Here is a 57,949-nt window from a genome sequence, read left to right on the forward strand (position 1 = left end):
CAGGGGAATAGGCTGGAGGGAGTGATTCTGACCCCCCCCATGGGAATAGGCTGGAGGGGGTGATTCTGACCCCCCCATGGGAATAGGCTGGAGTGGGTGATTCTGTTCTCCCAAGGGAATAGGCTGGAGGGGGTGATCCTGCCCCCCAGGGGAATAGGCTGGAGGAGGTGATCCTGCCCCCACCCCAGTGGAATAGGCTGGAGGGGGCTGTTCCCCCTGCTGGCATGGATGGCAGAGGACCGGGCTGTCCTCTGCAAGCAGAAATTCTCATGCCGCCGTTTGGTAGCTTGGGGCGTACAGGTGGGCTCATTGGGGGTGTGATCCCAGCTTTCAGATGCCAGACCCAGCAGCATGGGTCAGTGTTCGGATAGGAAACCACAGAGAGAGATGCTGGTGATGCCATGGGGAGGGGCGTTCCTGGCCGCTCTGAATTGACACCTGGGATGGTGCCATGTTGCAGAGATTAGTCCCGAAGGGGCCAACCTCAGATCTGGCATTAGAGCGCCGTGATTCTCCCTCTCTGGAGAACTCCTCCCCGCCCACTGAAACAGCATGCTCTTTGGCATCTGTGGAGCCCAGCAGAGCACGATGCAGCGGTGCTGTTTTATCGCAAGCCTCCTGTATCCAGTGCATTTCTTAAAATCCCAGCTTCTGGAAGCCTGGGATCAGGGCCGGCGCTACAATTTAGGCAGCCTAGGCAATCGCCTAGGGCACCAGGATTATTGAGGGGGTGGCATTTTGCCGGGGGGGCAGCAGGCAGCTACGGTGGAGCTGCCGCAGTCGTGCCTGAGGATGGTCGGCTGCTCCCGCGGCTCCGGTGGACCTCCCGCAGGCAGCACTGTGGCAGCTCCACCGGAACTGCGGGATCAGCGCGGGGGACGGCGAATGGCCGTGTGCTTAGGGCGCGAGAAAACCCTGGCGCCGGTCCTGCCTGGGATTATGGTAGAATCTCAGCTTTCATTTTAAAGCAAATTCCTAACCCTCCTGGTTGCATAGGGAAAACCTAGAAAAACACACACACACACACACACCCAAAGGCAGAAACAGAAACCAAAGAAATAGAACCGATGGTTATATTTTAAAAAAAACTCATGATTTTTAAGCCAATCTCACAATATTTTGGCAGAGGCAGGGAGAGGGGATGGGTTGATTTGTGGTTTGTGAATGCGATACTCATTACTCCTTTTCCTGGCAGCCCAGATCCTGAGCAGCCAGCTCTACAAAGCAAAAGGGGGGTTGCTGCTGTCTGCTCTCCAGCCACCAAGCAAAGAAATAATGATTTCACAGCAGCAGGAGAAAGAGATCAGCTCTGGACCGCAGGGCCGGCTGCTCCCAAAGCCGCTGCAGCAGTGCCATCTGCTGGGGTAGAGAACCCCAGAGTGCAGAGAGCACAGGGGTGGAGGAGAAGCCAGCCAGAGCCTTAAAAACCTCCATGGATGGAGATTCGACTACCTCTCTAGGTAACCCATTCCAGAGCTTCACCACCCTGCTAGTGAAATAGTGTTTCCTAATATTCAGCCTAGACCTCCCCCACTGCAACTTGAGACCATTGCTCCTTGTTCTGTCATCTGCTACCACTGAGAACAGCCGAGCTCCATCCTCTTTGGAACCCCCTTCAGGAAGTTGAAGGCTGCTATCAAATCCCCCCTCATTCTTCTCTTCTGCAGACTAAACAAGCCTGGTTCCCTCAGCCTCTCCTCGTAAGTCATGTGCTCCAGCTCCCCGATCATTTTTGTTGCCCTCCACTGGACTCTCTCCAGTTTGTCCACATCCCTTCTGTAGTGGGGGGCCCAAAACTGGACTCAGTACTCCAGATGTGGCCTCACCAGTGCCAATAGAGGAGGAATAATCACTTCCTTCAATCTGCTGGCAACGCTCCTGCTAATGCAGCCCAATGTGCTGTTCGCCTTCTTGGAAACAAGGGCACTCTCCATCCAGATGCCCCTGCATTAAGCCAAAAGGGAGGCTCAGGCCAAGCTGTGTGTCACAGGCAGATGAGGGAGGTGACCAAGCGGGTACCAACCCCCCGGTCCCCTGCAAGGGCAGGTGAGACATGCTGGGATCAGGCGATCCATGCTCCGTGTTGTAGAGGAAGATGAACCCCCTCCAGCACCCCTGCCAATCTGGCCTGAAGAAAATTTCCTTCCTAGCTGCATGTGTGTTTTTAGCCCTGGAGCAGGTGAGCGAGATCCACCAGCCAGGCATTGAGAACTAGTGCCCAGCACACGGCACAGAACAAGCCCGCTGACCAGGAGGGCAAACTGAGGATGAGATAACTGGCTCTGTGGATATGGGGAAAGCGGTGGATGTGATATATCCTGACTTTAGCAAAGCTTTTGATCTGGTCTGCCACAGTATTCTTGCCAGCAAGTTAAAAAAGTATGGGCTGGATGAATGGACTATAACAAGTGTCGGCAACCTTTCAGAAGTGCTGTGCTGAGTCTTCATTCATTCACTCTAATTTAAGGTTTCGCGTGCCAGTAATACATTTTAACATTTTTCGAAGGTCTCTTTCTCTAAGTTGATAATATAGAACTAAACTATTGTTGTATGTAAAGTAAATAAGGGTTTTTAAATGTTTAAAAAGCTTCATTTAAAATTAAATTAAAATGCAGAGACTCCAGACCGGTGGCCAGGACCTGGGCAATGTGAGTTCCACTGAAAACCAGCTCGCATGCTGCCTTTGGCACACGTGCCAGGGGTTGCCTACCCCTAGACTATAAGGTGGATAGAAATCTGGCTAGATCGTCAGGCTCAGCGGGTAGTGATCAATAGCTCCATGTCTAGTTGGCAGCCGGTATCAAGCGGAGTGTCCCAAGGGTCGGTCCTGGGGCCGGTTTTGTTCACTATCTTCATTAGTGATCTGGAGGATGGGATGGATTATGCCCTCAGCAAGCTCACGGGTGACACTAAGCTGGGGAGAGAGGTAGAAGCTGCACAGCGTGGTTAGCAGGGGATTGAGATCTGGGGCTGTGTCCTGGAGTTGGTTCCCAAGAACTTCCTTTTGGAGCCAGTTCATACAGTGAAACTTGAGTCCTGCTTAGCTTTACCTTAACCCATCTTTTTGCTAAAATATTACCCAACAATTTTTTAACCAGTCCTAACATATTATAAAGCAATTCTTTAACCAATCCGACCCCATCACCTTAATTAATTTACACCTAACAAAACTAAACTAATTATGTAACAGACAGAAACAATCGAAGAACCAGACAGAGACCAAACAGATAAACAATAGAGAAGTGGGGACCATACAGACAAAGCAAGAAAGAAATGAGGATGTCACAACCATTGAGAAGTGATTCCTTGCCAGACTGGATGCCATCAAACTAAGTTTTCTTTAACCATCATAAGATCAGTTTCTTTATCTGGTGAGGGTGGGGTGACAAGGCACCTTCTCGGTCTCACCAGCCTACACAGCATTTAGCCCTGGTGAGACAGGCTTGGGTAAAACAGTCCCTCCTGGTTGCACAGGTGAAGTCCATTCCTTCTCTCCACCAGTCTTGTGGACTTGTTTTTCTCCCTTATGGGAAGGAATGTGGCCTCCCCTCCTGGTGAGGCTCACTGCTCCTAGCCTACTGGCAGCATGACTCCTTCTCTGCTCTCCCCCTCTTCACCTAGCAGGGGAGGGTTTAAATAGTCTCAGGCAGCCCTTAGTTGGAATCAACTGATCCTAAGTGACCTCAGGTAACTACCTCTCAGCTGATCCTAATTGATTCTCTGGTAACCCCTTCTCAGCTGAACCTGATTGACCTGCAGTTACCCTCCTCAGGTTTGTTTTGTTTTCACAAGTTCATGTATTTAAATATACCAAAGCTCTATACTGAGGGTGTAACATAAAAACTAGCTGAGGGTGAAGGACACAGAAGTGGGGCTAGGGAGTAATCAGTCAGTCTGTTTTCAAGTAACAAGGATTTGAGGCAAGACTGTGGAGGGTGTAGTCCTTGAGGAGCAGTCAGGGGAGATGGGGGTGGCTTCAGAAATCCACACGGGGGCAGAGAGATGACCCAGCTCCCCGGCTGTGTTCTGGGTCTAAAGGCAAAGGAGGCACATGGATTTTTGGCACTTGAGGTCTTTCGGCTTCGTGGTACTTAGACAGAAGGGGAAGTTCTCACCACATCGCACCTCTGCCTTCGATAAGGCTGGGATGTTTAGAAAAGGTTACCAAGACAGTAACTAAGGGCGCCTCTGGGCTGATGTGTATGTTCCATTCAGAGGTGGATCATTTGATCCAAGACACAGATCTCTGGAGAGCTGACGGCTCACAGAAGTGCTCGGCTTGGCTGCCCCTCTTTGGTTGATCGGGAGAACGCCCATTGACCTCTGGGACTGTTTCCTACCCCCTCCCTCCCACCCTTGCAAGCTATCTGTTCTGAGTTCATCACAGTGGGTCCAGCAGGACAGAGAGTCTCCATCATGGGCCCCAACATTACAATTGTTTGAATGCAATTTTAGATGGAATCTGAGGATGTAACTTCTGCTTCTTGCCTGATAGCTGCTGCTCTCTAATGGCTGCAGACAAAGGCCTTACCTTCCAGCACCCCATTGTGCTAGGCACTGTACAAGCACAGGACAAAAGGACGTCCCTGGCCCCAAGAGCTGGCAGTGACAGTATAAGATGAGGCATCAGGTGGAGACAGACAGATGGAGGAGTACAAGGAAGCAATGAGACACTATCGATCCCACGACAGGCCGTGGATCTGGGCCCAGCAGCGGCCTGTCAAGACGGTTTTCTGCGAGGTATTGCAGCCCAGGAGAGTTCTGCGGTGGAGGAGTAGAGTGAGGCATTTTGTGGGTGTTGTGGGGAGCTTGTCCCAAAGGCGAGGGAGCGGCAGGGGAGAGCACATCAAAAGTGCTCGTATGAAAACTGAACAGTGGGCAGTGGACCCTGGCATCATGGGCTAATTGGAGGTAAGAACATAAGAACGGCCACACCAATGTCCACCCAGCCAATGCCACGCCAAAGATCCAGCCAGCCCAGTAGCCTGTCTTCCAACAGCAGCCAATGCACTGTGCTTCAGAGGGATGAAAAGAACAGACAATCATCAAGTGATCCATCCCCTGTCGTTCAGTCCAGATTCTGCTGAACCAGAGGCTCGGGACACAGAGCATGGGCTGCATCTCTGCCCATCCTGTCTAATAGCCATTGATGTATATCCTCGTGAATGATCTAGTTCTTTTTTAATCCTGTTATAGTCTTGGCCTTTACAAAATCTCTGGCAAGAGTTCCAGGGGCGTGTTGAATGTGCGTTGTGTAAGAAATACTTCCTTTTGTGTTTTTAAACTTGCCCCTTATTCATTTCATTGGGTGACCCCTAGTTCTTGTGTTATGAGAAGGAGTAAATAACACTTCCTCATTCACTTTCTCCACCCCAGTCACGATTTGTATAGAACTCTGGCATATCCTCCCTTAGTTGTCTTTTTCCAAGCTGAAAAGTGTCCAGTTCTTATGACCTCCTCAGATGGAAAACTGTTACATACCCTAATCGTTTTTGTGGCCCTTTTCTGAACTAGTGGGAGTCAATATCTCAGCAGTGAGAGAAAAGAGGTAGGTGAGGATGACTGTGAAGATGCTAGAGAAAGGGGAGCCAATGGGAGGTGAAGGGCGATGGTGGGGGAAAATGATTGGTATTGCAGCAGTATTCGGAAGGACCTCAGTAGGGCAAGCTCTTGCCTGTCAAGGACCGAGAGGAGGATGTTGCAGCAATTAGGTGCAATGAGGATGATCTGGGATGAGAGCAGTAGCTGTGGGCTATGGATAGGAAAGGCCAAACCGAGATGTAATGCACAAAAAAACCCAGCAAGATTTAGAGATATCTGGCTGAGGCCTACAGAAAGATCGGAGCCAAAGATGGCAGCCAGGTGACAGGACCATGATGGGTCATTGGAACAAACAAGGAAGTTTGATGTCTTCATATCAGACTGAAATGCCTTTCTGGAAGTTATTTAGGGATAAATTGCTTCAAGAGTTTTCAGAGAGCTGGCTGAGGAGCTCACTAAAGGCCATGAATATGATTCCAGTAAGTCCTGGAACACTGGGAAAGTTCCAGAAGACTGCGAGGAAGCCTAATGTTGTGCCAAATATTTATAAGGTAAATAGGATGACTCAGGTGTTACAGGTTTGGGTGTGTCAGCCTGACACTGATCCTAGACAAGACAATGGCCAGCTGATTAGGAACTCAGTGCTAAATTATTAAGGCGGGTGATGTAATTAACGACAATCATATGGGTTTAATGGAAAATAGATTCTGTTAAAGTAATGGGAGATCTTTCTGATGAGATTACGAGTTGATAAGGCTGATGTAATATACTTGGAACTTCTGTAAGGCATTGGACTTGGTACCACATAACATTTTGATTAAAAAACTAAGAATGATACCAAATTCACATGGCGCACATTACATGGATTAGAACTGGCCAAGCGATAGGGTCAAAATTAATTGTAAATAGGTAATCATCCCTGAGCTGGTGTGTTTCTAGAGGGATCCTGCAGGGATCAGTTCTTGACCCTGTAACATTTAGCATTTTTATCAATGAATGGGAAGAAAGCGTGAAATCATCCCTAGTAAAGTCTACAGATGACACAAAGATTGGGAAAGAGGTAAATAATGAAGAGAAGAGGTCGCTGATACAGCGAGATCTGGATCACTTGGTAAGCTGCTAATGTAAACATGTACATCTGGGAACAAAGACTGCAGGCCGCACTTACAGGATGGGGGACTCGATCCTGGAAGCAGGGACTGAAAAGATTGGGGGGGGGCATGGTGGATATCAGCTAAACCTGAGTTTCCACTGGGACGCTGTGACCAAAGAGCTAATGAGATCCCGGGAAGCATTAACCAGTGGGATCTTGAACATAGAGGTTATTCGGTCTCTGTGTTTGGCACTGGTGCGACTGCTGCAGGAATCCTTGTCCAGTGCCGGTATCCACAGTTCAAGAAGGTGGTTTATTAATTGGAGACAGTTCAGAGAACGCCCGGGGAATGATTAAAGGACTGGAAAACCTGCCTTGTAATGACAGCACAAGGAGCTTAGCAAAGAGGTTAAGTGACTCGCTCACTTCGTATTTACCTACATGGGAACAAGTATTGTTGCTAAGAAAGCTCTTCAGTCTAGCAGAGAAATGGCTACCAGGAGCCATGCTGCAGCTGGCCAAAATTACAGAGGCAAATCCTGCAAGGTGTAAGTTTGTCAGAGGGAGTATTTACCCACTGGAACAATTTAGAGTCTCCACCCACGGGCAAGTTTTAGAATCAAGACTGGCTGTTTTCCTAAAAGATCAGCTGCTGTAGGGATTATTGGGGGGGCAAGTTTCTGGCCTGCGCTGGCCCCCAGTGGGGCCCTCCAGGCTCTGCCTGCTGTCCTGCCCCCCAGAGAGCAGCCAGGAGGCTAGCCTGCCCCGGCGCAGCCCAGGGCCCAGTGCTGGGTACCCCGGCCCCGGCCCCAGCCCCGCTTGCTCGGGGGGCCGGGCGCGGCAGCCGGATCGGGGCCCTGGGGGCGGGGAGCGGGAGCTGGGCGGGGTCTCTCAGCTGACTACGGTCATGTGACCTCCCTTCCTCCTCCTCCTCCTTCTCCTGCAGCCCGGGGCTCGCTCCTCCCTCCCTCCCTCCCGAGCGCTGCGGCGGGGCCCGGTGGGTGCAGAGCGAGCCCGGCCCCGAGCATGGCCTGGACCAAGTACCACTCTTCCTGCCGGCCTGATGCTGCTCACCGGCTCCATCAACACCCGCTCGGCCAAGTCAGTCGGCTGGGGGGGCTCCTGGGGGGCTGCACCCGGGGAGGCAACGCGGGGGGCGCTGTTGGGGGGGGCTGCACCCGGGTCCCGGGGAGCAACGCGGGGGGCGCTGCTGGGGGGCGGGGCTGCACCCGGGGAGCAACGCGGGGGGCGCTGTTGAGGGGTGCTGCACCCGGTCCCCGGGGGAGCACGCGGGGGCCTGCTGGGGGGGGGGCTGCACCAGGGTCCCGGGGAGCAACGCGGGGGCGCTGCTGGAGGGGGGGCTGCACCCTGAAGCAACGCGGGGGGCGCTGTTGGGGGGGGGCTGCACCCGATCCCGGGGAGCAACGCGGGGGGGGCGCGTGCTGGAGGGGGGGCTGCATCCTGGCGGCAATGTGGGGCGCTGCTAGGGGGGGGCTGCACCCGGGTCCCGGGAACAACGTGGTGGCGCTGCTGGAGGCGGGGCGGGGGGCTGCACCCAGATTCTGGGGAACAACGCCGGGTTGACAAGGCGCTGGGGGGTGCTTCCTGTGGGCTGCCTCCCCCTGGATCTGGTGACTGAGGGGGGGGGGGTTAGGAGATGGGCTCTGATCTGGGCCCTCTGTCTCCTTCCAGCCCTCAGTGAATGGCGGGGGAGGCTGGATGTCCGAAGGGACCGTATTTCTCCTGGAACAGAGTTGGGGGAGCTGGAGGAATGGCCTCCCTTCCCTTAGGGGGAGCTGCGGTGGATGGGCCCTTTTCTCCTGTTGAGGGGGGATTGTGCCCCTGGAATACCCTGGCTGCCATGCGTGTGGACACAGCCCTTCCGTGCCTCAGTCTCCACCTGCCTGCACCGTGTCTGGCCGGTGCTTAGCCCGCTGGCATGTGTGTGGTGTGTTCAGCTCCACAGCCAGAAGGCTTGGGAGGCGGGCGGGAGGGCATGGCTCTGGCCCTGGAGAAACCTGCCTGAGCTTAGCAATGCCTTTGATGTGGAGATAAGCTCCAAGGTTGGCCCAGAACAGCCCCTGCCAGGCACAGCAAATGAGTTAACCGGTTGCTGAGTTCGAATCCTGGCTGGGTTGGGGTTCTCCTTGCGTAAGAAGCTCGACGTGAGGAGTGGCACCCGCCAAACAGAACAGTCCTCCTCTGAGGGTGGCTGATGCCCTGGTCTGCAAGGGAAGCGGTGCTATCCCCACTGGGCACGGTGCACCATTTGAGGAGGGGGGAGTTTCTTCTAGCCATTTCTCTGCCTGCCCCCAAAATGCAGCCACTGTTACAGGTATGCGCTGAGATCTCCCAGCCCGGGCTGCACACCTCCTCCTGTTCGACTCTACAGCTACGACTTACGCAGAAAAGCAGGAGACTGAAAGAGCCTCGTCTGTCCGTGGGCTGGTCCCAGCTCTGGGGTTGACTCTTCACCAAGCCGGAGTTTCATTCCCGCCGTGGGGCCTGTGTGTAAACTCGCTTAGTTAATCGATTCTGGTCCCTTGGCCTTGCAAAGGGTGCAGTGCTCTAAAGCCAAGGATATGCAGTAGGTAGAAATGGGGCGTCCTTTTCCTCTGCGCTAGTGACAGAGCGGAGAGTGGGGATTCGACCACTTCCCTTCCTGCAAAGCCTGCATGCGAGGGAGATAGGAAGCCAGCTCTGATCTCCCGGCTTCTTTTGCCCTCGTGCGAGCAGGGGGGCAGAGCGCTAGCTCTGAGCGTCCGTCTAGCTGCTCATCTGTGCCCCGTCTTGTTGTATCCGAGCTCTTTGCCACAATTAATTAAAATATCAGATGGGGAAACTGAGTCACAGAGAAATTAAAGCAACTTGCCCAAGGGGGCCCAGGAAGCGACCTGAGTCCCTGCCTTGGCAAAGGTCTCAACAGAAAACCCTGATTAGCCCCTTTTTTTTTAAATGCCTCTTGCAAATGCAGAGCTGAGTCAGTGTGGTGGTCAGCTGGGCTGGGTTTGTTGGTGGTGTCTAGTCACGGTGGCAGGTGAGGTCAGGGCTCTGCCCTGACTTATTCAAAATTCGCTGACTTAGCGTGAAAGACACGAGCAAAGGTCAAGAAAGCAGCTTCTGCTCGGTGACGTTCGGGGCGCCTTCGGTCACATGCCCCCTGCCCTACATCAGGACTGTCTGGGGCTGTGACCTCCGCTCCCTCTAAGTTTTCTTGCTGAGCTTTGAGGCTGAATTTTACATGTTCCCAACACCTCCTGCCTGGTGCCCAAAGCACGAAGCATATCCTACCTACTTTCATGGTGCAAGATGCACCGCTGCTCTCTGCTTCTCCCACAAAACATCTTGCTCCTGATTTCCCTACCCTGGTTAGAAGTGACCTCAAATCCAGAACAATTTAATTTGCATGGGAAATTTTAAATTCAGGGTTGGGGCACACATATCCGCACAATGGAATTCCAAAATATTTCCACTTGGAAGCATGAAACCCGCTTGGATCACTTTCATATAAAACTGTAAGAAAAAGCCTCAAATATCGAGACTGTCCCTATAAAATCAGACATCGGTCACCCTAAACAGGTTTGACTTTTCCTGTTTGGGAAACTTAGTTGAAATCCCCTGTTTCTGCTGTCTGTACAGCGGATGCTGTTAGGTTTGCCACAGCTCCGTTCCCAGCAAAGCGTTGTTAGCTGGAGGGTTGCCAAGGCGTGAAAGGCCCCTACCTGGGACAGCAGATTGGGGGTGACGGGGGGCCTGCCACCTGCCCAAGAGGTAACGCAGGAGTCCTATCACTACGGAGTGGGAGGGTGAGGCCAGGGGCGTGCGGGACTGCAGCCTTGATACTGGGGGCTTTCCACTGGGGACAGGGGTGCTGGGGAACGTGGGACTGCATGGTACATCTCCTTGTTATCTCTGGGCTGGTGCCTTGCCCTGGCACCTGGCTGCCTGGGCTTGCCTGTTCCAGAGCTTCCTTCCCTGACTGCAGCCCTACAAACCTGCCTGCAGCTCGGGCTTTCAGTGGGGAATGGGGGCCCGTGGCCCTGCACAGCACCTCTCCCTGCTCAAAAACAGTGCTAATATCTGACTCCTGTTAAAGTCCGTGGGACGGGATCAGTTGCTACTAGCAGAAAGCTGTCTTCCTCAGCATTGCCAGTGTGAGGCTGGCACATCAGGTGCCCACTCGTGGCAAAGCCCCAGGCCTCACTGACCGCTGACAAATGCAGAGCTGGAGGCCAGGTTGATTTACTTGTCTGTTACCCAAAGTGACTGTGTTTGGTTTATAACGTTTCTGAAAACTAGCGGGATGTTAGCTGTGTTCATAGGCGCCAACTTCCTCTCTACCCAGGGAGTGCTCCCCCTCTTCCTGCCACCTCCCCACACACCACAGAACAGCTGATTGCAGCAGGTGTTGTAGGGGAGGTGAGGAGCTTGGCTGCTGGTGAGCGTTAAGCCCCTGCTTATTTTTGTGTGTGTGTGTAACACTGACAGAACCTGGTCGTTGGCAGGTGGGATCGAACCTGGGATCTTTGGAGCTAAATGCGTGAACCTCTACTGCGTGAGCTAAAAGCCCCCTGGCTCTTAGCTGAGGCTGTAGCAGACTCATTAACCTCTCTCTAAGTGGCCTCGGTGCCACTGGATGGGACAGGACACCACACCCAGCAGGCGTATGGGTTGCTGGTGCTCAGAGTCGGTGCCTGTGCCGGTGTTGTTTTCACGTCTCTGTCTCCCATTATAATGGCGCAGCAAACATTTCCACGGCAGGTACCCCTGTCACTAAGGCTGTGTCTACACTGGCAATTGAACAACCAAACTTTTGTCTTTCAGAGGTGTTAAACCTCCTCCCCCCCAAAAGACAAAAGTTTTGCCAAGACAAATGCCAATGTGAACAGCGTGTGGTCGGCAGGAGAGCCGACAAACACCGGCTCCGCTGCGTGAGTGGCTCGGCCACAGCCACGTCCGTGTCGCTAAAAGCTGTATAGTGTGGACATCCCCTTAACCTCTCAAAGGAGAGAGAAACCTTGAGATGCAAATGAAGAACTTTAATGGAAATGTCACTTTCAAAGCACGTGGCCATTGTGTGTGATGATTGGAGATAAGACGCTAGATGCATTTCTCACTCTCCTTCCTCAGAGCCCACCTGTGGGTAGCGACCCTGGCGGCTTGTTTTCTGGGAGAAGTGCGGATCAGGGAAAGATCCTTGTCTCTGGGCTGTTTGGATTCTAAGGGACGGCTGGAGAAGTGGGAAATTCCCAGAGTTATTCTGGGTAGCTCTGAGAGGCTTTTGGGGAACGGGCAGATTGCTACAGGTCCACTACCATTTGGAATGATAGACTCTGACTAACCTGTGCATGTATTGTACCTGCTTTAAACCCCTCAGTAACTCCCTTTTCTTTGCTAATAAGCCTTAGTTAGTTAACACTGGGGAGCCAGTTCTCGGGTAGTCTTTGGTGTAAGATCTGTGGGTACCAAATGATGGGGGTAAGTGCCTGGTCTCTTCGGACTGGGAGCAACCTGCTGGAGTGTGGTTTTGGTGGAGTGACCATTGATCACGAAGGCCAGTTTGTCCGGGTGGCGAGATGGACTGGAGAGCCGAGGGGCGTGTCTTGACTCTGTACTGAGACCGGTCTAGTGACCCAGGAGTCAGATTTCCCCATGCCAGTATCTAATGTGATTACAGACTACTCCACCCGTTTGGGGTGTCTGCCCTGTTTTCCGACAGTCTGCCCAGAGGTGGGGCACTCAGGCCGCTCCAGATAGCACGTAACCCGCATCCACTGCATGAGACAGCACGTGTTTTCCACAGAAACGTTCAAGCGGCTCGCCCCTAAAAGGGTGAAGATGTGTGTGGCGAACCTTGGGGAAGATGGGGAGGCTGGAAGCAAGGTACGGAGTGTTTGCCCTGCCACTAGCTACTACCCTTGTTTTGTGGATAAAAGGGCCTTGGTGTCTCAGGCAGGTAACTTAGCTCTTCTCAGCAGCTCAGTGATCTAAGAACAAAGCGCTGGAAACATCTCCTTTCCCCACATATCAAACCTCCCTTCCCCAGTTCGGCACTCCAGCAGGCAATGGAGCCCTGAACCTCCCTGCCTCTGTAATGACCTGGGTGTTGACCTTGTGAAATCCTCAGCTAAGCTAGCCGGGTTTATGTGCAGATGTTTTAGGGGTGGAGGGGGACTGTTAGGCGCATGTGAGAACTAATTAAACTGCTGGCAAGACAGATCCATCCCTAGACCCTTCACCCACCTCTCCTGGTCTCCATAGTCTAGGAACAGACTGGGAGTCTCGCAGAGGCAGGCCCTAAAGCACGTCATATCACAAGATAGAAAGTTAGTTGCTGAGACCTTGGGTCTGAATTGCAGCCACCTCTGGGGTGGAGGTGGTTGTGCCAGTGTTGGAGGGGCAAGGGAGACCATCGGCTTGAAGCAACCTCCTCCACGGAGCAGGTAGAGCCTCAAACATAAGACCGACTCGGCCCTGCATCTTTCCAAGGCAGAGACATCGCAGCAGCCAGGATTCTGATCTGTCGCATGGGGCATGGCTGAAATCCAGAGCTGGTGCCTAGATCCCCCCGCTGAGCAGCGCCTGCTGGCAAGGGAGGCTGCAGCTGAGCGTGGACGTGGCATAGAACGAATGTGCTCGGGGAAGGAAGCTAATCACAGGCCCTTGTCTCTCCCTGCTCGGCATCTGTGTAACATGGGTGTGACGCGCGGGGCAGGGGGAATCAGGCCCAGGATCAGCCTCTGCCCATCTCGGATCCCGGGGCAAAGGCAGTGCCATTTCATAAGGGAAAGAATGCTCTCCCCTTCCTGGCCCCTGCCCGCAGCTGATGCAAAACCTCCCGGTAGCTGATGGTGTGGTTTTGAAAGCTGCCCTTGGGCAAACAGTGCTGGGCTGGGGCTGGCCACCCCGGGGCAGAGGAGTGGCCCCTCAAGCTCGCTAGCTTGTCTCTGCTGGGTGCAGAAACCTGCCTCCAGATGGGTTAATGTTTGGAGGGAAGGGGTGGGGAGGTGGTGGCACCCCCTTCACCTCCCAAAGGGCAACCCTGCCATTCCTGCTCCTCCATCTCCGTGTGCACAGGATTGCCTGTCTGCAAAGGGGGTGCTGCTCCCTGATTCGCGGGATCCCCCGGCTCTCACTAGACATCTCTCTTTCCCGCAACCATGACTGATCTAGTGAAGATTAATGCCGGGCTGACATCTGAGTCCCAGGAGTCGAGGCTCCCTAACTCTGTCTGTTACATGGAGGTGTCAGGTTTGCCTCACTGTCACTCCCGGCCAGGGAGGGGCTGGAATAGGTGCCAAGAAATCGAAAGTTTTGTGCTCACCACTGGGCTTGCAGGCAAGTCTGTGCAGCGACTGGCCAAGTGACAGCACTTGTGTCTGCAGGCCCCTTTGAAAGCAGCCTTTTCCTTCCTGGGAAGTATCTGCTGCTGGGGTGGTCTCCAAAGAGCACTTTATCTTGGCTGCATGTCAGGAGTTTTGTAAACTGTAACACTGCCTGGGAACTCTTTGACAAATCCCTTTTTGTCCCAAAAAAATGCTAATTTATCAAAGCAGAAAAGGTTCACAAGACGGGGCCAGTTTGGACAAATCTCCCAACTTGGGAAAAAACTTGCAGAAAAGTTTGGAAATTGTTCCTTTCGACGGCAACAAGTTTCCCAGTTCAAAGTGACTGTTTCAAAACGTAAGCTCGCTAGGCTGAAAAGAAAAAAGAGAAACGATCAAAATGAAACACTTGGCTTGACCCAAACAAAAATCTTCTGACGATTCGTTCGGCCACAGACGTTGTCAAGATTTTTGTTTAGGTTCCTATTCGGGATGGTAAAGAAAATTAAAACTCTTGAAAATATTCCCGGGGGGGGAAAGCGTTCCCCGCTGAGTGTGAACTGTGAGACACCTTTCCCTAAGGCAATGGCTGCAAATCAGCAGCCCCTCTGCCAGCTTGCCCCAAGGGAGGGCTGGAGTGGACAGCCCAGCTGCGGTCAGTCTCAAAAGCACCAACAGCAGCGTAGGAACTTGGGGCACTGTGTTGCCCACTGCTGGGAGGTGGCCCTGATATTGGGATATTGGGTGTCACGGCCGTGGGGGATTTGAACCCGTGACTCTGCTCAAACAGTGTGCTGTGGCTCATCTCCATTGCTAGAGCTCGGACAGCATCTCAAAACAAGGCTCTTCCCTTCTTTCCCCGCCGGACTGAGCACACTGCTGCTCCTAACCGCTTCCCCAAATCTGCAAGCCCGTGCAGCTTGCCCAAGGGCTCCCATCAAAGAGAGCTCTGAGCGTCACTGGCCCAGACTAACTAGAACAGCTCCAGCCTAGTGATCCTGCCTGAACAAGTTGGACTTATTCTCTAGGAACAGAAATCTGGGCAGCCAAGGTGGCTGGAGTGAGACAAACGCAATCCCGTTCTGTTCTGATTCATTGTCCGTCTAGTCCCGGTGATGTACTAGGCTAGATAAAGCAGCAGTATGTGTCCAATAGGCCGGACCCTGTGTATTCTGCGGCAAACTCCTCAGTTGCAAAATCTATCCTTTGCTACAGAATTGTGAGTGGCTGGTATTTATGGCTGTCAAGTAAACCTTCCAAATGCAAACAGATGCAGTGTCATCTTGCTGGGGTGGCAGCCAGGCTGAAACATCCCCTAAGGGAGGGGTGGATTGCCCCCTTCAGCTTGAGGTGTTAACTCTGAAACCTAATGATGACAGTGCCGCTTAAATTGCCAACTGTTTCACTGCTGATTGCTTAAAAGCCATCCAGCTGATGGGTTTATCCTACACTCTCAAGCCACTAAAAGCCCCAGCTGCTTCCTCCAAAAACCTCTAGCCTTCCCCCTTGCAATCTAATCTTCAGCCATGTGAGTTTTATGGTGTCAGTGCACGAACACATAACGCACGGAGAACTTGGGTGCAGCTTAAAACACATAATGTCAAAACACCTAGTGTAAAGGACATGCACAGATTGGATTAATCCCTTTAAATTCAGTCCAAAAAAACCCCTCCCTAAAGCTGCTAGAGAACTTGCAGTGTGCTTACACCAGACTGCCGGGTGCTGGGCCTGGGACCTTGATGGCAGGCCATGGTTTTGCATTTGCAGAGAGCTGGACTTGACCTGAAACACACTCCACCTCTCAGTTCTATGGGTCAGGCTGCTCAGGGTCAAGGCCGGGTTGGGTGACAGGAAGATGGCGCTTTCCCCATCCCGGATATACTGTGATCTGTCTGGGGTGTTCGTTTATGAAATGCTGTGAGACAATCCGTGACCTCAAGCACTTGTCTAAAGGGCCGTGGGTTGGGGGTAGCCCACGTGCTTGTCCAAACCTTTGCAAATCTGAGAGAAGGGGGTGGCAGGGGAAGAATTCCTCCTGTCTTTCAACCAGCCCTAGGTAACCATGAATAGACAGTGAGCCAGTACAGGGCGAAGACAGTATCGCTGCAGAGATCAGCCAGTGCTCTCCCTAGCTCCTGTCATCCACAGATCTCCAAATCAATAATCTCCCCTCCCAGCATCCCGGGAAGCAAATATTCCCCATCCAGCCATGAAACGGCGAATCACGGCTCGAGCTGACAGAGCAAACTGGAACCCAGGAGTCCTGGGCCCCAGGCCCCTGCTCTAATAGCTGGACCATGCTCCCAGTAAGAAGTGGGCCGAGGCGATGCAGCTGTGCAGACAGCTGTTCGTTTTTAAAACGCAGCACTCCATTGGCGCAGTTTGCTCTGCACCTGCCCAGTGGGAAAGTGTCCTCGGCTGAGTCGTGTTCCTCGGTAAATACCAGAGATTCCTCTGCTTCCGACTGCAGTACTTAGAGACTGCTTTTCCTCGCGGGCCGTGGAAGAACCTCGCCCCGTTACAGCTGCGCGCCAGTTTCCCCCGCAGGCTAAAGGAATGGGGCCTGCCCATCTGCTCTGAAAAGTGACCATTCGGTAGCGCCACTCTGGGGGATATACGAGCCGGAGTAGAGTCCAGCTCGCACTGCCAGCGCTGCTCTGGCCTGTTGGGAGTGAGTGTTGCTAGACCCGGAGCAGACCTGGTCGCTCAGAAGGGCCTGTCTCCTGATTGTAGCTACACGCAAGAGCCTCCGGCCCCAGCCTTCCCGCTGTTAACCCTCAGAACGCTGGTGTTTTCCAAAGCAGGACTTAGCCCAGAGGTCCCCAGTTGGGGAGGGAGGCATCTCTATGGAGGAACATTTGAGAGGCCACAGCTGGGGCCTAGGCCAGCCCCTCACGGGTGCAGGGAGGGAGCACTCCTAGCTCCAATCCTGGACCCAGTCCCTGCTGCCAGTCCCATGCCCGAGATCTCGGCTGCCGGCCTCAGTCCCTCTAGCTATGACCCTTGCCCCTGTCTGTGTCCCCCTACTCCTGGCCCTGGCTTGGGGGGGCATGAGGTAAAACGCTGGGGGACCCTGGCTTAGTGGTAGCTGGGGTCACTAGCACGTCCCCGGTTCTTTGAAGAAAGGCGAAGAGTCGGGTTTCACTGTCTGCTGGTTTCCTATTCTAACAGCAACCCCCACTCTATCTCGGTTCCAGATGGGCTGACAACTTCACCGCGGGGGGCTGCGGCGGGAGTGCAGAGCACAGCTTCCAGCATCCCTTCCTCCAGGTACAGCCGGCGCCCGGCGGGGCCGTGGGTTTTGCCGGGGAATGGGATCAGAGAGCTCACGCACACCCCTCGTGGCGGATCTCTTCTCCCAGCCCCCTGCGGGGGGGAAGGCAGATGAACCCAGCTCTACAGAGCCCCAGGCCAGCGTGTTGCCCATACTTCCTTCATGGCATTGCCCTGACGGCAGTGCCTTTTGGGGAGCAGAGGGGATTATTCTGGGGAAGAGGAGTGTCGTGTCCTCTCCCCATCTCTCCACCCCTTCCTGGATCAGCAGGTTGCATAGCAGATTGTACAAGATTTTACGCTCTGGCCTGTCCTGCCATCCAGCGGCTCTGGGATCCACTGGCCCAGCTGGAGGGGAGGCTACAGTTTGGGACTGAGGGGCACAGCTGGAGCTGTGGGGTGGCAGAGCTTCCTGGGTCTGCCTCGCTCCAGGGAACAGACACTGGGTGAGGAGCTGCGGTTGCCCCCTGAGATACCAGCACCCAGCCCCTGCCGAGCCACCTCCCCAAGCACTGTCGTTACAGAGCGGCTGTGTCCGTGTTTCAGGCTGTGGGAATGTTCCTGGGTGAATTCTCCTGCCTCGCTGCCTTCTACATCCTGGTCTGCAGGGACCGGCAGAGAGCAGAGCCCAGCCTGGCCCCCGCACAGCCCTTCAACCCACTGCTCTTCCTGCCCCCGGCGCTGTGTGACATGACCGGGACCAGCATCATGTATGTGGGTAAGTGCTGGGGGCTCTGACGCAGCTCCGGGCTTGGGGGGCAAATGGGGGCACCTGATACACAAGGGGCAAGTTGAGTTGTCTTTAAAACTGTGAAACGTCACAACTTTTTTGCAGGTGGTCCTTCCTGGGGGGTTAACCCCCCACAGTTTGGTTTTTTAAAAAGGCAAAGAAAACCCCAGCTTTGAACACAGATTAAAAGTGACAGTTTTCATTTGGAAACTGCCCCCTGTTACTGAGCCAACCAAACAAAATTGGCAAGGAGGGAGGGGAGGAGAAAACCCTTATTTCCTCCCCCCTGTATTGCTCATCTGTTTTGCAAAGAGAACAAACCAACAGGCCACCAAGCAATGTATGTTCCCCTGTCAACTCTCCCGGGATTGTGCCTTCTCTCGGAGTGAGGCCTGCTGCCTGTAAGGGGCGCCCTCTCCTAGATGGGCAGAAACCGAAGTTATCTTAAGTACGTATCTGACCCCTTTACTGTAGTGTCTGAGCACCTCACACTCTGGAATGCAGCTTTCCTTGCAACCCCTCTGTGAGGCAGAGCTAGTCGCTCTAGTGTACAGAGGGGAAACTGAGGCACAGAAGGGCAGCGACTTGCTCACAGTCCCACAGGGAATCTGGTGGAGCTAGGATTTGAACCCTGGCCTCCGGATTCCCAGGGTAGCCTCTTAACTTTGTCACAGTCCTTCCTCTAAGCTAGCCATCCCCCGAATCATCTGCTTTGACCATTTCCTTTCTCCAACCAGTCCAGGGGAGGCCGGAAGCCCTGTGTCCGCAAATGGCTAAGAAGCTCTGAGATTCCAATGTCCTTTATGTAAATAATCAGTTTTAATAACCCCCCTAGAAACTCAGGGCCCGATTCCCCACTACCTGGCACCTTGGTCATCCTCATTCACCGCCGGGCAGAGTGGGTGGGAAATGCCATGGGGTGCGCTCGCTTTGCCCAGCTGTAGATGACACAAGGGGCAAGGTGGTGGAGGAGGGGGCCACGAATCTCTTTCTGGCTACTCCTGGACCGAGTGGCGTGAGGAGATTTTTGGCCCGTGGCACTGCCCCACAGCCGCGAGAGAAGGCTCTGAAAGGGGTTCTCAATCAGCTGGTGCGGTCATGTTTTATTTCTTGATTTTAACCATCCACCACAAAATGTGAGTAGTCCTGTCCACAAGCAGAAGGGGAGGAGGGGCCCTTTCCACAAGGTCTCAGCACAGAGCTCACAGCTCCAATTAAAGTCACCCCCAAAAACTCCCTGACTGGGAGCGGCGCGGAGCCGGGGACCCCCCCATGCACGATGGATGAACCTCAGTTAATTGTGAGCACATCAAGAGGAGATGTCACTCAGACTGACACTGATTAAACCCTATTTAATGACCGGTCATTGTGTTCTCTGGCTGCATTGTCCCGCAGGAGGGAGGGGGAGCGCGGGAAGCTTTGAACGCAGGCTGGGAAGGATGCCATGGCTGAAATATTCTGCCTGGGCACAGTCGCTACCTCTATGCCTCCCAGATTTAAAATGCCTCATTGAATTTGGGGTGGGGGCTAGAACCGGGACTCTCAGCTGTGATAAAGCAGAGCTCTAGTGCCTGAGTAGGAGGAGACACTCTGCAGGCTGTGCTGGTATAAAGGCTTTTACCCTCTGGTGGCTGGAAGTCCAGAAGATGAAGTAGTCACCCACCCACAAGCTACTCCGCAGGGGTACAAGTCGCTTGCTTACTGGGCTCCTAAAATGGTCGGGTCTGGAGATAGCTGGTGGGACAGGAATAGCGGGGGGCTGGGGTGCGTCTAGGGAGGAGGGGAGGAATGGACTAGCTGGGGGTCAGGACTGTGGCACGTCTGGCCCGGCAGCTGCACTCACAAACACGTTATCTCGCCGTAGCCCTGAACATGACCAGCGCCTCCAGCTTCCAGATGCTGCGTGGGGCGGTGATCATCTTCACCGGGCTGCTCTCGGTCGCCTTCCTGGGCCGCAAACTGGTGCCAAGCCAGTGGCTGGGGATCCTGGTCACCATGGCTGGGCTGGTGGTGGTGGGGCTGGCAGACATGCTCGGCACCCACGATGAGACGCACAAGCTGAGCGAGGTCATCACAGGTACGTGGGGGGGTCCCGGAGTAAGGCTGGGGGCAGGGGATGTCCTGGGAGGGCCACGAAGGAATCTGAGAAGGGGCCATCACTGGGATAGATTTTCCACGTGGGACTGACTGCTGGGACGCCGGTCCTGAATGCAATGGATTCCTGCTCCAGTTACGCCGCCCGGTGGGTGAGGGGTCTGGGATGGGGCTGTGTCTGGAGACCCCCACATTCTCTGTTCCCCGCCCCCCTCCAGGTGACCTGCTCATCATCATGGCCCAGGTGATTGTCGCCATTCAGATGGTGCTGGAGGAGAAGTTCATCTACAAACACGATGTGCACCCACTGCGAGCCGTCGGCACGGAGGGTAGGTGGCAGCAGGGGGCTGAGGCTGGGTGGGGGGAACCCCATACTGGGTGCAAGGACGGGGAGGGGGAAGTGTCTCTGATGCCCTGTGGGCAACTCTGGGCTACTGACTCCGAGCAGGGAGCCTGTGGCGGCGTCACTCACGCTGGGAGATGCAGCGGGCAGCGTCCTGCATGCCAGCCTCCGAGGCTGGCGCTAGGCTGCGGGGGCTGAAGCTTTTATCGGGGGCACCTGAAGTGTCCCTGTCCGCTGAAGACATGGGGTCTGGGGTCTGCGCCCAGGCAGCAAGGGCAAAGAGGCAGCTGGTGGGAGGGGAGCCAGGGTCTCTCTGCTGGGCACCCACCCCTCCAGTCCACGTGAATGGGGCTGGGGGTGCTGGGAAGAGCTGTCTTTAGCCAGACTGTTTTCCGTGTGTGTGAAACAGCGTCAGGGGCGGATACTGCGGCAAGGGAGCGGAACACAGCGGCTCGAGGGGAGGCCTCCTTAAAACTCCGGGGTTCATTGCCCACCCCGCGGCTCACTTGTGCCTGGCGGGAGGGGCGGCTGGATCCTCATGACTCAGGACAGCCTCTGAAAAACTGCACCTTTCTCCCAAAATCCGTCCCCCAGCAAAACCCGGTTCCAGTGTTCAGGGGTCTGGAGCAGGAAATGCCACGTGTTGGGGTCAGGGTGGAGAACCACCTTCTGGGGAATGAGCCCCACCCAACCAGTAGCACCTGGCTTTTCTGCACCGCCACCCCCTGCCTTGTTCCCTCCCAGGTTTCTTTGGCTTCGTCATCCTGTCTCTCCTGTTGATCCCCATGTACTACATCCCGGCGGGCAGCTTCAGCAGCGGCCCGCGGCAGGTGCTGGAGGACACACTGGATGCCTTCTGCCAGATCGGCCGCCAGCCCCTCATTGCCCTGGCCCTGGCAGGCAACATCAGCAGCATTGCCTTCTTCAACTTCGCCGGCATCAGCGTCACCAAGGAGATCAGCGCCACCACCCGCATGGTGCTGGACAGCCTGCGCACCGTGGTCATCTGGGCCGTCAGCCTGGCTGTGGGCTGGGAGACTTTCCACGGCCTGGAGATCCTGGGCTTCCTCATCCTTCTGACCGGCGCTGCCCTCTACAACGGCCTGCACCAGCCCCTGCTCGCCAGGCTGCCCTGGCGCCGGCCCCCAGCGGCTGCCCTGGGCTCTGAGGCTGAGAGGGAGAATCTGCTGGGAGGGGGAAGGGCACCCATCAATGCAGACAGCTGAGGAGCCGGACCCCATGGGGCATGGATGCCAGATCCCAGCACCCCTTTGTCCCTTGGCCCGGGCTGGGACACCGGAGCCTGCCTCTCTGTACTCTGTTGGCTCTACTGGGCCTCAGACGTTCTGGGCATGGCTCCTCTGGGATGGGAGGTGGGTTTTGGAGAATGAAGGTCACTAGAGGTGCTCCCCCTCCTGATTAAAATGGCTCTGCACATCCCCAGAGGAGGCCCTGCTATGCCACCGGTGCACACGGGTTATCTACCCCTTTCTCCCAGGGGGTTGCAGTGACATCCTGTTCTGTGGGTCGTCCCCGTCCCCTCCCCCCGCTGCCTGCCTGGCTGCATGACCCAGGGCTGTGCCAGGATGGGTTTCTGGACCAGCACCAATGAATGCACATCAGACCGATGCTGGGAGCTGCTGCTTCTGAAGGAGACACCTGGGCTCAGAGCCGTGCATGCAGTTCTTGGTGACTTTCATCAGACTTTTACCTTCTCTCCTGCCCCCCAAGGAGGAGGACTTGCTCTACCCACCTAGTTCCTGCTCCACCTGCAGCGTCCAATGGTGTAACGAGGAAACCGTTCTTCCAGGCTGGTGGGACAGGCCCACGACCCCTCTTCTGTCCCGCCTGCAGATGGAGCCTGGAGGAGCACTGGTTACGGCCGTAAACCCTGGAAGCTCTTTGCCTCAGCCGTCTCCTTGCACAGAGCTGACGCCGTCTGCAGGGTGGGGCCCTGTTTGCTGCACCCGGGGTGGCATTGGGGATTTTAATGCTGCCTATTGCCTCCAGTGGCCCCTGGGTGCTGGGCTGCCGGGGGCCAGTGGTGCAAAGGTGGGGGGCAAGGGCGTGCTGTATCACACACAGTAAAGTGTGCAATTCCACACCTACGTGCAAGGCCTGACCTTGTACAGACAGCGTGTTCAAGGTCACACTGGGCGCAGGGTGAAATCAGCCACAGGGCTGGGGCACGCAGTGTGCGCATAGGTGGCTGGTTCACTCCCTGCTCTCTCTGTTGATGGGACGACCATGGGCTGTCACGCCCAGCGGGGAGCAATGGAAGCTGGTGGACCTGCATTAGCCAAGGCGGGTAAGGCAGCAACCACCCTGCAGCGGGAGAGATACGGGCCGGGCCTGGCCTGGGGTGGGGGTGGGGGGGGCACGTGCTGCCACTCTTGCCTTGGAGCACCAAGCAGCGTCTCTTGTAACCAGTAAAGCACAGTCCCCTGGGAGCCGCGTCTGCAGCAGCTGCCTGGGGTCAGGGGAGAAGCCTGGGCCTTGGCTCCCTCTTACCTGAATCGATCACCCTCCTGCTGGGGCTTCCTCGGCCTGCTGCAGCCGGGGCTGTTCTCTGTTCCCAGCCGGGCCTGGGCCTGCTGGCCAGCTTCTCCCTCCTGTCTCCTCCCAGGCAGAGATGAGCTTTACAGGGGCTCCCCGGTCCCTCCATGTGCTTGAACTGGCCCAGGGCCTCGCCTCAAGGCTCCTCCCTGTGCCCGGCCCCATTGCTTTCCCTGCCCCTTCCAGCGCAAGAGTGAGGTGGTCCCGTTTCAGAGCCACAGTGCCTGTATCCCCCCTTTGGCGAGGACACCTGCTCTCAGCCCCCGGCTCCCCAGCCTGCTGCCGCTCTGGGATGGAGACCCCTCTCCCTCCCTTCTGGGCAGGGTTCCCCGGGTTGTGCCCAGCACTGCCAGGCTGCCCGGGCAGGCCTGCTTGCTTTCCCCTCTGAGCCAGTTCCCAGGGACTGGCATAGGTCTGGCAGCCCTACGGCACTTCCTCTGCCGGCCTATTCTATGGTTCAGATACAGGCACCGCAGAGGAAACCATGACAAGACCCTGCATGCACAGCTCACCCCACCCCTCACATGGGCTCGGGGTCCTTCACCCCCACACTCCAGGGGTTTCCATGGGGGATCCAGCTTGTGTCAGCTTCAGCTCACCTTATGGGGCCTGGTCCTCCCACCCCTTCCCTGAGGATGGGGCTGCTGTGGACCAGAGGTCCTGTCCGTGCTGACTCAGGAGGAAGGCCCTGCGTGCCTTTAAAACCAGGCTGTTTATCCAGAAAGCCTTTCTCTGGCCCCTGGAGGGTGGGGTTTGAACTTGTGTTTCTCCCCAGGGGCTGACTTCAAAGGGCTGATAACCAGAGGAACTAGGGAGCATCCCCCCTCCAGCTGCACAATTGCACGTTTAACACAATGGACCCTATGGCATTAACCCTCCTTCGCTACTCTTTGACTCACTTCAGTAACGTGAATCTGACTGCCCCAAGGCTTGTCCAGGATACTGCAGAAGGGGGTCAGGCTGGAGGGAGCTGAACGGGTGGTGAGCCTGGGTTCTCTCTCTGCATTTCTCCTCCCCAGCTCGCTAGTTCCCTCCTTCCCATGCACCCTCCCAACCCCCAATAAAATTGAGAACTTTTCTCCCTTACACAAGGGAGTAAAAACAGCTGCTTCGCTCTCCCTCTGTCTAGTGGCATGGGCCCCTTCAGCCTACCTGCTTTCCTGTTCTGTTTGCAGGGCTCAGGCCAAGTGTGCACCACCTGGCTTCTGCCACCAGCCAAGCTGGTTGACCCTGTTGCAGTGCGTGCAGGGTGGGATCCGCCACCCCCAGGCCCCAGTCAGCTCTGGTAGCTGATTTCCTTCCAGGGAGCCAGCTGTGTGCAATCCCCTATGTGCACCCTCCAGCCCCTGCATGACAGCAGCACGGCAAGCACTGGTACCAAGATGGCTATGCCCATGTTTGGGGCTCCTATGATGGATGTTACATCCCCCAAACCTTCCATCTTCATGGACATGCGCACTTCCAGCGCATCCCCAGGGAGAGGAGTGGGGGTGAGTGACCTGGGACAGGAGGGATAGAGAAGCTGCATGCAGGGCCTGCTGGGCACCTCTGATGTGGAACTGCAGCCTGGAGAAACTAGGATCCTTGGAGCCGATGCTGAGGTAAAGCACCTTCTGGCTGGGTTGGGAGAGATGCCCCCCGTTAGCCTGCAGAGGTGCCATGCCCTGCCCTGTGTATCATAGTTGGGCAGGGCAGTGGTGCTGTGGCCCTATGCCACCACCTGGGAGCACTGCACATGGGCCTGCAGCGGGCACTCAGATGTCAGGGTGATGGGCGGCTGTTGAAGATCCTAGGAAAGAGGAGGCTGCAGCAGAGGATCCTGGAATGTCCCTTGCAATGCAATGCTCTGCACAGCAGTGTCTGGGCCCTTTCCCTGTATCAGGGATGCCCCCCCCCCCAATCTCCTGCAGGCGGTGCTCCCAATCCGACACCACTTTTCTCCCAGTAAGAAGCGTGAGGAGGGCAGGGAGGAGGTCATGACGGAGCTGAGGGCTTGGGCTTCCTTGCAGACCTGTGGGGGAATGCACCCCTGTGTGCAATGTCTCATGTGGGGTGGGGGGGATTTGGCCCTGAGGAGAGGGCCAAAGGAAGGCAGATTCACAAATTAAGTCCTGCTTAGGGGGCTGCCTTGGCCTTGCACTGGCCCTCAGCCCAGGGTTGAATTCCTCCCCTTCCCCACGGAGGAACCCCCGTTGCTAGGTGTAGGGGGAACTTCTCCACTGACCCTGAAGAAGGTGCCCCTGCCATGCCACGCCACATATCCCCCTTCTAGGAACGCCCTCTGCAGTGTCTGAAACTCAACAGTTCACACATGTGCAGGCAGTGCAGCTTACTGGGATGGAGCTTGGAGCGTCTATCAGGATTGTGGCCCTGTTACGCTAGGTGCTGTACAGATCCTTAGGGAGAGAAAGACCCTGGCCTGAAGTGCTCATGCAGTAAGTATAAGGTACGAGGCAGCAGGTGAATACAACGATCAGGATGAGCAAGGAACCCATAAGCTACTTGTGAGAGGAAGGCTGGCTGAGTGGTTTGGAAGACAGGAGTTCAAGTCCACTCTGACATAGATTCCCTGCAGGCACTTGAGCTATACACTTAGCTATTCTGTGCCTCAGTTTCCCTTTTGCAAAATAGGCGTGATCGCGCTCTGCATTTCAGTACAGCAAAGATTGTGCACGTGTGCTCTGGTTTAATGATCATGAGATACTCAGGTGCCATGGTGGTGGGAGCCTTATAAAATAGGTTTGGAAGGGTTAGTTTATGTCAGCAAACATCAGTTTCACCAGACTCACACAAACTGAGCAAGCAGTGTTTTCACCAATCATCAAAATTTACCCACAGTCAAAGTAAGGAAAATGCTGTTTGAAAACGTTCAATGAGAGTGAAAATCCAGTGCTGCAGAGTTTGAATTAGGCTGGTTAGGAGTGGCCATGTGAACGAACAATAAACCCAGATTTGCTTTGTTGATTTAAGGGTAGTTTTGATGTGTATTTTGACCTCTGACATTGACAGTTTGGGTTTGGAACAGTTTATACAGTTTTCACTCCTTGAATCTTGCTGTTAACTGACATTAAATAATTGCCAGCCCCTCCCCTCCCCCAATGATTTCCCACAACTATGAACATTTAAATTGATAAACATCAGAAAATAAAACAGAGAGATTAGCCACTGAAAATAAAAGTCTTGCTATGCCTAAGAATGTTTGTGGCATAGATATAGCTGTGTTGGTCCCAGGATATGAGAGAGAGAAGTAGAGAGAAAATCTTTTGTTGGGCCATATATTGGGAAGTACGAGCGTTTGGCCTTCCCAGAGCTCTTGTACAGGTCTGGGGAAGGGAACAGGCGGGTCTAAGCTAAATCCAAACTGGGACAGATCGTTGGATCACACACGCTGTAGGACAGGGTTCTCAACCAGGAGCCCATGACCCCCTGGAGTGGGGGTGTATGAGCTGGTTTCACAGGTCCATGGGGACCCATGGCTGAAACCTGAGCCCCAGCACCCCCATGGGGCTGAAACTGAGAGCCTTGGTGTCCCTCAGAGGGCTGAAGCCACAAGCCCTGGAGTCCCCCGTGGGGCAGAAATCTCGAGCCCTGGTGCCCCTGTGGGTCTCAAGCCTGGAGCCATGGAGCTGAAATGAGACTCTCTGCTTCATAGGTCTAAAGCTGGGGACCCAGAGCCCTGGTGCCCTGTGAGGCAGAAACCTGGAGACCCTTTCCCCTCCGCCCCAGAAGCTGAAGCCCTGAGCCTCCAGTCCTGCAGGGCTAAAGCCCTAAGCCCCCCACCTGCTCCACAGCAGGAGTTTTTACAGCATGTTGGGAGGGTCTCAGACAGAAAATGGAGAACCCCTGCTGTAGGAGAACACAAAATTAAGTGGACAATTAAGGGTTAGATTGTGAAGATCTGGGTCCATTCCATATAGGGTCAGTCCAATGGTCCATCTAACCCAGTCTCCTGTCTTCTGACTGTGGCCAGGCCCAGAAAATACTCAGAGGGAATGCACAAAACAGGGCAATTTCAAATGAATCATCCCCAGTCAGCCAGTCCAAGCTTCTAGCAATCAGAGGCTCTGGATAACCAGAACATGGGATTGCTCTCTGACCATCTTGGCTAACAGCCATTGATGGACTTGTCCTCCAGGAACTTCTCTAGTTCTTTTCTGCAGCTCAGTGGTTTGAGCATTAGCCTGCTAAACCCAGAGTTGTGAGTTCAACGCTTGAGGGGGCCACCTAGGGATCGGGGCCAAAAATCTGTCCAGATTGGTCCTGCTTTGAGCAGGGGGTTGGACTAAATACCTTCTGAGGTCCCTTCCAACCCTGAGATTCTAGTCGATGATACTTTTGACCTTCACAACATCCCCTGGCAATGAGTTCCTCAGGTTAACTGGGTGGCAAGTGGGTGTGAAGAGCTCCCTGGTGAGATTACAATAAGCTAAACTGTCACCGTCTGGTAAAGGCTCAAACGGTTACTATCACAGGGCGACAGCTCCAGCGTCAAGCCAGGGGCGGCTCCAGGCCCTAGAATGCCAAGCGGATGCTTGGGGCGGCATGTCACGGGGGGCGCTCTGCCAGTCGCCGGGAGGGCAGCATGCCTGCGGAGGCTCCACTGGTCCCGCGGCTCCGGTGGAGCACTGGAGCCGTGGGACCGGCGACCGGCAGAGCGCCCCCCGCGACAGGCCGCCCCGCTTGGGGCAGCGAAATGTCGAGAGCCGCCCCTGCGCCAAGCACACCTCCGGCCTCGCAGGACTCCAGGAGCAGGCGCCTGCTGGTCTCTGCCTGAGGCTTTGCCCAGCGGAGTTTGCAGGGCGCATGGAGGGGCCGCCCTACGCGAAATGCCCGGCCGGGGGAGGAGCCGGCGGGCTGCGGAGAGCGGGGCTGGGAGCGCCGGCCCGGCTGCTTTCGCTTTCGGCTCGCAGGAAATGGCTGAGAGCGGCGACGGGGCGCGCTGCACCCCGGCGGGGGGACGGGAGGGCGCAGCGGAGTCTCCCGGCGCCGGGGCGAGCTCCGAGCCCGGGCAGCGCGCAGGGGCCGAGCCTGGGAGTTGCCGGGCGGGCCGCCGGGGGCCGGAGCTGGCGCAGGGGAGAAGCGCTGATCCGAGCCCCGCCGAGTGGAGGGGACCCGCCCTAGTGGCCTGGTTACTCTCCTTAATTGCGAAGGGCCCCGAGGTGTCCAGCGGCAGGGACCGGCCGGCCGGGGAGCCGGACACCCCGAGGCCTCAGGTGAGGACACGCAGCGTGGCCCTGCCCCAGGCCCTGGTGGTGGGGCTGGAGGGGAGGGGGGGACAGTGTTCGTTTCTTGTCTAAATAACTTCTGGGGATCCCCCCCACCGCTGACGCTGCCCTCTTCTAGACGATGTTTGCAGTGAACGCCCATTGCTCCTGGGTTTAATGCAGTCTAACCGGCAGTTGCGCTCCACCCCAGAGCTGGGTGCATTGCAGGGCGGGCTGGGAAGGCAGAGTTAGGGGACCAACCTAGCCCAAGGGTGGTGGTTCCTCTGCCAGCAGCACTGAGATTCTATGATTCTAAGATGCGTTGTGTGATCACTGCAGCCCTGGGGCAAGAGCCCTGGCAATAGCACCGGGGTGGGGGGACCTGTTATTTGAGAGGTGGCGAGTCTGAGCTGGGAGACAGGAATAACATGAGAATGGGCTCTCCCCATCAACCCCCACCTTTCTCCTTAGTTGACTAGAACTTTAAAAAAAAATAGCCAAGTTTAGGTACTAAGGCCCAGATCCTGGAAGATTCATAGATTCATAGACTCTAGGACTGGAAGGGACCTCGAGAGGTCATAGAGTCCAGTCCCCTGCCCTCATGGCAGGGCCGAATACTGTCTAGACCATCCCAGATAGACATGTATCTAACCTACTCTTAAATATCTCCAGAGATGGAGATTCCACAACTTCCCTAGGCAATTTATTCCAGTATTTAACCACCCTGACACTTAGGAATTTTTTCCTAATGTCCAACCTAAACCTCTCTTGCTGCAGTTTAAGCCCATTGCTTCTTGTTCTATCCTTAGAGGCTAAGGTGAACAGGTTTTCTCCTTCCTCCTGATGACATCCTTTTAGATACCTGAAAACTGCTATCATGTCCCCTCTCAGTCTTCTCTTTTCCAAACTAAACAAACCCAATTCTTTCAGCCTTCCTTCGTAGGTCATGTTCTCAAGACCTTTAATCATTCTTGTTGCTCTTCTCTGGACCCTCTCCAATTTCTCCACATCTTTCTTGAAATGCGGTGCCCAGAACTGGACACAATACTCCAGCTGAGGCCTAACCAGCACAGAGTAGAGCAGAAGAAGGACTTCTTGTGTCTTGCTCAGAACACACCTGTTAATGCATCCCAGAATCACGTTTGCTTTTTTTGCAATAGCATCACACTGTTGACTCATATTAAGCTTGTGGTCCACTATAACCCCTAGATCCCTTTCTGCCGTACTCCTTCCTAGACAGTCTCTTCCCATTCTGTATGTGTGAAACTGATTGTTCCTTCCTAGGTGGAGCACTTTGCATTTGTCTTTATTAAACTTCATCCCGTTTACCTCAGACCATTTCTCCAAATTTGTCCAGATCATTTTGAATTTTGAACCTGTCCTCCAAAGCAGCTGCAATCCCTCCCAGTTTGGTATCGTCTGCAAATTTAATAAGCGTACTTTCTATGCCAACATCTAAGTCGTTGATGAAGATATTGAACAGAGCCGGTCCCAAAACAGACCCCTGCGGAACCCCACTTGTTATACCTTTTCAGCAGGATTGGGAACTATTAATAATTACTCTCTGAGTACAGTTCTCCAGCCAGTTATGCATCCACCTTATAGTAGCCCCAGCTAAATTGTATTTGCCTAGTTTATCGATAAGAATATCATGCGAGACCGCATCAAATGCCTTACTAAAGTCTAGGTATACCACATCCACTGCTTCTCCCTTATCCACAAGGCTCGTTATCCTATCAAAGAAAGCTATCAGATTGGTTTGACACGATTTGTTCTTTACAAATCCATGCTGGCTATTCCCTATCACCTTACCACCTTCCAAGTGTTTGCAGATGATTTCCTTAATTACTTGCTCCATTATCTTCCCTGACACAGAAGTTAAACTAACTGGTCTGTAGTTTCCTGGGTTGTTTTTATTTCCCTTTTCATAGATGGGCACTATATTTGCCCTTTTCCAGTCTTCCGGAATCTCTCCTGTCTCCCATGATTTCCCAAAGATAATAGCTAGAGGCTCAGATACCTCCTCTGTTAGCTCCTTGAGTATTCTAGGATGTATTTCATCAGGCCCTGGTGACTTGCAGGCATCTAACTTTTCTAAGTGATTTTTAACTGGTTCTTTTTTAATTTTCTCTTCTAAACCTACCCTCTTCCCATTAGCATTCACTATACTAGACATTCCTTCAGACTTCTCGGTGAAGACCGAAACAAAGAAGTCATTAAGCATCTCTGCCATTTCCAAGTCTCCTGTTACTGTTTCTCCCTCCTCACTGACCAGTGGGCCTACCCTGTCCTTGGTCTTCCTCTTCTAATGTATTGATCTTAGGCTCTTCCCCTCTGTTGATTTTGATGGAAGGGAGGAGCCTAAATACTTTTGAGGATTTGGGCCTAATTCCCTTGACGTCCAGAAATCTCAAAGAACATTATTTAATTCCAAGGCCAGAAGGCCATTGTGATCATCTAGTCTGACACTTCCCCCTCCCCCATACCACTGGCCAGAGACCTGCCTCCAGAATAATTCCTAGAGCAGAAATGGTTGCTAATTACTCTCACCATTAAAAACTGATGCCTTATTTCCAGTATGAATTTGTCTAGTTTTAATTTCCAGGCATTGGATCATGTTACACTTTTCTCTGAGATTGAAGAGCGCATTATTAAATATTTGTTTCCAGCGTAGGTACTTGTAGACCATGATCCAGTCACCCCATCTCCCAAAAGATACTTTGGAATTGGAACGAGTACAGAAAAGGGCAGCAAAAATGAGGGGTATGGAGCAGCTTCCAGATGAGGAGAGATTAATAAGGCTGGGACTTTCCAGCTTGGAAAAGAGACGACTAAGGGGGATATGACAGAGGTCGGTATAGTCATGCCTGGTGTAGAGGACGTAGATAAGGAAGTGTTATTTACCCCTTCTCATAACACAAGAACCAGGGGTCCCCAAATGAAATGAATAGGCAGCAGGTTTAAAACAAACAAAATGAAGTATTTCTTCACACAGCGCACAGTCAACCTGTGGAACTCATTGCAGGAGGATGTTGTGAAGGCCAAGACTATAACGGGGTTCAAAAAAGAACTAAGTACGTTCATGGAGGATAGGTCCACCAATGGCTATTAGCCAGGATGGGCAGGGATGGTGTCCCTAGCCTGTTTGCCAGAAGCTGGGAAGGGGCAACAGGGGATGGATCACTTGATGATTCCCTGTTCTGTTCATTCCCTCTGGGGCACCTGGCCTTGGCCACTGTTGGAAGACAGGACGCTGGGCTAGGTGGACCTTTGGTCTGACAGAGTATGGCCGTTCTTCTGTTTTCTTTGCTAAGATAAATAGACTCAGGGAGCTCAATCTATCACTACAAGGCAGGTTTTCTAATCCTTTAATCATTGTTGTGGCTCTTCTCTGACCCCTCTCCAGTATATCAACATCCTTGAATTATGGGCACCAGCACTGGACCCAGTGTTCCAGCAGCGGTCGCACTAGGGCCAAATAGTGAGGTCAAATAACCTCTCTGCTCCTACTCAAGGTTCTCTGTTTATACATCCCAGGATCACATTAGCTCTTTTGGCCACACAAGTATCCACCACGAGCCCCAAATCTTTGTCAGAGTCGCTGCTTTCTAGGATAGAATCCTCCATCCTATAACTATGGCCTGAATGTACGTTTACACTGGGCCCGATTAAAATGCAGATTGTTTGCTTGCACCTGTCCTCTTCGTTATTTACCACTCCCCCAATTTTGGGGTCAGTTGCATGTTTAGGCATGTGAATTCATCAAGGATTGCCGGGAGGCAAAGGAAGTACCATAGTCCCCTGTTATAGATGGGGAAACTGAGGCAGAAAGAAGGGATGTCCACCAGTGGCAGAACCAGGAATAGGACCCTGGAGTCGTGACTCTCAGTTCTGTTCCTTAACCAGTAAATAGGCTCCTTCCTTACTCACAATAGTTAGAGACAGAAAAGACACATTAGGTCCCTCTTGCACACCCCCGTCACTGCAGCTGTGTTCCAGGGCTGTGGGTCATTCAGATATCTGCCCAGTGGGAGACTGTTCCACAGGTTGATTCATTGGTGCTGGAACAGTTTGTACAGTGGGGGTGCTGAGAGCCATTGAACCAGACTGTAAATCCTGGATATGATAGAAACCACTTCAAGCCCGGGGGTGCGGCAGCCCCCCAGCACCCCTAGGTCCAACATGTGTGGGTTGACTGAGCCCTTGATTTGAAGCAATCCGCCGATGTCCCCTGAAACTCATGTGATGGCAAAGGACAAAGAGATTGAAACGAGGCCAAAACACTGGGCATTACCGCTACTGTTCAATTGTCTCTTTGTCTTTAAGCTCAACGCTAACAGTGCCCAGAGTGCAGCTGGAACGGCACACGAGCTCCGGAAGACAGCGGAGAGGCTGCAGACTCAGCTGGAGGTGAGGGACTTTCCGACCATTCAGATTCACTGAGACTTTGTCGTCATGATCAAACCTACACGTGAGAGCACATAGTAGAGGCAAACCACGGTGCACCTCTCAGAGTAAGAGACACCCAGGGTAAAGCTACATGCTGTGTCTGGGGCTCGAGCCTGTGTCCATTTGTCACTGATCCAGTGATGAGGATGACTAATAATGAGTAAATACATCTATCGTTTATTTATAATATGGTAGAGCCTGGATTGTGTTAGGTGCTGTACAAAACGGTGGTCCCTGTCCCAAAGAGCTGGTGATCGAAGGACCAGGTTGCTGGGTAGTGCGAGATCCCGTTTCTTTCCTCATCGCTGTCTGACGATTCCCGATGATTTGTGGGATCACTTTCTCCCACTAGCCTGCACTTGGGACACTCGGCTCAGGAAGCGTTTCTGTGTCTCATGTCTTGTCCGAGGCATATAGGAGTTATACCACATTAACTACTCCGGTCTGGTTCGAGTGGTACAGCGCCCCCTAGTGTGGACGCAGTTATGCTTATACCGGTATAGCTAGCTCTGTTCCAGAAGGGGTTCATAGATTCCAAGGCCAGAATGGACCACTGTGATCATAGAAGCTCAGGGTTGGAAGGGACCTCTGGAGATATCTAGTCCAACCCCCTGCTCAAAGCAGGACCAACCCCAACTAAATCATCCCAGCCAGGGCTTTGTCAAGCCTGCCCTTAAAAACCTCTAAGGAAGGAGATTCCACCGCCTCCCTAGGGAACCCATTCAGGTGATCATCTTGTCTGCCCTAACACTGGCTGCAGGACTTCCTGGGATGAATTCCTGCTTGGACTGGAGCATTGCTCTGAGAAACACGTAGGCTCATAGAAATGTAGAACGGGAAGGGCCCTCGGCAGATCCTCTAGGCCAGGCCCCTGCACTGAGCCAGGACTAACTGTTATCCAGCACAGCCCTGACAGGCGTTTGCCAGGGAATGAGCTCTACTGCTATCTGGCACCTTTATCCCAGGTTAACTGGGTCCACACTGGGGCTTTTATCAGCATGACTTAGTAAAGAATCAGCTCTGTGTCCCCCATGGTTCTACGGGTACAAAACCCATATGTAGGGCAGGCCTCAGTTGCTCCTGTCACGTTGGTTGCCCCGTGGCTCCCCTCTGGTTTTAGACTGTACTTGCTGCCTTCCAGTTTTCATGTACCTGAGCTGCTTACCTGGCTGTGGTCCCTGAGCACCTCACAGCGTTTCATGTATTTATCCTCCCAACACCCAGCGGTTGGGACGTGCTATGATCCACATTGTACAGCTGGGGAAACTGAGGCACAGAGACACCACGGCACTGGGAGTTAGGCGCCTAAACACCTTGGAGGATCTGGGCCTGCCTGAGTGCCTTGCCCTAGGTCACGCAGCGAGTCAGGGATGGAACCCAAGAGTCCTGGTCCCCAGTCCCATGGTCAGATTGGGATATTGCACCGTCTCCCTGTGTCTCTGGCTGGTACCTGCCCCTGTGCTGGGATGTTGAATAGCACTGAGCCTCTTCCACTCCCCACAGGCTCTGAAAGGCTCCTCAGACTCCGAGACACTGGAATTCCTGCAGGCACTAGAAGCGCCCGTTAGAATCGCCAGCCGCGTGCTCACTGAGAACCAGAGGCTACGGCGGGAGTTGGAGGAGTTGAAGGGCAGGTTGGCAGCCCCACCACCCCTGGAACCAGCCAGCCAGCCTCCAGCTCACTGGGCATCATCCCCCTGGACCTCCCAGACATCGCCCCCATGGGCCACCCGGAGCACAGGTAGGCCCCGGCGCGCCCTGGGCAGGCACCTCCCCTGACCGGGTTAACATGGGGGAGCCTGTGTGGGGCTGGAATGGGGGTTCCTTTCCCTTGTGAGGAGTAGGGACCAGAGCCAGGCAAGCCGAGGGAGCAGTGGGGCTGGAGTCGCCCCATTGATTGGGGCAGCAGTGCTCCACCTTGATTGGGCTGCGGCCCCCAAAATGGCTGAAAGACCCTCCTGCAGCCCATCCTCCCCCCCATGACTGTCTTTACCCACAATCCTGTGAGGCTGAGGCAGCAGGACGACTTTCCAGCCATTGCAGGAGCTGCAGGTGGAGCAGGGGAGGGTTGGCACTGTTTGGGGGGGGGAGGTTGGGAGGGGATTGGTGCTGCTGGGTGTGTATGGGGGCAGGGGAGGGCTGGCACTGCTGGGTGTGGTGGGGGGAGGGCTGGTGCTGCTGGGTGTGTATAGGGGTGGGCTGGTAGGGGGTTGGTGCTGCTGGGTGTGATGGGGGAGGGCTGGCGCTGATGGGTGTGAATGGGGGTTGGGGGAGGGCTGGCACTGCTGGGTGTGGTGGGGGGAGGGCTGGCACTGCTGGGTGTAGGAGGGGCCTGGATGGAAGGCTAGTGCTGCTGGGTGTGATGGGGGAGGGCTGGCGCTGATGGGTGTGTATGGGGGGTGGGCTGGTGCTGGGTGTGTATGGGGGTGGGCTGGGAGGAGGTTGGTGCTGCTGGGTGTGGGAGGGGCCCGGGTGGAAGGCTAGTGCTGCTGGGTGTGATGGGGGAGGGCTGGCACTGCTGGGTGTGGTGGGGGGAGGGCTGGTGCTGCTGGATGCCTGGGTGGAAGGCTGGTGCTGCTGGGTGTGATGGGGGAGGGCTGGCGCTGATGGGTGTGAATGGGGGAGGGCTGGCACTGCTGGGTGTGGTGGGGGAGGGCTGGTGCTGCTGGGTGTGTATAGGGGTGGGCTGGTAGGGGGTTGGTGCTGCTGGGTGTGGGAGGGGACTGGGGGGAAGGCTGGTGCTGCTGGGTGTGGTAGGGGGATGGGAGCAAACTCCTGTCATAGCCCCAGCTTTCCCCACTGAACCAAACTGATACTTGAGAACAGCTGGATTGATTTGGCAGGGTTAAAACAGACAGGCCCCCTTGGGTACCAGTCTGTGTGGCATGGGGGATTTGCCCTTAGCAATAGCAGTATTAGGGCATATACCCCTTTGGGTTTGCAGCCACTAGGGGGCAGAGTGCCCTGCACAGGACCAGGGCTGGGACTCCATCCCGCCGGCTGAGCCGTGTCTCTAACCAGCCCCGTTCCCTGCCAGCCTTGCCCCTGCAGGTCCGTGTGAGCGGGAAGACGGCTGGCTGCGAGAGGCAGTTCTTGGACCAGGTGGCCCAGCTCCTCATGGCCCAGGGCATCTCCCTGCAGGCCGGGGCATACGAGCCACACTCCAGCCACCTGCTGCTGCTCTTCTGCCCGATCTCGTCCCGCTCAGGCACAGACATCAGCAACGCCCTGGAGGGGATCCCCGGTGAGTGGCCCTTTCACCAGCATGGGCTGAGCTGTTCTCCAGCCAGTGGCCCCTGCCACCTCCACTTCCCTTAAACTAAGTGCAAAGCCCGTTAAATGGGTGGACCCAAAGTGCCTGCCTGGTGCAGGCAACGAACGGCCAGGGACTTGCCTGGCTCATGCACCTCAATCCCGACCCGCAGCCCCAGACTCCCCACCCAGCTGTCCATCCTCAACCCTGCTCGTCCCTTTATGCTCCGCCCCCTAACTTAGCCACTGGGCTCACAGGCCCATGCATGGGGGGGGCCAACTGTGGGGGCACCCCAGAAAAAATCCACCACGGCTAGTGGATGCCTGGAGCCCTGGCTGCCAGGACAGGGGGAGTCCCTGTACTTTGACTCCACTCTGCAGCAGCAGCAACCAGCTGGGGTTGGGGAAAGCCCCTTCCCATGGCCTCTGGACCCTGCTCTGCAGCCACTGCTGCTGGGCTGAGGAAGCTCCCCCTCCCTGATCCCTGCCTCCAGCAGAAACACCAGGCAGGAGAAGCCCCAGCACCCTGACCCTGCTCCCCACAGAAGCACTGGGTGGGGCAGGGGAAGCCCCAGCACCCAGACCCCCACTGCAGCCTGGGGCTGGAGATTCTCTGGTCTTGCAGCTGCAGGGGGTGAGGGAGGAATGTGGGGGACCCTGCATGGAAGAGGGGCAGGCCTGGGGAAGGGCTGTAGGCAAAAAGGGTAGGGAGGGCCCTAGGAACCCTTAATCTGCCTCTGCCCTGACAGCTGTTCTCTCCCCTCCGGCCCAGCGGCGAGGAAGATGATCCTGGTGGTGCTGCATCACCAGCCCAACGAGCAGGCCGAGCTCTACGCCAGCAGCAGGCGGGAGGCCCAGCACCCGGGGCTCCTGCACACCGTGGACAGCTGCTTCTCCACCCGTTCTGGCTTCTACCCGTGCCAGGCCAACACCGCTGCCGTGGCCTCCGTGTCTGCTGCCCTCCAGCAACTGGCCCTGGCCGGCCACTAGGGGGCACCCCCTGCAGCAGGATCTGTGAGCTGGGACGTGGCGTGTCCATGGGGCTGTGTTATGCCCTGCTGACTGTACTGTCTTGACCAGTCCTAGCTGGGACTGCCTGGGGGGCCAGTCCTGTAGCATGTTGGACTGTTACTGTGGGAATGATCTTCTCTGGGCTGGAGCTGTTCCTACCAACCTCTGGTCCCTCCCCTCCCGTCCCCCATCACACTTAGGGCAACGCTGTGCAGCTGCATTAGTTCCTGCCACGTTATACAGCTACCCCCCTTCCCTGTGCTATGGGCCTTGTGCCTGGGTGTATCTCCCCACTGCCCCCAGCCTGCCCGTGAACACTGATCAGTCCCCACAGGGATCTCGTGCGAGCAGCATGGTGAGACAAGCTCTGGCTCCCTTGAATTCTGTTACAGCTGCTTCCCCTCCCTGTGGCGGGGGCCTGGTGAGCATGGAAGTGCTTTGGGCTGGACCTGGGGGGGGTAGGGCAGCCATCGTGCTGGGCACCCATCACTCCTCATGCAGTCAGGGCTGCAGCCGGAGACCAAGGGAGGCTCTGTGGCCTGGCGAACAAGCGTTATGCTCTGGTGAAGGTGCTGTCTTGGCCTGTTCTTGGCAATGGGCCGCTCCCCAGCCACGGGCCCCTCATCTTTCAGACTCCAACCTGAGCTAGCTGCCTGGACCCCAGCAGGCTGGGGGTGAGGGTGGTGTATGGCCAGATCAGTTGCAGGTTGGGGGGGGAGGGGGGTTGGATAGTTCTTTGATTTTCCCCTGGGGGGTTGACAACCCCTGGCTGGAGCCAGCCCCAGAGGGTGTTCAGGTGGCTAAGGGGGGGGATTTTAGAGAGCTATCCTAGCCAGCACTCCACCCACCCCCAGCAGGGCTGCTCAGTGCTCATGAATATGCTACTTCAAGGCTTCTCTGCCACAGGGGGGCTCCTAACTTGGCCCTAGAGGGCCCACATCTGATGCTGCTGCCTGTGGTTGGAGGAGCTCTGGCACTGCAGGCTTGTGCTTTTCAAATGCACTGGCCCCATGCTGGGTTCCTGTCTGCCAGCCACCTCCAGGGAGTGCTGCATGTGGAAGATGTGATAGATCTGGGCAGAAAGCATGGCCCATATGTTGGAATATGGACCACACTGATATGGACCAGGGGGTTGGAATGCCCTCTAGAGCCCACCTCACCTGCAGCCTCCTTCAGCCACTACAGAATCATCGTGTTTCCCTCACCCACCTGCTCCTTGTGCCTTTTTGGTCACCGAGGCCAAGCCAATAAACCACACCAAGCCAGGCAGGCTTCGCTGTCAGATCTAATTTTATTTCCCCTTTTGGGTCCCTACAACCCAGCAAAGTGCAGGCAGTACAGTGTTTAACCTACTAGTGCAGACAGCGAATCAGGGCTGCGCGCCAGGCCGAGGGCTCCTCCGCAGCGCTAGGGGATCTATGCAGCATGGAGAAGGGCGGTGCTGAAGGCTATGGCTTCTCTCTTCCGAGGACGAGACCGAGGATCAGGGCAGACGAGGGCATCACTCGCTGGTGGCAAGAAGAGATGGTGCATGGAGTTTAGCACAGCACAGGTTATGGGGCAGCGGAGTGGGGTGTAGGGTGGCATGGGGCCAGGAGAGGGCTAAGGAAATCAGATCGCTGCCCTGAGGAGATCCTCCTCAGAGGAGAGCTGGCCTGGTGATAAAGGCCCTAGTCTGGGGCTCAGCCCTAAGTTTACATCCCAGTTCTGCTACAAGCTTCCTAGCTAAGCACTGAAATCAATTGCCCAGGAATAAATTGTAAAATCTCAGTCACTGGAGGGTTTTAAGAGCAGGTGCGACAGACACCTGTCAGGGACAGTCTGATAAGCGTATTCCTGCCATGAGTGCAGGGGGACAGGACTAGATGACGTCTCAAGGTCCCATGAATCTATGGGCAAGTCATTAAGTCTGCCTCGGTTTCCTCAGCTGCAAAGCAGAGTATTTCCTTCCTTCCCCCTCATCTTGTGTCTGGTCTGTTCAGAGCATGAGCTCTTTAGGGTGGGGATGGTCTTAGTGGGTTTGTGCAGTGCCGAATACAAATATAAGCCAGCCTGGTACAAGTGAGTAATGGGGGAGGTTGGCTCACAGCACTTCAGGGGATGAGCAGGGTTCCTTTTGATGGCGATTGGTCATTTCTCTGGCCCTTTCCATCCCACGGTCATTTGTGAGTGTCATGGAGTCCCCGGGTGATGCTCTGGAACTGCTCCCCCCAAAGCCAGTCAGGACTTTGGGGAGCCTCCTCTCCCTCGGAGCAGACTGTCTCCAGGGCAAGAAGCTCCCACGGCTTCACCTCCTGGGTCTTTCCTTGGAGCATTCAGCATCCTCTGCCCCTCCGTGCGCTTTCCCCCAGCAGGGCCCTGGGGAAGCACCGGGTCCTGCACCCCCACTTTGCAGTCAGACGAGACTCTCAGCCAGCCAGTAAAATGGAGGTTTATTCGATGACAGGAACAGGGTCTAAAACAGAGCTTGTAGGTACAGAGAACCAGACCCCTCAGCCGGGTCTATCCTGGGGGACAGTGAGCCAGACCCCCACGTCTGCACTTCACTCCTCGTCCCCAGCCAGCTCCAGACTAACAACCCCCTCCAGCCCCTCCTTTCTGCTCAGCTCCTTTCCCAGGCCAGGAGGTCACCTGTTCTCTGTCTCCAAAACCTTTAGTTGGCATCTTTGCAGAGGAGGGGCCCAGGCCATCAGTTGCTAGGAACAGAGTGCCAGGCCTTTATGTTCACTGGCCCTTTGCTCTGTAGCAATCACACACCCTTATTCCACCACCTAGATACTTGAGAACTGCATAGGGGACACTGAGGCACCAACAGTATTCAGAGAAAACATTAAGAACATTCCCAGTTCGTCATAACAAACCTAACGGTTGCAAACCTCTGCCCACCTGCCACTGAAATGCAGCCATTTCTGGAGTGGAGCACAGCACTATACAACATAGGGTAGGAATGGGAGAAGCAGCCACCTATAGCTGTTGAGACTGGGGAAAGGAGTTTAGGGGAGAGGAAGTCTGACCCTGCTTAGCTTATGAGCTCTGATGAGCTAACATCCCAAAGTGCCATGGCCTATGTGCCACGACTGCAAACTCACATGGTATTCTGCTTGTAGCGCTTCAGAGCCTCGTCTGCCACCACCTCCATGAACTTGGGGTCATCCCAGGGGATCTCGCCCGGAACAGTCAGGGACAGCGGATCTGAGTCGAAGAGCTGCACAGTCACCTGAGTGTCAGAAGGTCTGGAGGAATCCTTGTGGTTGGGGGTCTTGGAAAGCACCTAGGAGAGGAAGTGGAAAGGAGCCCGTTAGCACAGACCCGGGGCTTTAGGCATCCAGCACCAGGGGATGGGGAACTTGGGAGCTCTGCTGGTGCCCTTCAATCCCATCCCTGCCAGTCCAGCCCCAAGCTCCACCACATCTACCAGGACCCCTCACACCTGACCCACAGCTTCCCTGCTTCTAGTCCAGCCTGGAGCCCCTGAAGCATGGTGGGCTGTTCACTGGGCAGGTGGCAGCAGCCCCAAGTGACCCAGCTGTGCCCCTGCCCACAGCTGCTCTGTACGGCTCAAAGGCTTGTGTGAGGCTGTCAGAGCAGAGAAGCACTTTTGTCCCAGAGACAATCGCCCAGTTGTACACATCCTGCTCCTGACCCACTTTGCCTCTTTCCAGCTCTCTGCTATTCTGGGGAGAAGTGGAGGGGGGAAGTAAATGTTTGCAGCTGAGCTGAACTCAGGAGCTCCATGCCCAGCTGGATGCATGGGCATCGTGACACAGGATCCATGGGATGGGGCTGTGGGGAATGGGCCAGTCTTGGCAGCAGAGCCACTCAGATGTCTGTTTCCCAACAGGTTTTGATGCCTCATTCATTTGGGTGGCACCCAATGCCAGGCTCCAATGAGCCACCCTGCCCCTAGTCCAGAGCATGCTCCCACCCTACTCCTCCCCAGCCCATGCTGCCCCATTCCTCTCTCCCCCTGCTCCTCTGGGCAAAGTCTCCCAACCCCCTGCTCTGCCCCACGGCTGGTCCCTTCTGGCCATCAGCTGCCTCCAGTTTAGGCTCTTTGTGACAAAGAGCAAGTGTCACATGCCCACCAGCTCTCTGGACACCAACAGGAAGTGCCCTATGGGCCACTGGAGGGAAATCAGTGGACAGAGTGAGAATCAGATCTTAGTAGCCCATGGCTCCATCTTGGTGCCTGCTTCCCAGGTGCCCCCCAGGCAGCGCAGGAAGGGCAGTGAGGACCCACCGTGGTGACCTGCAGCATGCCATCGCCTTTCTGCGTGAGGTTGGCCAGGCGGGACACCCAGCCGAACTGCTGGTTGAGCTGGTCCAGGAGGCTGGAGGTGTTGAGCATCTCCTCCTGGAAGGTCCTCAGCAGCTCGTCATACTTCCGAGTGAAGCGCTCTGCCAGGCGCAGGGCGTCCTCAAACTGCTCCCGCAGCTGGGCCTGGGCCGGGTCTGTCTGGGAGCAGTCTTCAGCCGGGGGGAGGAGGGCGTTATAAACACAAGAAGGGATCCCCAAAAGCAGGAGGGCAGGACACCTGGGTCCCTGCCCATTGCCCTGACAGTGAATGTAAACCCCGTGGAGACCCCCCCACAAATCCCCAAGGGATTGAGTGGGCCTCTGGTGCCTTGGCTTTGTCAGCCTTCAGTTTCTCCACCAGCAAAGCCAAACCAACTGGTGCCACTGCTGGTGTTAGGACATGAGAACATCTCCCCTAACACCACCAAGCCCTCCAGCCCTGCTGATTAGCTCGGGGTGGGGAGGTTAACAGCATGCGGTCACCTCCAAGTCCACTCACACCTCCCTGCCCCATCACTAAACCTGTAGCCGGCCAGCCACCACCTGCTCGGAGAACCACAGGCTGCTCGGCTGATCGAGGCCTGAGAGCCTGGTGCAGGTGGTCTCCCCTTCCATTCCCCTCCATGTAACACGTGGGCGGTAACTGAGCTCTATGGCCAGCTCTGAGGTGTTATCAATTGGCCTGATTCCCATGGAGCTGTGCCAGTTTACCCCACCGAGAACCTGGTCCCGGATCCGTGCAGGCCTAAATGCTGGTTACACATTTGTGCCGAAGATACTGGAGCGGTACTGAAACGTGGGATATTCTGCACCAAATCTGCCTAATCTAGGAACACAAAATACGTATTGGGGGGGATGCAACACTGTCCCCTGCTGGGGGAAAGGGGAAATCACATCTAGAGAAGACCCCATTTGTCTCACCCAAGAGGAGTGAGAAGCCCCAGTGCCAGTGAAAGGCGTTCACCAGGAAGGGATGGAACTAGAGGACGCAGGTTCTACTCTCCCTCTGGTGTGTTTATCTATGAAACTACAGGTGGTTACCAGCCCCTGTTATACTGGGTCTCCTTTGCTCACCTACAGACAGAATTTCCTGGCATTTTTCACACTTATCCTTCATCTTCAGGCAGCCAGCAGAATTGCGACGGATTTCTCGGCACACCATGCGGTCATCGCTGGAGTTGCGAGTCTCTAAGGGGTGGGGGAGGGAGGAGCATAGCTTTACTTCTCCGCACAGGCAAAACCACCCGACACTGCCAGATGCACCACCTCTCGCATTTGTACAGCGCCTTGCACTCCAATACTCTTTACAAAGTACTAGTTATGTAGATAGTAAAGCCTTCCCGTCCCACTGAAATGCAGCTGCTTCTGGGCTGGAGTGTGGCAGCTGTTTGATAGAGCACAGCAAATCTGCACAACAGCTCAAGATGGGAAACAGAATACTGCAGCCATTCAGAACCAGGCAAATATAGCAACTAACCAGACCCTGGAGTCTTAATTACCAGCTATCCCTAAGACACCTGCACAAGAATTTAAGGTTATATAGTCTGTCCTGTTATTCCTATTAAGCCTGGCAAATGATTCAAGAGCTTGTGAATCACCAACTGAGGAGTGCAAATAAGCTTCACGTTGCTTTTGCCATAATTCCCTGGCTCTGACATGTATTTATTCTACAAGGCTTGAAAGTGCTCCTGCAATTGCTTTCAAGCCAAGCTGGGATGAGGCAACACGTCACCGCCTGGCTCCTGGAGGGAAAAACATATACACAATTCCCGTGGGATTGTTAATAGTCTGAAAATGAAGTGTTAATACATTAACTAATCAAGTCTCTCCCACTTGTGTGAGGGAGGTGAGACAACCAGCACTGCCCTCTACTGGGCAGAATCAGAACTGCCCATCTGTGTGTCCCAGGCCATGCACTGCTACAAGTGTCCCCTTTAGCTCCAATGACCAGGGCCTGGGTTTTATCCGGAGTGTGAGGCTCTGGGTTCCAGCTTTGCTGCAAACTTCCCAAGTGCAGCATAAAGAATCGCGGAGCCCTACGCAGCCATGGATTTCTCAGAGTCAGACCCACTCTATGGCTAGGGAACATGAGGCAGAGACAAAGCGACTCGCCCAGTGCTGGAGCAGAAGCCAGTGTTCTCCCCCCCCCCCTTGCCACCCTGTGCTTGGATCAGAAGAGCAAACCTCCGTCATGGAATCCAGGGGCGGCTCGTGCGGTTTCCCCGAGTGGCGCTTTGAACCAGAACGGCCACTCCACTGCTCAGCAGAAAGCTGACCAGTGTCCTTTTCATTCCATGAGAGCTGCTGCCTTGCAAAATAAATCCAGGGATCAGAGCAAGGGGGCGGGGGAGGAAAGACGGCTTCCCCTCCTTTGTTAACAGCAGATGGGAGCTAACTTGGATGCTGCAGCTCCCCCTGCAGTTTCAGGCTGCTTTGACTATTGCTGAAAAGTATAACAGGATCAGGGGGGCGGGTGACAGAAACAGGATTGGGGTCGGGGGGACTCAGTCTTGGGCTCACTCAGTCCAGAGACTAGAGCTGAGTAGAAACCAGACATTCCATATTGCGGGAAATTCCAGGATTTCAACATTTCTTGCTTTTCCTCCAGCCTGAGACAAAAACAACCCCCCCCCAACCAAAAACAAACAAAAACAAACCTTTGTTTGAAGTTTCCCCTTGAAATGGAAATTTTCCAAAATAAAATTAGCTTGGGGTCAATGTAGACTTTTTGGGGTGGGAGAGACAGAATACAGAATAAACACAAAATTTCAAGATGACAAGTCAAAACATCCCAACCAGAAAGCGTCAGGACGCAATGTTTCAACCAACTGTGGCAAAAAACTTGTTTGAATCTCTTCCCTCTCCCCCCACATAGTTTTTAAACAAAAAACTTTGCTGAAATCAACACAGAAAGTCCCCCCCCTTGCTGAACCCAAACATTTAGTTGGAAAAGCTTACCACTAGCTCTACCTCAGGCTGTGCCAAGGCAGCCAACTGGGAGGCCAGCTATGAGAATCAGACTGTTGGTCCCCAGGGAGGAGGCCTTCTCGGGGGTGGGGGGAAGACACCACAGATTAAGGTCAGGAAGAACCATTGTTATCACTTGTATACACAGGCCATGGGACTGCCCCGATTCATAGACTCTAGGACTGGAAGGGACCTTGAGAGGTCATCACATCCAGTCCCCTGCCCTTATGGCAGGACCAAATACTGTCTAGACCATCCCTGATAGACATTTATCTAACCTACTCTTAAATATCTCCAGAGATGGAGATTCCACAACCTCTCTAGGCAATTTATTCCAGTGTTTAACTACCCTGACAGTTAGGAACTTTTTCCTAATGTCCAACCTAAATCTCCCTTGCTGCAGTTTAAGCCCATTGCTTCTTGTTCTATCATTGGAGGCTAAGGTGAACAAGTTTTCTCCCTCCTCCTGATGACACCCTTTTAGATACCTGAAAACTGCTATCATGTCCCCTCTCAGGTCTTCTCTTTCCAAACTAAAGAACCCCAGTTCTTTCAGCCTTCCTTCATAGGTCATGGTCTCAAGACTTTTAATCATTCCTGTTGCTCTTCTCTGGACCCTCTCCAATTTCTCCACATCTTTCTTGAAATGCGGTGCCCAGAACTGGACACAATACTCCAGTTGAGGCCTAACCAGCGCAGAGTAAAGCGGAAGAAGGACTTCTCATGTCTTGCTCACAACACACCTGTTAATGCATCCCAGAATCACATTTGCTTTTTTTTTGCAACAGCATCACACTGTTGACTCATTTAGCTTGTGGTCCACTATAACTCCTAGATCCCTTTCTGCCGTACTCCTTCCTAGACAGTCTCTTCCCATTCTGTGTGTGTGAAACTGATTGTTCCTTCCTAAGTGCAGCACTTTGCATTTGTCTTTATTAAACTTCATCCAGTTTACCTCAGACCATTTCTCCAATTTGTCCAGATCATTTTGAATTATGATCCAATCCTCCAAAGCAGTTGCAATCCCTCTCAGTTTGGTATCATCTGTAAACTTAGTAAGCATACTCTATGCCAATATCTAAGTCGTTGATGAAGATATTGACCAGAGCTGGTCCCAAAACAGACCCCTGCAGAACCCCACTAGTTATACCTTTCCAGCAGGATTGGGAACCATTAATAACTACTCTGAGTACTGTTCTCCAGCCAGTTATGCACCCACCTTATAGTAGCCCCATCTAAGTTGTATTTGCCTAGTTTATTGAGAAGAATACCATGCAAGACCATATCAAATGCCTTACTAAAGTCTAGGTATACCACATCCACCACTTCTCCCTTACCCACAAGGCTCGTTATCCTATCAAAGATTTAGTTAGTTGAGTTAGTTCTGGTCTGAACTAGAGTAGATCTTTTAGAAGAACATCCCATCTTGATTTAAAAATGGCCAGTGGCAAAGAATCCGCCTGCCCCCACCCTCCTTCTTTAAAAAAGTGTCTTGGGCACAAGGATAGTGCTGAATAAGTGATCTCAATTCCTTCCAGACTCCCCCTGGTGACCAAAGCCAGGGCCCTGCCCACAGGCACATGCTAGTCATTACCACCCACCAGCTCTGCTGAATCTGCCCCAGAGGCCCCTGAATATCCCCCACCTGTGGTGAACCCTCCCAGCAGAGGGTCTTGGCTGCCTTCGAACCACTGGCCATTCTGCTCCATGGCCTTCTGGGCTCTCTCGAACATGCGCTGGGTCATCTCGAAGAGCGGCTCGAAGAGACTGTGGAAGCCATGGTGACGGGGTGGGGAGAAGAAGGGGTGCGTGTCCCGGACCACCCTGGCATTTGAGTAGGGGAAGCGGAAGCGGAAGGGTGCATGCATGGCCCTGCGGGAGCCCCCTGCAAAGGGCGAGCGGAAGAACGGGGCCATGTGGCCATAGGCCCGTGTGCTCTCCTGGAACAGGTCATCCACGCTGTCCTCCACCAGGCTGTAGCGCTCCTCCAGGTCCTCCAGCCAGCGGCCCTGCTGCTGGTCCTCTTCCAGCAGGGAGTTGATGCGCTCGCCGTTCACCCAGATGGAGATGGGGGAGGAGCGGTTCAGGAACTCCTCCAGCTACCAGAGCAAGGCAGGGACAGGACCTGGTGAGCTGGGCAGGCTGCTGCAGACCCACCCCACCACCCACCCTACACAGAGCTGGGGCCCACGCCACTGAATTGCAGGGAGATCTGCTCCCTACTGGCCTCAACTGGGCCAAGTCAGCAACTGCTATGGGCCAGAGGGAATATGTGCTGCAGACCCACGCTCCATATGGACGATGTGGTGGACAATGGTGGTCAGCTAATTCCTGCTGGCTTTCCAGCAGCTGGCAGACAATCAAGGCTAGAGCCCTCCCCCGCCCGGTGCCTTCTGTCCATCTCAGAGTTGGACCATTGAAGAAATCTACCAAGAAAGCACTGGCACATGGGTCTCCTGGTGCCACGGAGCCCTACAGGCTCTGTCCTCAGCCACATCACCTAATTCACATGCTAGCCCACTCTCCCACACAAGCCCTGCTGATCTTTCACAGCATCCCACACCCTGGCGGAAAGAGGTCCTGGCTCTCCTATACCACGATGCTGAGCACCAGAGACGGACCTAGACCAAACAGCTCACTCACCTGTCGGCCAACCAGACCTGAGCCACTCCTGCACGTCCTGGAATAGAACCTCATGCAGGTCTGCTTCAGGCAAGGTTTGCATTCCTCCCACAGGGCCAGCATGGTCTCATTGCACACATCCGGCTTCTCGGTCAGCTTCTTCTCCGTTTCCTTGGCTAGTTGCATGGCTTGCTGGAAGCAAATGCATTAAAACCAGGACTGTGAGGGGCTGGGCCACTAATGGGGATTCTCCCTTAGCTCAAAAAGCAGGAGCCTAGGTCTTTAGAGTAGGAGAATCAGAGTTCTAGCCTCACTCTTGATAGGAAGTTGCTGCTGGCTAGCATGGGAAACCCACCACCATCACCTAGGAAACCTCAGGGGGCCTGTGGATTCATTAGAGATTTTCCCCAAACTCCCAGCGCAGAGAGGATAAATGACACAGCCATTTTGCATTGTTCCACGTGAGCGTCAGACCCCCGTGGCCCAAATCGTGAAGAGATTCAGCAAAAAGGTTTGCAGGGACGTTCTTCCGTTGGTTCCCCTGCCTGCGTTCCTGCCATTTACTCACCTCTTTCTTCTGCTTGGTCTTCTCCAGCGTGGTCAGGATCTCCTGGTGGTCTTTGCTGGTTTTGTCCATGAGGCTTTTCATCTGCTTCACCCCGTTGATGGCATTCTCGATCTCGGTGTCTATGTATTTGCTCCCGGCTACAGACATTTCTGAAGGAGGGTGTGGGGAGGGAGGGAAGAAGTTAATTGCCTCAGGAGAGCTATGCTAAGATGGCCTTCAGCTGAGGACACCTCTTTCAAGATGGCCACTCAGACTCCACAAACACCATCTTCCCCACCCAAATACTTGTGTCTCCAAAGCCTATTTGCCCCAAAAAAGGGTCAAATCCAATTCAGCTGAAATTTCACACAAACTTCTTATTTGCCCAGCTCCATTCTCAGGCCTTTGAGACCTGAACCTTGCTTAGATCTGGGCTGGGACCATGCCAGAGGGAGGCAGCCAACAACAACTGAATTTTGGTGCCAAAGATTTAGAGTAGAGTAAAGACTGATCCCACCCAGTCCCCCTGAACCCACTCCCCTCTGAGCTGCAACTTCTGCTACTCGGTGCACTATTTTCCACAGGACCCTACCTAGCAAACCCTTAAGAGTCGATACTTTGCAGTGTCACCATGTGGGGAACTGTGGGAGAAATGATCTCGTGATGCAAGCACCTGGCTTGGACCCATGATACTCCTGATGCCAGGAACTTAGGGGTGTGGGTAGTTTGTTTAGATGAGCCTGATCTGCACCACCCAGCCCCAGATCCAGATTTCCCCACAGCTTGAGGTCCTGGCCTCAGGGGTCTGGACCACAGATTCCTAGATCCCCAGGCCAGAAGGGACCATTGTGATCTCCTATACAGCACAGGAGAGAGAACTGCCCCTCAATAATTCCCAGAGCAGAGCTTTAAGAAAAACATCCAGTCTTGATTTAAAAAAAAAAAAAAAAAAAAAACTGACAGAGAACCCACCACAGCCCTCAGTAAACTGACTAGGTCCGTCCCAGACCTTTTGTTTTGGTTCCTGGGGGCTCTTGCACCCAGCTTCTAAGCTCTTTCCAGCCTAATCCAAAGAGCAGCTCAGCCAAAAGCCTGGAGGTTCACCACATTTCAGATCTAAACCCACATCAGCCTAGTTCCCTCCCCTACTTGTCCCATACAAACACTGGGGCCCCACACCCCAATTTAGCCCCTCATACCTGCTGAGGGTACCTCCCCTCATACACATGCTGCTCCCCCGACTCTTACAGGCGGTCAGTACAATGGTGATGGGAGCCATAGATAAGTAGATCTGCTTTTGGGGGTCCTAGAAGCAACCCCTAGCAGCAAAGCCTGAGTAACAGCTGTGGTCAGTGGCTGGTGGGGCACCCGTCAGCTGGAGCACAGGTCACAAATCAGATAAACTCATCCCTGTAACAGCCTGGCTGGCCCTGCAGCAGAGCTTCATGCAGTCCGTGGCACTGTGTAACCCGTATTACTCCACATGTGCCGATACCACCAGCCCCAGCCACCCGGGGAGTTTCCGCCACGGCGCACGGAGCCTCCCCAACACCACTTACGTTGCAATTCATTGGGAGGAACCAGGGCCTGGCCTTCCTCCCAGGACAGCAGGAGCCCCAGCAAGGAGAGCAGCAGCAGCGTCATCTTCCTCACCCCCTAGCGAACTCCAAGGTCGTGTGCAGCCCTGAAAGACAAGGAGAAGGAGAAATCAGACAGGTTCCCCCAGGCTGAGGGCACATTGTACCCACGGGGCCTACAGATCTATCCACACAGGAGCTCAAGCTGTCACAAGTATGTGGACGCTCCTAGGATGTTGCAATAGCCTCAAAGGACAAGTGGCGCTGGGCCAAGGAGACAGAGTGACTGAATCAATCTAAACAAAAAGGCAAGCTGATCTGATTCAAGGACAGTGTTGCAATTATGCTGGTTAGAAAACAGGACCTAGGGCCAGAAATCAGTATGTTAGAGATTAGGCCTAATTCATGGACAAAATAATGAGGGGGATGGGCTGTTCTGCTCATCACTCGCTTTTGGGGTCCTTAAAGCTTTTGGTCAGGCTTGACAAAGCCCTGGCTGGGATAGTTAGATGGGCTTAGTCCTGCTTTGAGCAGGGGGTTGGCTAGATACCTCCTGAGGTCCCTTCCAACCCGGATATTCTATGATTAAAAGAAAAATAGTTGAATGGGGAATGTGACGAACTGGGAAAGTTCTTAATGTTTTCTCTGAATACTGTGTTGGTGCCTCAGTGCCCCCATGGCAGTTCTTAAGTATCTGGCAGAGCAATGGCCAGTGCACCTAAATGCCTGACACTCTGTCTCCTAGCAACTGATGGCCTGGGCCCCTCCTCTGCAAAGGTGCCAGCTGAAGGTGTTGGAGACAAAGGGATCAGGTGACCTCCTGGCCCGGGAAAGGGGCTGAGCAGAGAGGAGGGGCTGGGAGGGGGTGTGAGTCTGGAGCTGGCTGGGGTCGAGGGTGGAGGGCAGACCTGGGGGTCTGGCTCACTGCCCCCCAGAATGGACCCAGCCGAGGGGTCCGGTTCGCTGTATCTACAAGCTCTGTTTTAGACCCTGTTCCTGTCATCGAATAAACCTCTGTGTTACTGGCTGGCTGAGAGTCACGTCTGACTGCGAAGTGGGGGTGCAGAACCCGGTGGCTTCCCCAGGACCCTGCTGGGGTGGACTCGCTGTGGGAAGCGCACGGAGGGGCAGAGGATGCTGAATGCTCCAAGGAGAGACCCAGGAGGTGAAGCTGTGTGAGCTTCTTGCCCTGAACAAGTCTGCTCCAAGGGAAAGGAGGCTCCCCAAAGTCCTGACTGGCTTGGTGGGGAGCAGTTCCAGAGCATCGCCCGGGGACTCCGTGACAGGGAAAAGTACAAAAGAACAGAGCGGCTATTCCAGCAAGCGTCCCCATCCCGACTGGCACCCCACCATCCCCTAGGCTGCCTTCAGCCTCACCCTGAGAGATGTCTTGGCCAGAACAGGCCAGAGAGCAACCCAGATGAGATCACCCCCTCCAGATGTGTCCCAACCACCATCTGCCATGGGAGCGATCAGCATCTGATATGGGCAAAGACTGCAGAACTGGGGGCTTTTCCATCTAAAAATGGTCTCCAGTGAAAAGGGACAAGGGACGTTGTTCATACGAAAGCCCAACTTGATACTTTACATTTCAAAGGCCTTAACGGCTTTTCTAGATCTTTAATAGAAGGTTACAAAAATACTGGTGGGTTTGCCAGGGTGTTAAGTGGGCTGACATCTCTGTATAGCAACCCCCCAGCCTGGTTTAACACTGGACGGTGACTAGTTCTGTTGACAGCTTCAGCCCCTGCGTTGCAGCTAAGTGAATACAACTGGCTGCTCCAGCCCAGCTGCCCGAGAGAGAGAAACACAGTCAAGAAACAGGGCTAAAAATGGTCTGGGATTTAACAAGCGAGCCAAACTCCACCAGCCTGACCACAGGCCTGGGAGCCAGGAAGAGCTAAGCTCTAACTTCTGCTCTGACCCAGGCTCCAGTCATGGCCATGGGCATGCCCCTTATCCCCACATGACAGTGGAAGGCAGAGAGTTCACCTCACACTGGTATTTGGGAAGCACCGTGAAAGCCTCAGGCCTTTCCTAAGTGCCACACATTACAGCAGCACATTTATCCCTCTAGTACCGTGGCTATGCCCAGCACTGACCCCGGATAAGTCCACAGATTGAAGTGATTGTTCAACCCACTGGTTCAGCATCTGATACCTCCAGGGCTGGTCCACACAGAGTCTAAGAGCCTACTACTGCTACAGCTCATGGAGTTAGTCATTTAGCTCAAGGTCCACGTTTTTTGTGCTGAAGGTCCCAGGTTCTATCCTGCTAGTGACCCTTTGGGGAGGGATTTTGATACCAGCAAGCTGGAAAAATAGGATCTAGATTCTGAGTGCTCAGCAGTCTGAGGTGTCTGGATCCAGCGCCATCTCTAGCTTTATCTGAGCCACAGAGACTTGCTGGGGTGGGTGTCTGGACTGGGGAGATGGAGTAATGCTTGGGGCTGGGGGAGCAGGGCTGTTCTGGGCTCAGGGGAGACTGCTCTTTGGCCATAGGCAGAGTAAGGTCTGCATCCCAGCAGTCCTGGATTCAAGTGAACCCACAGATTGCACAGTTAGAGGACTGAATAAACGAGGACTGAACAGTGACTGCTCCAGCCACGAGCAAGCCATGCTGGAGCTCAGAATTAGGATGGCTTAGCAGAGCTTTGCCCCAAGAACCAAAACAAAAAACCACAGGAGAAAAAATGAGCTATGAGTCATTCTAATGACTCAGCCCCCACCAGGGTTATCTGCTTATTTATACATGCACAAGGCCCCAGTGTCCCTGCTATGACCCAAATGCCCATGAATTTCTGGCAAGGCGGCTACCGCAGCCCTGAATGCAGGCCAGGAGTGGATGCCAAGACTTGATGTCTGGGAACGTCTCTACTGTGCAGCAATCGGAAGATCTTACATAAGAGCCCCCAACCCATGTTGCGAGCAGCTAGAGGACAACCAGTTCCAGCACTGCTTTGGGGGCCGGGGGGGTGGGGGGGGGCTTCTTTCCCAACAGGTCAGTGAATCACAGAGCAGTGGGCATGGGCTTGGGGGAGCCTGGGGCCAGGCTGCCTCAGATTTCTCGCCCGCAGTGTTAGTGAGCAGCTCAGTCAAATCCTGCCAGAAGCTAGAGAATAAAGTAGGAGACAAAACTGATCTGCAGAGGTCGATCTCTGCCGTCTCCAATTCGCTACAGCAGTGCAGGATGAAAGCTCGGCGCATCGCTCAACCCTCGCTTTGGTACACCCCAAATCCAGCTGGATTGCAAGCCCAGCAGCCCAGAGTGCATAACAGAACTCCTGGAGGCTAAAAAGCTTCCTGTGCTTTCCAGCCAGGAGAGAACATGAAATGTTTTCCTTCAGCAGCGAGAGCCCAGCTAGCGGGTTTGCCGGAACCAGGTGCCAGAAAGGTTTGCCTTCGAGTGTAGCGCCCGCTGCCGGATACAACAGGGGCAAGTGCGTCAGACACTGGAAGAGCAGAGACCATCAGCAGAAATAAAGTGAATGGTCAGGACCTCTGATCAGCAGATCTCAAAGATGGGCTGGTAGCATGATCCCCATGCAACTGCTGGGGAAACTGAGGCACTGGTCACCTAGCAGGTGGACAGCTGTGAGAGCACAGGTCTCCTGCCTCCTAGCTCCGTGTTGTAGCCACTGAACAGCACTCGCAGGTCAGCAGGTAGCACGCACTTCACTGCGTTGTCATTGCCTCCCTGGGCTTCCCTTCCAGTCTTAGGCAGCAGGGGATGCTTTAAATTACGCCTTTGGCACAGGGGGCTTTTACAGGGGCTCGGGATTGTCACATCTGGCAACAGCTGGAATCAACGCAGAGACCCTCATCAAGCGAAATGCTGCACAGGCAACCCCATTCACCAACAGCACCGGGGAAGGGGGGCCTAGGGTGATCAGACAGCAAGTATGAAAAATCAGGATGGGGTGGGCGGGGTAATAGGAGCCTATATGAGAAAAAGACTCAAAAATCAGGACTGTCCCTATAAAATCGGGCCATCTGGTCATCCTAGGGGGGCAGCACCCAGATTGGGTTCAGCGCCAGCTCTGCATTGGGGCTGGACCCAGCCCAAGCAAATGACACCAAAGCGATAACAAGACACTGAATGACCTTGCCAGAGATACCAGATCCCTCAGGCCAGAGGCAGCAGGATCGATTGGAGCTGAGCAGCAGGAGCCACATGGCAACTGAGGGGGAGGCAGAGGGAAGTGTAGGAGTCAGGGGTGAAGCTGGAAGTAACAGCTCTCCCAGGGAAGGGGGACTGGACAGGAGGACAAGAAAAGAAACACAAAGCAAGCCAAGCAACCAGAACATGTCTGGTTCAATGGGCTCCAGGGTTATTTAGAGCTGTAGCAAGTGAAGGAATGAAGCGACCCCATTAATCCAGCCTGCAATCCCCACAGTGCTGCAGATGCCCCCCTAGTCCTGACCCACAGCCCCCCTACTCCTCCAGGCATGGCCTTCGCACACATAGCTGTGATGCTACAGTCCTGAGTGAAAGAGAGACCGCCAGCCCTGCTGAACTGGGGGGTAGGTTTCATCTGATGTTGTCCAGCATCAAGTCAGGGTTAGGATACTCTTCTTGCCTGTGATCTAAGCCCAGAGCACAACCTGACTGGAGCCCTGGGCATTACCCCGGTGTTCCATGGGTCCCATGTAAATATCTTCAATATGGCTTCGGAGGGGGAAAAATATTCCCTGTGGGTCCCTGTCCCCTCCCTACAGAGCAATCGCTTCACAGGCAGACAGTGGCATAGCCATACAGCGTTATGGTCAGAAAGCATTTTGCCATTACCTTGAACTCCCACTCCCCATCAGCCCAGGCTCCCCAAACAACGCGCTGCTATGGAACTTCTCCCTGTTTTGATCAACATGCATGCATTCCCCACCCCCACACTAGGCAACTAGCCAGGTGCATTGTGGTTATTCCCCCCACACACATGCATTGCTCAATTGGCGAGGTGCATTGTGGTTATTTCCCCAATGTTTAAATACCATGAGTCAGAGCCCCAAGAGATTAGTTTAAAACAAAATCTGGAGATGAAAAACAACAAAAGCTGGATTTTTTTTTAATTGGCCTTCCAGGCCTCTAGCAAAGGTCCCATTTTCAAGCTGCTCTGCACCTAGCAGAGCTAGAAGTGAACTCTGAAAAGAAAGCCAGGCTGTGACTTGCTGGGGTTTTGAAAGAAAACAGCAACTATCACAAGACCTGCAATAAAACAGTCAGTGGCAGCAACACGGTTTCCCTTACTGCATTGCACAAGTGGCCTAGTGCTCTATGGCTAATTTCGCCTTCCTTTGAAGCATCCAGCATTGGGAACTCCTGGAGGCCAAGTTCCCAGGTTTGCCAGGCCAATGGTCTCATTACAAGGACCAACCAAATGCCAAGAGCCACTAACTGCAGCACTCTCTCTGTCAGGCCTTCTCTCCCACACATTGTTTATTAGCCCCTCACTTTCGTAATCAAGACATGTCAGTGAAAAGCTGGAAATGGCCATGACATGGCAAATCACTAGGGCCTGTAGCCCAGTATGACATCTCCATGGGCAACCCATTCCCACCCAAGGCCCCAGAACTGGCCAAGATGTAGGAATTCCCTCCTGACCCAAGGTGGGGAGCCCTGAAGCATGAGGATTCAAAACCATTAAAGAATTCTCCTGGGTTACATACCTGCAGAGAAGGTGGAATTACAGGGGACACTGCTGCTTGTAGGGAGGCCATTGGGGGAGCTGGAAGGGGGACAGTTAAATGCCACCACCCACCAGACCAAGCTGTGCACACATCTTAGTTACCTGGGCCAACTTCATTCTTCAGCAGCAATTTGGCAGCCGGTCCTCCCCTCTGAGAGGGACTGAGGGTCCCGCCACCGAATTGTCACCAAAGACCCAGACATGCCACTGCTCTCCATTGGCTGCTTCCTGCACTGGTACCTAGAGCCAGCCCTGCTAGTTACACCCACCCCTGTCAGAGAAAACCCTTGCAAGCCCACCCCTGCTTTGAGCTGGAAATGGGGTGTGCCGGTCCTTTCCCCGGGCGGGCAGGGCTCCCTCTTTCCCTAGGGATCGCTGCATGGATCCACCCCTCCCCAGGACGGATCAGGATTCCCCCACACCCTTAGCCCGTCTCTCTCCCCTCCCCAGGAGCGCGCACTGCCCCGGACGCTGGAGAAGCGCAGAGCGCCCCTCACCCGGAGCCTCCAGCGCCAGCTTCGCGCCCCGCGGAGATTTGCGCAGCGGCCAGGGCGGCCCTTGCGGAGCCTGTGGCGCGCACACCCCTCGCTGCAGCCCATCGCCCCGGCGCACTGGCAGCTGCACCGATCCGCGCAGTCTGCGCAACTAAGGGGGTCAAACGAGCCCTCCCGAGCAGCCCCGCTGCGCTCACCTCTGCGGCTCCGCGTCCTGCGCTGCGCCAGCGGGGACTGCGGCGCGGGGCGCTGTATTTATACCCGCGCCGGGCTCGGAGTCACGCCCGCAGAACGGCCTGGAAAGGGGCCGGCCCGGCCCGGCCCGGCCCGGCCCCTGCGTCTCGGCGGCAGCCAGTGGGCGCCCTTGCACCGCGCACGGCCGGGCTGTGTTCTCCCGGGGGCTCCGAGGCTGGAGGGGGCCGCTGGAGCGAGGCTGCGGTGAGGGGCGCTCCCCCATCCCCCCGCCACACACTCTCTGGCAGCGCCATAAATGCGCTCCTGGCTGGGTCCCACCTAAGCCAGCGGCCAGGCGGGTGCCTTGGTCTGCTCCAGCTACTGGGTGCCCCTGAGGCCCTGCCCCCTCCATGCCACCCCAGCCCAGTCCCCTGGGGGTCACCCAGCCCAGCACGAGGCCAGCAGCGATCAGGGGGGCTCAAGGACACCCTGTAACAACAGGCGCTGGGTCTGCTTGCAGCCCTGCCCCAAACCCTGGTCTGGGAAGCCCCAGGCACTTCACTGCCCCTTTCCTCTCCCACCCTGCCCCTGGCAGGGAGCTAGGAGCTCAGATACCCCCTTCTGCCACAGGTGCCTTAGGAGAGATTACAGGGCCTGACCATGCTCCCCTGCAGAGCTCAGCTTTGCCTGCCCATTCCCTGTCTCCGGCTGCCGGTCTCTGTCTAGATCTGGGGTCTCATGCAGTGACCTGGCCGGTTTGGCCATCTAGGGATATGTTACCGGGGATGATGCTACACTGTGCTCCTTCTTCCAACCCCCTTTGCCCCCGACAGATGGGTCAGGAAGAGCATTTCCCTTTGGGAAAGGGGAAACTGAGGCCCAGAGTTAGTGGTAGAGCTGGATCTAGAACCCAGGAGTCCTGCCCATCCTCCATTAACCACAAACCCATTCACGCCTCTCTCTACCATCTACATCTTCTCCCTTCCCCTCCCTTCTTTCTCTACCCACGGCCTCCTCCCTTCTCCTCCATCCTCCCATAGCCTCTCCATACAATGTCCCCAATGGCTCCCCCGGCCTATCTCCCTGCTTGTGCAGCCAGATCCTAGCTCCTTGGGGCTAGCAAGTAAGTTGTGCTCCTCCCTCCCTGCTGCCTGCCCTTGTGTATTGAGAGACGGGGTGGGGGGATGACACACAGACACAAGGTGTGGGGGAGGGGGGAACAGGGACACAGAAAGGACCGCACAGCAGTCCTTAGGAGGTGGGTGGCTCATTCACAGGGATGTGAAGTCCTGGAACAGCCTTCCAAGGGGAGAGATGGGGCAAACCCTAACTGGCTTCAAGACTCAGCTTGATAAGCTGATGGAGGGGAGGGGACGATGAGACTGCCTACAATGCACCTGGTCCATCAGCCACAGCTAGCAAAAATCCAGTGGCCGGAGATGGGCCCTCTGATGCGAAGGGCTCTTAGTTACTACAGAGGATTCTTTCCTAGGTGTCTGGCTGGTGGATCTTGCAGACTTGCCCAGGGACTGACCAATCGCCGTATTTGGAGTCAGATCGGCAGTGATTGGGTTGTTTTTTCTTTCCTCTGTGTGTGAGCAGGGGTCACTTGCAGGTTTAAATAAGTGTAAATGGTGGATTCTCTGGAAGTCTTGACCTCATGATTTGAGGACGTCAGTGACTCAGACAGAGGTTCTGGGTCTATTGCAGGAGTGGGTGGGTGAGGTTCTCTGGCCTGCAATGTGCAGGAGGTCACACTAGATGATCATAATGGTCCCTTCTGGCCTTAAAATCTGAATCTGAGTTACAGTTCAGGGTAACTTCACCTGTACTTCACCCTTGTAGGCACCCACTGTTGGGCTTCTAATTCCCAGCCATCACCTCTCTTGGGTGGAGACCCACATCTCTCTCCCTCCTGGCGGGGGTTTTCCCAGGCTGCACACTCCCCTGCCTACACTGCGATATCCCCAGCAAGCCAGACTGCCTAAACAGCCCAGCATCTGCGCTTTGCACTCTCTCCAGAGGCCATAAAGAGTGTAATTGCTCCGTTAGAAGTGACCACCCTGCCCTTTCTAAGCAAGTGCCTTTATTCTTAAGGTGAAAGCATTGCCAAGAAAACGTAGTAAAAAGACTCAAAGAACCGACACTCGTGCTAACCAAAGATCACTCCAATTCCAACCAGGGCTCCGGGAAGAGTCAGTCCTTCCAGCCCCACCACAGAGTCTTGCAAGTTTGCAACAGCCTCAACTCAGTTTAGCTGGGCCGCTCGGCCTGTTTCTTTATATCACCTGGACCTTTGATCTTTAGGAAGAGGTAATCCGCAGACAATCGCCCTGCTCAGGGGGTAGCTTCAAAGCCTGAGGTTTTGCGTAACCGGAGACGGAAATTTGCATTTGCATTGGTCTCCCGCTAGACTTTCCCGAGGCGTTTGATACCCTTTGTCCCCAGAGTCCCTTTCGTCACTGTCGAGCCCTTTGAAGTTTAGAACGCTTCCTAGAGTTCCTGTCCCATTGATTCCCTGCAGCAAGGTTACATACGATCCTCGCCCACAGTAAAACACCCGCTTTGTATTTAGTACAATGGACTCCGAAGAAACGTAAATGTCGTTCAATAAGGTTTTCCAAGCAGATTGCAGGAAATTGCCCCTTCTGTCACTCTGGGCAGGGCTACGGACGGGATGCTCGGCAGGTGCTTGGAGGCCGCACACAGGGCCGGCG

General features: G+C 54.7%; 3 protein-coding genes across 3 annotated transcripts; 2 read left to right on the forward strand and 1 right to left on the reverse strand.

Annotated features, from left to right (window-relative positions):
• The first annotated feature begins 7,660 nt into the window (after positions 1–7,660).
• SLC35F6 (solute carrier family 35 member F6) lies at positions 7,661–22,501 on the forward strand. The gene is given in 7 exon segments (XM_030555092.1): positions 7,661–7,680; positions 7,682–7,735; positions 17,157–17,229; positions 17,779–17,950; positions 19,827–20,039; positions 20,275–20,385; positions 21,144–22,501. Coding segments are annotated over 7 exon segments (1,125 nt in total). The 3' UTR covers positions 21,626–22,501.
• Positions 22,502–27,781: 5,280 nt separating this feature from the next.
• On the forward strand, positions 27,782–38,142 carry LOC115647665. Its single transcript, XM_030554359.1, has 5 exons — positions 27,782–28,168; positions 32,486–32,569; positions 34,112–34,349; positions 35,646–35,852; positions 36,633–38,142. The coding sequence occupies exons 1-5, from the start codon at positions 27,782–27,784 to the stop codon at positions 36,848–36,850; spliced, it is 1,134 nt and encodes a 377-aa protein (XP_030410219.1). The 3' UTR covers positions 36,851–38,142.
• A 6-nt stretch (positions 38,143–38,148) lies between these two features.
• On the reverse strand, positions 38,149–55,360 carry CLU (clusterin). Its single transcript, XM_030555093.1, has 9 exons — positions 55,256–55,360; positions 48,864–48,988; positions 47,326–47,474; positions 46,779–46,949; positions 45,781–46,234; positions 42,243–42,356; positions 41,112–41,338; positions 39,961–40,142; positions 38,149–38,379 (listed from the first exon to the last, which is right to left on the reverse strand). The coding sequence occupies exons 2-9, from the start codon at positions 48,946–48,948 to the stop codon at positions 38,373–38,375; spliced, it is 1,389 nt and encodes a 462-aa protein (XP_030410953.1). The 5' UTR covers positions 48,949–48,988; positions 55,256–55,360; the 3' UTR covers positions 38,149–38,372.
• Positions 55,361–57,949: the final 2,589 nt, after the last annotated feature.

The sequence above is a fragment of the Gopherus evgoodei genome, chromosome 3, assembly GCF_007399415.2.
Source record: "Gopherus evgoodei ecotype Sinaloan lineage chromosome 3, rGopEvg1_v1.p, whole genome shotgun sequence".
Lineage (NCBI taxonomy): Eukaryota > Metazoa > Chordata > Testudines > Testudinidae > Gopherus > Gopherus evgoodei.

What these genes read in the sequence shown, in the direction of transcription:
- LOC115647665 (XM_030554359.1), top strand. Translation starts at nt 27,782, where the DNA reads ATGCCCGGCCGGGGGAGGAGCCGGCGGGCTGCGGAGAGCGGGGCTGGG. An exon ending in CGGACACCCCGAGGCCTCAG is followed by an intron (nt 28,169 to 32,485) that starts GTGAGGACACGC and finishes TTTGTCTTTAAG; the next exon opens with CTCAACGCTAACAGTGCCCA. An exon ending in GGCTGCAGACTCAGCTGGAG is followed by an intron (nt 32,570 to 34,111) that starts GTGAGGGACTTT and finishes CACTCCCCACAG; the next exon opens with GCTCTGAAAGGCTCCTCAGA.
- CLU (XM_030555093.1), bottom strand. Translation starts at nt 48,948, where the DNA reads ATGACGCTGCTGCTGCTCTCCTTGCTGGGGCTCCTGCTGTCCTGGGAG. An exon ending in TCCTCCCAATGAATTGCAAC is followed by an intron (nt 47,475 to 48,863) that starts GTAAGTGGTGTT and finishes ACCCTCCTTCAG; the next exon opens with AAATGTCTGTAGCCGGGAGC. An exon ending in GCATGCTGCAGGTCACCACG is followed by an intron (nt 40,143 to 41,111) that starts GTGGGTCCTCAC and finishes TTCCTCTCCTAG; the next exon opens with GTGCTTTCCAAGACCCCCAA.